Below are 70169 nucleotides of genomic sequence, written 5' to 3' on the forward strand. Positions count from 1 at the left end.
TATGGATCTTTGCTAAGAAATACAATTGCTGAGAAGTCTGTTTTGCTTGCTGTTTGCTATGAGCATTGTGAGACCTTTCCTGAATGTAACCCGCTGTGTAGTAGAATGGGTTGTAAACCTTCCTAAATGTAGTCTGATATGTAATGGAATGAGTGATTGTACATAAACTAACCGGCGTTTCTCGCTTCTGTAATCTTGCTTGCTTAACACATTCCTCCCCTTCCACCTTCCCCCTTCCCCTTTTTCTCTCCCGCCACAAGTAAGGGACAAAGCCTTCCCGCCAAAGGACAGACAAAGGACGCCCAATCAGAAAACAACAAATGTCCTTACTTTAAAATCGACTAATCAGGCCCCTCATAATTTGAAACCTCCCCTGTGCTATTTGTCTCTGTCTATAAAAACGCTGTACCAACCCTGATCGTGGCCTCTTGCGTCTCCGGCGACGAGTGCGCAGAGGACCAGGTTCGAACCTGCAATAAACGACCCTTGCCGCTTGGCTTTGACTTACGACTCTGGTGGACTTTTGTGGGAGGTTTCGGAACTTCGGGCATTACACTGGGAGCTCCAAGGGGTGGAGGAGAAAGGCTGAGCCGTCCACGCCCCAGCCCCCACCCCAGGGTATGGCCTGGTCTTGTCTCCCTCTGAGGGGAGTCGCTGGCTGGAACCTGCCTGTCCACACGCTTCTCCACCCCCACCCCCTACTCCCAACCCTCCATGGAGGGTGAGTGGACCTGTGGTTCCCCTAATGCCAAAAACCACCCAATGCTTCCCCCCCCCCCCCCCCCCCCCCACTGCCCCGCATGCTCTGCTAGCCCTCCATCCTGGCTTCTCAGAGCCCCCACCCCCTGCCATCTCATTTCTGGGCCTCCCGCACCACTTCAAGCTGAACTCCTTTGCTCTCAGAGTCCTGCTTGCAACATTTTATGGGCTGATGTTTTAGATGCCTCAGGCCAACATGCCTGCCTAAACCTGAACTAAGTAACAACCATCCCGTACCTCCACCAACCACATTAGCTTAGCCTGCCTAGCCCCAGAGCCTCCTTCCCAAACTCACTGGTCCCCCAGTGTAGCGGCCTCACCTCCACATCCTCTCCTGGCTGCTCCTGACCCCAGCTCCCCTCACCTGGCAACTCCTCCTCAGGGTCTGCAGCCCCTCCACTGTTTCCCTAAGGTAGCCCCAGTGCTGAGCATACAAATCTGAGCACATCCTCTCTCACTAGAAACTCTTTAAAGGCCCCCTTTGCCCTCCAGATAAATTCCAGTCTTGCTAGGGCCCCACCCCTTCCTCTGTAAAGTTCACCCTATGCTCTCTGCTGAGACTTCAAGCTGGCACTCTTCCTTCAGACCCCAACCTCAAAGCAACCTCTTCCGGAAGCCCTCCCCCTCCTCCTGGTCAGCTCCTGTAGTGCTCTGCAGCCCCCATCAAGGTTCCCCACATCTGTGGAGTAGCTGTTAGATTGACTTCCTGTGTCTTAGTCTCTGCAGTATCCTCAGGGCCCAAAAGTCAGCACTGAATTGACCAATGAAGGCTGTGGGTGGCTGAGTGGATTCCGTATAAAGCCACGGAAAATCAATTTGTAAAAACACTGCTGTATGCGGGACTTTTGCTTTGTTGTGTCTAATCCTACAACAAGATGCCGGATGGGCACCCTATTTTCCCCGTGTTACAGATGAGGAAATACGGTTGTAGAACCTACTGTAGTGAGTTGAATAGCACCCCCCCCCCCATTCATATCCACCGGGACCTCTGAATGTGACCTTATCTGGGAATAGAGTCTTTGTAGATGTCATTAGCGTGGGCCTCAAATCCAATAATCAGTGTTCTTATAAGAAGGCCATGTGAAGAGAGACACACAGACACAGGTAGGAAGGCCAGGTGACAATGGAGACCCAGGTTGGAGGGCTATAGCTAGAAGGCAAGGAATGGCTTGGATGCCAGCAACCGCCATCGTTAGAGCCTTCAGAGAGCCCTGCCAATGCCTTGGTTTCCAGCTTTCAGTCTCCAGAACTGTGAGAGAATAAATTTGTTGTTTTAAGTCACCAAGTTTGCAATGATTTGTTATAACAGCCACAGAAAACGAATACAGCTACCTACTTTACCTAGTTTGTACACCCAAAAAGGGACAGGTCCAGGGGATTCTAATCAGTTCTGAGATGAGGGGCACCTGGTGGCTCAGCCAGTTGAGGGTCCAATGCTTGATTTCAGCTCAGGTCATGATCTCTCGGTTCGTGAGTTCCAGCCCCACACTAGGCTCTGTGCTGACAGTGCAGAGCCTGCTTGGGATTCTCTCTCTCCCTCCCTCCCTCCCTCTCTCTCTCTCTATCTCTCTGCCCCTCCCCCACTCTCTCTACATATCAATCAATCAATCAATCTTTCATTGGTCCTGAGCCCATACCCATGCCCCCCCCCCCCCATAGGGATCCCTGGCCCTGACACAAGCTTACAACACAGCCCTGTAGAGCCAGCTCCAGAAGAAATTGTTTCCATTGAGTGTCTGCTTCTTTCCTCCTAGTGAGTTCCAAAACCATCCTGCATCCTTCTTTGGAGCGGCTGCCAAGAGGCTCACTGTCACCTGGCTACCTGCTGGGGTACCATGAACCTTGCCAGTATCTGGTCTTGGACTACCCCACTGGGTGGATAGAGAAGAGCCCTAAAGGTGGGGCAGGTTCAGTTCCAGCCATAGCCCTTCTCCCCTCCCACTGGGTCACTGGACCTTGGTTCCTTGTCACTCCAGCTGGGCCACCACATGGGGTGGCCAAGAGCTTGGGAAGCCAAAGGTGTGACTGTCACCGCTACTTGTCTCTTGGCAAGCCCCACTTAGGGCCCAGGATGCCGCCAGCAGGGCCTGGGGTTCAGCTGTGTCCCTCCCACCTGACTCTCTGGCTCCCTAACTTCCCACCTCACTGGCTGTCCAGGGAGCCCATACAAGTCACTGAAGCTCCATATCAGCCCTAGGTGCTGAGAGGGCAACATCATAGCACCCCCCCTACCCACCCACTCAATGGGGTCTCCACAAATACAGGCCTACTGCCCAAGGCAACTCCACGGAGAGAGGCCAGCAGCCTTTACTTAAATATACATGGAGGCCAGTAAGGGGGAATGATGCCCCCCTCTCCTGAGGGCAGAACTCTGTCTCTGGGGCCTCCTGCCCGAGTCGGGTTAGGCCAGAAACACTCCCTAAGAGCCAACTCAACCTAACCACCCCCACAGGAGGCAGAGGGAGGCCCATCTAGGGATCCAGGCCCAGTCACCACCTCCCTCTTTTTCTGGGAAAATGTCCTCCAGGAATCTCTCAGCCAAGAACACAGAGGGTGGGGTGGGACATGAGGGGTGGGGCTGAGGGGCAGTTCTCTGCTTTCCACAGGACTCTAACTCTGGGCACCCTCCTGTGCCACTGCCTGGGTTGCCCCCTCTGTGACAACCAAACTCAGCCCTCTCTCTCCCCTGCCCCATACCCCTGCCCTGGCTCGGCCTTCTCATGTTTGAGGGGACAATGTCCAGGCCCGGCTCAGCCTCTGGAAGGATAAGGTCAGGATTTGGGAGACATCCCAGCTCTGGCTCCAGCCCCGAGCGTATAAGAGGAGAGGGAGGGGGTTCTTACCAGGCTGCCAGTCTGGACAAGGGGTCTGAGAGGTCCCTGGAGCAATGAGGCTGCTGCTTAAATCTCTGGCCCCAACACCACCACGTCAGGTCAGCGAAAGCGCCTGGGCTCTGGAGGGAGGCAGGCCAAATGGTCATGCAGGTTTGCCAGGGAGGAAACCTGTGGTGCCAAGGTGGCCCCAGGACAATACTGGCTACAGAGGGGGAGTAGTGGAGGCTGCTGGGTCCAGCTGGCAGACGGCAGAGGAGAAGGGAGCCCAGGATAGAAAAGCCCCAGGACCAGTCCCAATGGGGGAGCCCAAGCAGGCAGCAACAGGGGTTGGGGTTCAGTGAATGATCAAGTGACAAGGATACTAAGTTGTCCTCTGTCCTGTATCAGGGGTTCAGCTTCAGGGGACCACAGATCCCAGCACCCTGTCCCCAAACACACTCCTGGGGGGCAATAGTTAACCCAAAAGAGAAGTCTGACTCTACCCTCACTTACCATGTGCCCTCAGATGGCCACCCCTCACCCCACGCACACCCCGTCTGTGCTCACCTCTCCTGAACCTGTGCCCAGGCCCACTGTCCTCACAGGCTGGACACACACTCTGCTGTGGGAATTGGGTGTCTAGAGCCCTCCTGCTCCAAATGTCCCCTACCCAGGGAGTGTGAGGGCCCAGAGCTGGGAGGCGAGCCTCCAGGAGGCAGCAGGCCCCCAAGTAGGCCCCTAGAGCTGGGTGGGTCCCTAGCCCAAACCTGATCCATGCAGGAGCCAGGGCTTCCCCTCCTCACACTGCCTCGCCGCCCCTGTCAAGCTGGAAGACTGAAGCCTGGGGCAGATACAGCTGGCCTGCTTCCAGCCTGCCCAGAGCTAGGTTTATGGGTTTAACCAGGATTCTTCAAACTGTTTGTCTCCCAGGCCTGGGCCAAAGGGAGCCCAGCCTGCTCCACCCAGCCTGCCCAGGCCTCCCCCAGTTAGGCAGGGAGGGGCAGTAAATATTTGTCAATGCAGGAATGTCTACACAGGTGGACAGGTCAGATACTACGATTGTCCAATGGCTGGGAAATTCCAGGAGGCAGGTGATGGCACTGCCTAAGGCTGGCAAGGGAATTCCCTCCCCCCGCCCAGCCCCACACACACCCCTCCCCGACTCGGAGTCCAGTGCTTTGCACCACCAAAGCAACTGCTCCACAGTCAGCATGGAGGCCACTAGCCAAGCGCCACCTCGCCCGGCCCCTGCTCAGTGCCTCCCCAAACGACTCCAGGCCCAGACGACAGAGCTCCAGAGCCCGGTCTAGCGCGGGCCCGGGACTCCACTGGCCAGACCTCCCAAACCGAGGGTTTGGGAGCTCTGGGGGCCCCAGCAGCTACCCCGCCCTCCTCCTCCGCTGCGGCCCCGCCCGGGCGCGCAACCTCGGACCCTGCGCTCCCCACCCAATGCAGCCCGGGCCGGGCGGGGCGGGGCGGGGGGTTGGGGCCGGGGGCGGGGCGCCGACGACCGGACTGCCTCCCGCTCCGCGCCGGCAGCGAGGCGGCCATGGGGGCGCGGCTGGGCCGGCGGACCGGACCCGAGGCGGCCTCGGAAGCCGGGGCGGCGGCGGGGTGCGGGCCCGCGCCCTATGAGCGCCGGGTGCGCTGGCTCCGCGAGATCCAGTCCACGCTCCGCGAGCGGCGGCCCGAGCGCGCGCGGCAGTTGCTGCGCCTCCTGCGCCAGGCGAGAGAAGGAGCGGGTCGGCCCGGGGCTGGAGGCCGGGGAGGGGCCAGAGCTGCAGGCTGCGGGCCTGGAAGGGGCCGGGAGGTGCTGCGGAGTTGGCCCCGGGCACGTGAGGCAGGGCTGGCCCCGGACGGGCGCTCGGGCCGGGAGGGTTCCGAGGGGAGCATACGACTGGCTGAGGAGGCTGGGAGTCCTGTCTGGGCGAGAGGGCGAGGGAGGGAAAGCAATCGGCTAGAGTGAGGAAGAGTGAGGCTCCGGGGGTGGGGTGGGGTGGGGTGGGGTGGTGTGAGCGTGGAAGAGAGGGCCGCGACGGTGTCCACCTTTCTGGGGTTTGAGAGTTCAGTTGTGTGTGTGTTGAGGGTGCCCCCAAGCCCGGAGCTAAGAACACAGATTCATGCCTTGGCAGGAAAGGAGTGGCAAGGGGATGGTGGGAGGGAGACGACATCTTGTACTGAGGGGCAATGAATGGGAAGAGGGCAGCTCCCGGCTCGTCCATGGTGGGGGCGGGGGCGGGGGCGGGGGGAAGGCACTGCATAGGACCCTGGAGAGAGGACCTGGGAACTGATAGCCCAGCTGGTCAGCCGTGCAACCTCACCATGACACTATGGCAGCCCAGACAGAGCTACAACTCACATCACCCATCCTAACAGGCAGCTCACACTCATTGAGTACATACACCTGGCATCTGTGCATCACAACACCACATCTGGACAGGGTGAGAGCTGGGCGTGGGCACCCCTGGTCCCACACACACCGGGTACCTGAGCCAGCCTGGGGTGCCCTAGGAGAAGTGGGTTCTGGTCCCAGCATCACCACTGGGCAAACCACTTCCCTCTCTGGCCACATCCCCATTTCCCGCAGCAACTGCCACCGCAGCTGCCCTGTACTGCAATCTGAAATTAGCCATGCAGGTGTTTGGCCTGCAGGTGGATGATTAGAGATGGGAAACTGAGGCTTGGAGAACAGTGGTGAGCCTAGAGCCACAGAGCAAATTAGGGGACAGTCAAGACAGAAGCTTCTAGTCTCCCAGCCTCACTCCTGCTGCACTGGGTTTCCTTTCTCTGGGCCCAGTGGGCTGGAAAGGTGGGGCTGGCCCTTTAAGAGGAGCTGTCCAGACCAGCAGAAGGCGGGCTGTGGCTGTAGTCTGGGGCCCTGTCTGGGTCAGCCCAGGCTTACCAGCTAGCCCTCTCTTCTAGATCCTTCCTACCTGGCATTTGTGACTTGAATGATGTTTAAAATGCAAACAGCAAAGCAGCACCAAATCAGCTAGACCATCCAGAGGCACAGATCTTTGGGATGGCATCTGGACCCTAAAGCACCAGCAGGACATTTTTTTTTTTTTTTTTTTTTAACTTGGGAAACCAGCTAAATTGCCCCCTTGTGTCTCAGGTCAGGATTCCTGGCCCAGGGGTCTGCCCCATAATCCACAGGGACTCTGCAGTCATGGCATTCCCACGTGGCCTAGAATCCTGTGCACAGGGGGCTTGTGCACAGAACCTGTCCCTCTGGCTTGAGGAGGGCCCAGGAGTCTGAAGGCCCCTCCTGGCTATGCCTGCCCCATCGGCTTGTCAGTATGGATGCTCTGAAAAGATGTTCAGGGACTCACCAGGCCTATGGGAATAACGAGAAGCCCAAGGACTAAAGGCAGGAGTGCATGGGTGGACCAGGGGCCCAATGGTGAGGTCTCTATGAGAGATGGGAAACGTGGAACCTGGACAAGGAGGCTGGTGGGTTGGGGAGGGTGGGAATGCCAGGCTGTGCATGAGTCTCTAATGTCATACAACGTCAAGAGAATTTGGTCTCCACCAAAGGGGTTAAGGGTCAAGCTTAGGTGTGTGTTCATGGATCTGGCTCTGGCAGCTCAAGGGTGGGACTAGACAGGTGTTGGGAGGCCAAGGGGCCCAGGAGGAGGCTGTTAGGGAGAGAGGCCTGCACCTCTTTGAGCAGTGGGGAGGGAGAGCTAGGCAGAGAGGGGTGAGGGAAGAGGGTGGGGTGGTTCTGGGCTCCTGCCCAAGCGCTGGGGAGATGGGGATGGTGACGCCCTTTACTGAGCTGGGTCATATGAGGCAAGGCCAGTTTCAGGGCAGGAGATGAACACACCCAATCTAAGCTGCCTTTGGGACATCTGAGCTGAAAGAGAGGTCTATCCCCACAAAAGGGATCTGGACCTGTCAGCAAACATTTGTTGTGGCCACAACTCAGGAGAGCTTAGAAATAGGTAGAAGAGGCAAAGGGCCCAAAGAGAATGCTGGAGGACAGCAGCATTTGGGGGTCATCAGAGGATCCCCCAAAGAACCCTCCAGACAAGCCCAACCCCAGAGGAGGTAGGTGTCACAGTACCATGTTTCGCCTCCAGGGAACCAGTCTAAGGGTTTTGGAACCTACTTATCACCTCCCTGAAGCCCTGGATGTACTGGCACTCTCCCCATCCAAAGGGTCCATGTGTTCCTGGACAGTTGGGTCATCACTACCTGGGAAGAGACTCCAGCAAGCCTCAGGGAAGGAGACAGACAGAGGGGAATGGATGTGAGAGGCTAGCTTGGATGGGGGCCTGGAAAAGGAGAGCCCAACTTCTGGCTCACTCAATTCTCCTCACCACTCACAGGACCTGGGCCTCGAGGGGACCCTCCTCACCGACATCCTCTATAGGAATGTGGCCTTCCTCAATCTGGTGGACCCTATCTCCCATGACCTGCTCGTGAACCTGGCCCGTGACCTGCAGTGCCCCAAGACGGTGAGGCCAGTAGGCATGGACCTCAGGCTGGGCTGTGTGGCTGACAGGGGCCAGGAATGCCCAGGGCTGGGGGCTAGGAGCCTCTGTCCTCAACTGGCTTGCTTTGAGGCCTTAACCAGGTCAATGTCCCTCTCTGGGACCTGATGGCAGTTTCAGTGTATTAGGCTGGCAAGCACCTGGAACACAGGTGAGCTATGCTTTTCTACACCTGAAAAGCTGTGTGTTGCGTAGGCCTGCTTCCTGAGTGGCAGCACTGTGTGCCAGGACCAGGGACCCAGGCAGGAAGTCTTACGGGGATGCTGTGGGACATAGAATGTTCTGACAAATCCACTGATGGAATCAAACTCCAAGCCTCTGCATTCCTGGGGCCAGAAGAGAGCCACCATAGGCTGGAACCCCTGTCCACATGTCCCCATCCTGTATGGATACACTTGGGGATGAATGCTCACTGCTTCCCATAGCAGTGTGAACCATAAGCAAATCCTTCCTCATGTTGAATTGGCATCTGCCACCAGCAGCCTCCATCATCCCTCCTCCCATGCCACCACATCTGCTCCCAACCCCACTCTACATCCTGCCACAAGCACTGAAGATCCTGCGCTCCTGACACAGCCACCAGCCCCCATCCCTTAGGCCCAGTGAATCCCTGTGCAAAACAAGAGTGCCCACTATGGGCCCTGCCAGCTCTGAACTCCTACATCTATATGCAGGCATCACCAAGGATTCTGAGGCTAGCCTAGGGCTATCATAGTGACTGCCAGGGCTTGCTGCCACTGCGTGTACGCTCTGTTAACAGAGGGACAGGATAAAAAATGTGCTGGGTAGTGGAGCGTGCTCAGTGCCAGCTTTGTGGAAAGCAGAGCATCCCTGTTTTTCCGCCCCAAGCTAGGTCTCTACGAGGGCCCACTCAGGACCAGAAGAGAGCCGGGTGGTGGTGATGTAACACATTGACCCTCCCAGCCCTGGCAGCCAGACCCAGGCCCCACGGGCACGGTCTAGTTTTGGAGAGTGAGAGGAAGAAGAGCATGCTGACCTGGCTTGTTCCTATTCCCTGGGGGTGGCGTCAGTGGAGCAGGGCTCCCTGGAGGGGTCTGGTCCTGCCTCCCCCTGTGGCGAGTCCCCCCGGAGCGCTGAGGGTGGGCAGGGAGCCGGCTGATAGCCCGAGACAGTGGCCTTGGGCCTGAGGACAGGGAACAAGGCCCCATTGTCTAGGCATCCTCCCGCCGGGCACTGCGGGCCTCAGACCAGCCTGTCCAGCTCTCAATGGGCAGCCTCCCCTGGCTCTGTGCCAGGCCACAGCCAGGGTGGGGGGTGGGAGGGGGAGGCTAGTGGGCAGCTCAGTGATCCATGATGAATCATGTGCCAGAGCACACACTTGGATCCCAAAGGCCCAGAGGGGCATGGGAGGGGCTCGGCCTCATCCTGACAACACTGCCTCCTTACAGGACTATGAGCTCTGGAAGTCCTCGGACAAGATCTGCCGACAGCTCATCTACCACCTCACCCCTCACTCCAAGCGGCAGCGAGGATCCAGCCTGCTCCAGAGGAAGACCCAGAGCTGGTAAGGGGAACCCAGCCACAGCCCTGCCTCGTGGCCCCTTAGGGTCCCTTCCTAGGCTGCCATGGAGAAGCAGCTCAGCAAGAGGCTGGTGCCTGAAACCCCACCATGTGACCCCCTCACCCTTGTCTGCATCACAGCTGTGGAATGCCCCCAAGCCAAACTGCACCCTCTGTGTGACCTGCCTCCTGCTTTTCGCTCACCTGTCAATCCCTGGCCTATCACAGTGCCTGGACCATACCCGGACCAAGATAACCCCAGCAGGCGTAGCAGGCGTCAGCTGAATCCTCACACAGGCTGTGAGGGAGGCAGATTCTGGGTCATGATTCCCATTTTATAGGGAAGGAAACTGAGGTTGGGAGAGGCAAAATGGCTTGCCTGAGGCCACACTCTGCCCTCATGTTCCTACAGCTCTTTGAAAAGCCTTTGCCAGGCAGCCTGAAGCCGAGGCCTCCGCAGTGAGCCTAGTAGCCTGCTCTGCCATGGGGTCCCCTTCCCAGTCACTCCATCACCATTTTGTGGCCAGACTCAGCCTAGTTACCTGCTGCAGACATCCAGGTTGAGGGACCTAGAACCACAGCGCTGGTGCTCTCCCCTGCTTGCTCCCTGCCGCACCTCTGCCACCCTTCCCCTCCTTGAGCCTGGTGGTCCATGATGAGCCCAGAGCCCATGAGGTTGTTTTCTGCCGTGGTGGTTAAGGGCCCTGAAGGTGGTCCCACTACCCATCTGCCTAGTGGTCCATGTTCAAATGACAGGAGAGACCTAGAGGGAGGTTTGAGGAGTGGTGGAGGACCCTCCTCAGTCTCTAAATTTCTTTTCTAGCTTAGAACACAGGGAACCCTTCACCGCCCTTCACCTTCCACCTGCCCACCCCCACACCTCCCAACACCTCCCCTCTTTCTACCCTGGGCCTGTCCCCTCTCTAGCCCTCAAGACTGGGGGGACAGCCGGATACCCTATCACCCTCATAGGAATGTCTATCTTTACCCCTCTAAGGATTGACCTTAGAGGAGGCATGGGAAAAAAGGTGAGGGCAGGAGTCAGAGCACCTTAATTTGAAGACCCAGTACCCTCTTAGTGGTGTGCGAGCATAAAAGAGTCCTATCACCTCTATGAGCATCATTTGCTCCTCTGCAGAATGGGATCATCATTCTTACTCAATTAGGTTGGCATAAAAATAAGTGAGACAATAGGTACAACAGGTGTGATGCAGGCACACAGGAGGTTTTTATAATAATAATAGCTCATGGAACCTTAACATGTATATTTATTCCTCACAACAGCCAGGCCCTCTTGTCACCAAAGGAGAAACTGAGGCTCAGAGAGATTCCAAGAATTGCCCATGGCCACCCACGTAGAAAGTAGCAGTTTGATCCCAGCTTGGCCTGATTGTAGGGCCCAGGCCCTGCCACCACTGAGGGCTGCCCCAATGGGTCGTTGTCTACAGCCAGTAGGGACCTGCCTTGGCCATGGACCCTTGCTCAGTCCATCTTTGCCTGCAACCTTTCCACAGCCTCAAGAGCAGCCTCCAGGTGACTCAGCTGGCTGGGGAGACCGTGAACCTGTCGGGGATTCCACTGTCGGCGCGGGATGTGCAGCACATTGTGCGCTACCTGGGAAACCAGGGAGCCGGGCTCACGGTGCTGGACCTGAGCTTCACGGGGCTCAGCGATGAGCTTCTGCGCCTGCTGCTACCCAGCCTCTGGACGCTGCCCCGCCTCACCCAGCTCCTGCTCAACGGCAACAGGCTGACGAGGGCCACTGCCCGTGAGCTCACTGAGGCCGTCAAGGACTCCACCAAGTTCCCCGCGCTGGCCTGGGTAGACCTGGGCAACAATGTGGACGTGGCCTCCTTGCCCCAGCCCCTGCTGGTCGGCCTACGCCGGCGGCTGAGCCAGCGCACCTCACTCCCCACCATCTATGAGGGCCTGGACCTCGAGCCTGAGGGTAGTGAGGCCAGGGCCACCTCTGCTGCCTCCACCTGGGGCTCTGCAGCTGCCAAGCCAGGGTCGGAGCCCCAGGCCTGCTGCACGAGGTGACCTGCCACCACCCTGGCTGCTGCTACCTGACTGCCAGTGGCACATGGGATGGGGGATGATGGAGGCCTTCTAGGTCCCCAGAAATCCAGTGTAAATACTCAGCCTGGGATTAAGGGGATGGAAGGAGAATGGGTTCACTAGAGGCTAGATGGTCAGCCCAGGATGGAGTCTCAGACTTCCCTCAGCAGGAGGGCCCAGAACCTGCTGTGCCGATCCCACAGTAAACAGAGATGCCCCCCTCTGCCTCAGCCTTTCTGCACCATGGACCTCAGGGCCACTGAGCGCCAGCTTGCTTCTGGGGTGGGGAAAGGGGTGGCCAAAGACTCAGGGACACTGCACACCTGAAAGGGAGGGACCAAGCTCTCACTGACTTACCCCAGGTATTACTCCCTGAGGACACCAAGGTGTAGGGGTCAGGTCCATCTGTGGGCTGGGGAGTTAGGGGAGGCCTCCAGGGACCTCGCCTTCACATCTGGGTGGGGCTTGGAGAGGAGCAGTTGGGAGGGCACAGAGGGGCAAAGCTCAGAATGGAGCCCCACAGCAATCTTGGGCCTGAGCCCAGGATACTGACCTCCCCACCAGGGAGGGCCCCTTGGGCTGAGGACAAGACTGTGCTGACAGGAGGCAAGGTTCATCTCCCACAGATGGACAAGTGCTGCCCACCACCCCTAGGACCCCCCCCCCCCCAGGCTCCCTGTACTGAGTCAGTGGGGAACTCGATGGGGTTAGGAGATACCTTAGACCAGAGACAAAGGGCTTGTGTGTTCCCTCCAGGCCCTGGAGGCCCGTGTGCACAGTCCTCCCCTCTGGGGGACTCCAAGAAAGCATGCAGGATGTGGGGGTGGGTACATCCAGCAGCAGGGGACTTGGGGTGGAGCATTCCGAGGGCTTCCCAGGGGTAGTCTGCTCCCAGAAAGGGGCTATCTTCCCTCCCCACAAGCACCATCAGGGCAGGCTCTGGATCAGAAGCCCAAAGCCATGGTCAGCCTCACAGCCTTGTGCGGGGAGCTGGAGTACAGCCCAACTAGGGGTTGGACAGGGCAAAGACAAGGAAGGAATTTGAACATGTCTGGGGGGGAAACTGAGGCCCAGAGTGGGGAAGACAGCAGCCTAAGTCTCCCATGCAGAGCCAGGTCAGGTCTGGGGCAGCGGGGATCCTCACAGATGAGGAAAGACCTGGAGGCAGAGAAAAGCCCTCTGGGCCAAAGAGAAGGTAGGACTCTCCCGAGCCCACCAGCTAACCCTCCTCCGCAGTGGGGCCCACGGGGTGCCATGAGTCAGCACGGATTCCAGGCTGGCTAGATATGCAACAGCCCCTTGAGTGAGAAAGGAGATGACCAAGAAGGGCGAGGACAGGGAGATGCTGAGTTCCAGGACCAGGAAGGAGGTGGGGAGGAAAAGGAGCTCCCTCTCTACCGCTGCCGGCCCACCCCAAGGGCAGGCCCCTGCCAGTCTGGCTGCTTTTGGAGAAACCTTTATCCGGAGGTGGTGGGAGGGGTGTGGAGAACACCAGGTTCAGCCCAGCTCTCCTCCTGACTTACTGTTGGGACCTGGCCAGGGCCTCCTCTCTCCCTGCCTTGGGTAAATAGGACTGCCTGTCCATAGTACCTTCCAGCTCTCAACCCTCCAGCCTGGGGTCCTGGCCCTGTCAGTCCTCCTTGTTTTAAAGACACGGGCTTGCCCATTGTGCTCTTACTCTGGAACAGGGGGCTCAGGCTCCCCAGAGCAAGGCAAAGTGGGGTGGGAGATGAAAGGGGCCAGCTTGGAGGATAGGGAAGCCAGCCTTGCACTGGGCAGGCTTGTAAGTCCGTCACAGGCAGGCAGCAGTGTTCTCCTGTGACTCCTTGCTGGAGAAATGCCAAGCTCTCTGGCCCTCCTGCCCCCCTCACTCCCTGCCCACCACTGGCCCAAATCCAGCCCACAAACCTTGAACGTTGCCGCTGGGAGAGACTCCTACCGGGATGGTGTGAGGACCTGAGCCGGGTGTCACTAGGCGAGCTCTGGGAGAATTCAGGCAGCGGCAGCTGGTCTCAATCTCCCCGCCTCTCAGACGGAGGCACGCAATGCAATAGCTGAGCTAGAGCACAAAACAGCTCAAGAGAAGAGGGTTGGCTTTGTTGCCAGGCAGGTGTCCACAACCCCTTCACGTGCCCTCATGTCAGGGCCTCACGGCCACCAGTGAGGCTACTCTACAGGCAGGTACACTCCAAGAGGAGGGGGCTTGTGTCTCAAAGCTTGGTGGGCAGAGAGGACATGCCAGGTGGGCTCCAGCCCGAGTTCCAGACCCAAGAGGAAGCAGGTAGGCCTTGCCCAGCCCCAGTCTTGGAGGCAGACAGACTCAGACTGGTTCTGGCTCTGTCACCCACTGGTGGTATCCTCTCAGGGTCCGTTCCTTCATCTTGGGAACCAGGTATATCAAGTCTCCCCTTGCCCTGTTGGAGAGAGCATGATATAAGGTTTGGAAAGTGCCTGCTACGTGGGGGGCACAGGGCAGGCACTCTTCAGCGTCAGTGGGGCCTCCACCCAGGGCTCTCAGAATGGAAATGGCAGGAGCCCAAACCTTTGGGACTAAAGCCGAAGCCATGCATTTATTTGGAGGGCACTTCTGTAGCCTTTCTGTTGGCAAAGTATTGTTCTGATGGCTTTACGTTTCGTTAATGCTCTTCATACTTATGAGTGAGTAAACTGATACAGGGACAGGTTAAGTGATCTGTCCAAAGTCAAAGAGCTAGAAACCGGAGGAGCCGGGATGTGAGGGGGAGGCCCACATTGTCTGTGATGCTACCCCCTGCCTGATGCTGCCTATCCCACAGCCAGCCTGGGGGCTGAGGATTCACTGGAACTCTTGAGCAAGCCTCTGCCAAAGACACCATTCGATACAGGAGACCATCACAGCGCTCTGATGGCAGACGTCCTGCTGCGGGAGGGACCCTCAGCCACATTGCCCCTAAAGCAGGACCAATCAGGACCTCTCTGGGCCTGTTGCCTCGTATACAAAATTGAGGAGGGGGGAGGGGAACAGTGAGGATCTAGGCTTTGCCCTCTTCCAGGACTGAAAGGGACAAATGGGGAGTGGGTTCAGAAGTACTCATCAGACCAAGTGAAGCCCAGCCTCATACTCAGGGGTGCGGGATCCATGCCCACATCAGACAGTCTGGGACAACTCCAGCTGCCTTCACCTCTCTGGGCATCAGCCTCCTCAAACCTAAACCTGCCTTGCCAGGATGTTAAGAGAATCAAAAGGAAACATGTAGAAAAGATACCTGTGCAGGTCTTGAACTCAAAAACTATGAGATCATGACCTGAGCTGAAATCAAGAGTTGGATGCTTAACTGACTGAGCCACCAGGCACACCTTCAATTTTTTTAAATGTTTATTTTTGAAAGAGACAGAGTGCAAGTGGGGAAGGGCAGAGAGAGAGGGAAACACAGAACCTGAAGCAGGCTCCAAGCTCTGAGCTGTCAGCACAGAGCCCGACATAGGGCTCGAACTCACGGACCACGAGATCAGGACCTGAGCTGAAGTCGGACGTCCAACCGACTGAGCCACCCAGGCGCCCCTTAATTTTTAAAAATTGTATCATTTTTGGAGCACCTGGGTGGCTCAGTCGGTTAAGTGTCTGGCTCTTGATGTCAGCTCGGGTCATGATCTCACGGTCATGAGTTCAAGCCCCATGTTGGGTGTAGAGATTACTAAAAGAATACATAAACTTAAAAAAAAAAAAAACTCTAGAAAATGCAAACTAATGTGAAAGGACAGCAAGCAGGTCAAGGCCCCCCCTGCTTAGGGAAGGGGGTGGACAAGGAGGGGCAGGAGGGATACATTACCAAGGGGCAAGGAAACTTTTGGAAATGACAGATATCTTTTTTTTTTTTTTTAATTTTTTTTTCAACGTTTATTTATTTTTGGGACAGAGAGAGACAGAGCATGAACGAGGGAGGGGCAGAGAGAGAGGGAGACACAGAATCGGAAACAGGCTCCAGGCTCTGAGCCATCAGCCCAGAGCCCGACACGGGGCTCGAACTCACAGACCGCGAGATCGTGACCTGGCTGAAGTTGGACGCTTAACCGACTGCGCCACCCAGGCGCCCCTGGAAATGACAGATATCTTTACTGTCTTGATTGTGGTGGTGGTTTCATGAAGTCAAAATATACTATAGTGTACACTATAAATTGTAACATTTGTTATGTCTATTATATTTCAATGGTACTACAATGAAGAATTATTTTTAAAAATGATACAATTTATTTTTTATTTTTTAATTTTTTTTAAAGTTTATTCATTTTGAGAGAGGGAGAGTGGGGAAGGGGCAGAGAGAGAGGGAAAGAGAGAATCCCAAGCAAGCTTCTCACTGTTAGTGCCTTGCCCGATGCAGGGCTTGAACTCATGACCGTGAGATCAAAAGTCGACTGCTCTTCCAACTGAGCCAGGTACCCCTACAGTTTTAGATATATGGAAGAATATGGGGTGTATTCTTTTTTATACGACTTCTTTCACTCAGCATAATTATTTTGAGACTTCCATGATGTTGCCTACATCAGTAGTTCCTCTTAATTGTTGAGTAGTATTTTACTGGATGCACGTACCACCATTCATTCCCCTGTCGATGGATATTGGGGCTTCCAGTTTTTAGCTCTAACAAATGAAGCTGCTATGAATATTCATGTACAAGGTTTTGCATGAACATATATTTCCTTTTCTCTTGTGTAGTGGTATCTCAGTGTGGTTTTCTTTTCTTGTAATATGATTGCCTGCCTGGTTTTCCTTATTAGGGTAATGTTGGTACCCTGCTCATAGAATGAATTGAGAAACTATTCCCTTCTCTACTTTTTTAGGAAGAGTTTGTGGAGAATTGATATTATTTCTTTCTTACATATTTGGTAGAATTCCTCAGTGAAGGGACATGAGCCTGAGGTTTTTTTTTGTAGAAGGTTTCCAGTTACAATACCAGTTTCCTTAACTGAAATAGGACTATTCAAATTAGTTACATCTTGAGTAAGCATTAGTATGTTGGGTCTTTTAAGGAATTTGTCCATTTCACCCAAGTTGTTAAATTTGTTGGCATAAAACTTTTCATAATATTTCCTTTCAATATCTGTGGAATCTGCAGTAGTCACCTCTCTCATTCCTGAGATTGGTAAATGTTTATTTTTGAGAGACAGAGACAGAGCACAAGCAGGGGAGGGGGGCAGAGAGAGAGGCACAGAATCTGAAGCAGGCTCCAGGCTCTGAGCTGTCAGCACAGAGCCCGATGCAGGACTCGAACTCACGAACCACGAGATCATGACCTGAGCTGAAGTCAGACGCTTAACCGACTGAGCCACCCAGGCGCCCCCATGTCTTTTTGTTGTTATTGTTTTTCTTTCCTAATCAGTCTGGCTACAGGTTTATCAATTTTATTGATCTTGTTAAAGAATCATCTTTTGGTTACATTGATTTTTCTCTATGGTTTTTTTCTGTTTTCTATTTCACTGACATCCATTTTGATCTTTATTTCCTTTCTTATGCTTCCTTTAGATTTTATTGGCTCTTTTCTTTTCTAGATTCTTTTTTTTTTTTAATTTTTTTTTTTTTTCAACGTTTATTTATTTTTGGGACAGAGAGAGACAGAGCATGAATGGGGGAGGGGCAGAGAGAGAAGGAGACACAGAATCGGAAACAGGCTCCAGGCTCTGAGCCATCATGAGCCATCAGCCCAGAGCCCGACGCGGGGCTCGAACTCACGGACCGCGAGATCGTGACCTGGCTGAAGTCGGACGCTTAACCGACTGCGCCACCCGGGCGCCCCTTTTTCTAGATTCTTAAATGAATCTTCTTGTCTGGTATTAATATAGCTAAGATAATTGATCTGAGACCTTTTTAAAAAATGTTTTATTTATTTATTTTTCTGAGAGAGAGAGAGCAAGTGGAGAGGGGCATAGAGAGGGGACAGAAGATCCAAAGCAGGCTCTGCATGACAGCAGCAAGCCCGATGTGGGCTTGAACCCTTGAACCATGAGATCGTGACCCAAACTGAAATCGGACATTCAACCGAGCCACCCAGATGCCCTCTTTTTTTCTACTACAGATGTTTAATGCTATAAATCACACCCCTCCCCCTGCCACCAAGTTCTGTTTTTGTGGCATCCCACAATTTCTGATATGTTCAGTGTTTCCATTTAAAAGTCAGTTCAAAATACTAATTTCTCTTTTGGTTTCTTCTTTGATCCATGGTTGTGTGTTATTTTGTTTTCAAATATTTAGAGATTTTTCCAAGGATCTTTCTGTTAATAATTTCTAATTTAATTTCGTTGTGGTCAAACAATGTAGTTAGCATGGTTTTGAAGACTTTTGAATTCTGGTAAATGTTCTGTGTGCACTTGAGAAGAATGCACATTTGAGAATTCTGCTTTTGTTGGGTGGTTCTGTTAAGTGTTAATCAGTGGGTGATTAACCCAACAGTGGTGTTGGGTGGCTCAGTGGGTTAAGCATCCGACTCTTGATATTGGCTGGGGTCATGGTCTTGCAGTCGTGGGATTGAGCCCCAAATCAGGCTCTGAGCTGAGTGTGGGATTCTCTCTCCCTCTCTCTCGCCCCTCCCTCATTCATACTCTCTCCTCAAAATAAATAAAAGAAACATTTAAAAAATTAAAAAATAAACATTAATCAAAATCAAGTTGACTACTATATCTTTGCTGGTTTTCTGTCTACTTCAGCTATCAACTATTGAGAGGGGAATTGAAACCCCTGACTGTAATTGTATGTGTCTATTTCTTGTTGAATTTTTTGCATCATGTATTTTGAAGCTTTATTAGGTGCATAAATGTTTAAGATTATGGTTCCTTGACTAACTGACCTTATTATCATTGTGAAATAACCATTATCCCCCATATTTCTTGCTTTGAAACCAATTTGTCTAATATTAATATAGATATAGCTACTCCAGCTTTCCTTTGATTAGTTATTAGAAAGGGTATTATCTTTTCCCATCCTTTTACTTTTAACCATTTGTGTCTTTATATTTAAAGTGTGTTTCAAAAAAAAAAATAAAGTGTGTTTCTTACAGGTACATGCAGTTGGGTCTTGCTTTTTAAAATTTTTGTTAATTTTTTTATATACATATATTTTTATTTTATTTTTATTTTTTAGAGAGAGAGAGCATGAGCTGGGGAGAGAGAGAAAGAGAGAGAGATAGAGAGAATTTTAAGCAGGCTGCATGCTCAGTGCAGAGTCTGACCCAGGGCTTGACCCCATGACCCTGGGAATCATGACCTGAGCTGAAATCAAGAGTCAGACGCTCAACCAACTGAGCCACACAGGCATCCTGGGTACTGCTATTTTAAATCAAATCTGACAATCTCTGCTTTTAAATGGGAATGTTTGTACCATTTACATTTAATGTGATTACTAAATGTGATTACTAATTACATTTAATGTGATTATTGATATGGTTAGTGTGGTTATTGATAGGCCATTATTTTTTTCTCTTTATGAAAAAGTATCAAATTTATTTAAATATCTAGTTTTATTTTTAAATTAAAGCTGTTGGACAATTTTTTTGTAACTTATAATTCATTATCAGAGGTGAGGAAAATGTGAATAAGCTATTATATACTGACAGCAAATAAAATTCTTAGACTATGCACTTATAAAAACCACGTGTAATAGTAAAAGTTCCAGTTATACTAGTTACCTGAAGGAAATATTCTTTAGCTCTTTATTGCTAATTTTAACACATTCTCATTTTGACGTAATTTACCTTTTTCACCCAATTACTAGTATGATGAACAAAGTTTTTCCAAATGTTAAACCTTTCTTTACCACCTATGAAATATGACTTATTACTTTTTAAGACTTCCATACAAGAAATTTGAAATTTTAATTTTTACCATGAATCTATTGGATCAAAAAGTATAGAACATCACTACTAAATAAGGTAAGACAAAGAATAGAATAAAAAACACAAACGTGGCATTTATTTAATCAGCAAATTATCTGATAAGACATTTTAACTACTTCACATTTCTACTTAGCACAAGAATAAACTGGTTCCAAGGTACCACAAGGTTTGGCATTTTTACTGCAAGTGTTTAAGTCATAGTGTTATTCTACTCAACAAGACATCTCTAAGAAAATGGCAGTGTTCATAAGTACAAACATGGTTATATCTGGTAGGTGGTATTCTTCATAGTCAATATGAGAATTCTTTATAAAATTAGATTTTAAGAAATGCAGAATATCTGATAATTATCTCAAAGGCTAAAATGAGAAAAATGCAGAACACAGAAATAGTCATTAGTTAATATTTGGCTTTGAAAAAGCCAGAAATGATTCTATTCCAAGAAATAAGCGATAATGATAAAAGATATAATAATTAATATACTATATGTCTTAAAAGGCTTAAAAGCCAAAGCACACTTTCTACATCAGGATAATTCTGATTTTTAAGTTCTTAATTTCCTTCGTCCACAACAGGACCCTGTTCTAAGCCATTATTTGAATAGAGTTCATAATGTAGGGTCATTATTTTCCACCGAATGCTTTCATTACAGTACATAAACTGCAAAATGGCAAATGACTAAGTCAGTTATAAAGAATTTATAGCATAATAAATGCCAATTTACAATAACCATCAACAGACTTCACCAAAGCCTAAAAGTTGCTGCAGTAGAAGTCATAACTAACATGATTCTTCCATGTCCTCAGACTTTACTACAAATTACTGTCATGAAAAACAGAAAAGAAAACTTAGTGGGTCCTTCCAAAACTGCATAATTTTCCAAACGATTTACCTCTGGTTGTACAGCCTGTTCATTCCTTAGGTGCTTATTCAGTTATTTAGCTTTTGCAATATTTTCTTGACATTTTTGTTTCTTCTTTTGGTCCTTTTCCCTGGCCTCAATCATCTTGACCAATTTCCAGGACACTATGGCATTTACTAGAAACAATGGTGTAATGGCCAAAATAACTGTTGTAAGGAAGCCATACGGGTCTTTTGCAGCCCAATCCACCACATACTCAGCCCAGGTCTTTATATCAACCATCTTCATAGTTTTTGTTTATTTAAGTTTATTTCTTTATGTTGAGAGAGAGAATGCACACAAGCAGGGGAGGAGCAGGGAGAGAGGGAGAGAGAGAATCTCAAGCAGCTTCCATGCTTAGATTTCCAACCCATGAACCTTGAGATCATGACCTGAGCTGAAATCAAAAGTCAGATGTTTAACCTACTGGGACACCCAGGTGCCCCAACCATCTTTGTAAAGGTCTTGTGCTTGAGTAGTGATCTCCAACTTTGAGATTATTAGTGAGCTGATTTCAATTTCAGATGACCCTTGCTTGTTTGTCTTCTTTAGCTCTACCATACACTTGCGAGACAAGATTTAAGTCCTATATCTTCTTCCTTCTGTAAAGGGTCCACCAGCCTTAACCTCCAAATGCACGCAGCTCCAAATGGTATTTCACCACCATCAGCATGTCTCCTCCATCCTTGTTTTTCCCCTTGCTCATTCATCCTTCCCTACCGGCCCCACCAGCCTCGGGGTCCAAGTTCACCTGCCCCCCAGCCTCCACCACACCCTGGTCCACCCACACCATGGCTGCCTCTTCAGGGGACAGGGCAAAACCACCGTGGTGGCTGCCACCAGCCTCCCCTACATCACAGCCGGGACCATGGGCTCGGAACCCTCAGTAGGCCATTACTGATGGCCTATCATCTTGCTATTTATTTTCTATTTGTCCCATCTGTTCTTTTTTCCTCACTTCCTCTTTTTCTGGCTTTTTTAAAAGAACACTTATGAATCCATCATAAATCTCTACTGGCTTAACTCTTTTATTTTTTAAGTTTATTTTGAGATCGAGCGCACATGCACGTGAATGGGGGAGGGGTAGAGAGGGAGAGAGAATCCCCAGCAGGCTCTGGGCTGAGAGTGGGGCTTGAGCTCACAAACCATGAGATCATGACATGAGCCAAAATCAAGAGTCAGAATGCTTAACGGACTGAGCCACCCAGGTGCCCCTCTGGTTTTGTTTTGTTTTGTTTTTATTGAGGTAACATTCACATAAAATAAAATTAACCATTTTAACCATTGACCTGAGCCCAAATCAAGAGTCAGAATGCTTAACGGACTGAGCCACCCAGGCATCCCTCTTTTTTTTTTTTTTTTTTTTTTATTGAGGTAACATTCACATAAAATAAAATTAACCATTTTAACCATTTTTTAAAAATTTTATTTGTAAGTAATCTCTACACCCAACGTGGGGCTCAAACTCACAACCCCAAAATAAAGAGTTGCATGCTCTACCAACTGAGCCAGTCAGGTGCCCCACCATTTTAAAATGTACAATTCAGTGACTTTTAGTACATTCTCCATGTTGTGAAACCATCGTCACTAATTGCAGAATGTTTTCATTACCCCCAAAAGAAACCCCATAGCCATTAAGCAGGCACTCCCTATTCTCCCTTCCCAAGTCTCTGGCACCACTAATCTGCTTTGTCTCTATGAATTTGCCTATTTCGTACTGAATTTCATATATATGAAATCATACATGGCCTTTTTTGCCTGGCTTCTTTCACTCAACATGTTTGCAAAATGCATCCATGTTGTAGCATGTATGAGTAATTCATTTCTTTTTATGGTTAAATAATATTCCATTGTATGGATGTACCATTTTGTTTATCTGTTCATCAGCTGATGGACATTTGAGTGTTGTTTTGTTTTCAGAGTTGCTTGAAGTTTATATATCTTTAAATTATCAGTGTACCTTCAAGTAATATACCACTTCTAATATACAAAATCTTACAATAGTATGCTTTCCTTTCTCCCCTCTTGGCCTTTTTGCCAATATTGTCATGAATTTTACTTTTACATATGTTACAAACCCCGTAACACAATGTTTACTCCTTTGTGTAGATACAGATTTCCATCTGGTATAATTTTCCTAATGCCCAAAGGATGTCCTTTAACATTTTGTATAGTAGGTCTCCTCGTGATGAATTTTGTTCCCAGCCTTTGTAGGTCTGAAAACATTTTTTTTTTTTTAATTATTTATTTTTGAGAGAGACAGAGCAGGAGCAGGTGAGGGGCAGAGAAAGTGGGAGACACAGTATCTGAAGTAGGCTCCAGGCTCTGAGTGGTCAGTGCAGAGCCAGATGCGGGCCTCAAACTCACAAGCTGTGAGATCATGACCTGAGCCAAAACCAAGAGTTGGATGCTTAACCAACTGAGCCACCCAGGTGCCTCTAATTTTGTTTAAACATTTTTTTTTAATGCTTTTAAGTTTGTTTTTATGATCCTTTGACTCTTGGGGCCTTACTAATCCTAGAGACTGCCCTCCCAGAGTTGGGTTAGGTCCTAGACAGTAAACAATTTACCTGCAGAGCATGCCTTTCGTATACAAATTTACTAATCAACTCCAAACACCTTTTACCTAATTATCACACACAAACCAGTATTTCCTGTCCTAATCACACCAGGGCCAGGTTATGGACAACTAGAGACCGTTCCTATAGCCAAGAACCCTCTGACTTTATTTGAATTAACAGATTCTAAGCTTACTCAAACTTGTCTACCTTGCCTTGCCCCATGGAAACCACAATAAATGGTCTGAGGCATGCTCTCCCCTCACTCCTACTGCCCCTCTGACCCACCCTGAGGTTTCTTCATGTGATCCTGAATGGCATGGCACTCTCCCTCTTCTTGGGAATTGTAATCAACTTCTTTGAAGGCAGTTATCTCCATGTCTGTCACTTTACTGTACCTGATTAAAACAAAATCCTTGGTACATTTTCAAACAATGGTCTACCCAATATTCTGTGAATTTTTTATCTGGTCGATGGGAACAGGAACAATTCTCAGCCTTGTGTAATGCCTGGCACTGTTATAATCCTTTTTGATGGTTCTTTCCTTGGCCTTGGTTACTTCCTCCTATTCTCATGCTGATCAGTATTCTGAGTACTCTAAAGAGCCCTTCTACAGATCTCCTGGGTTCTCTGTACAGCTTTCTTCTCTCTGGTGTTCTGTCTCATGAACATGAGTTGCCTCAACCTCTCTGAACTCTTAGCTCAGATTCCTCAACCCAGGTAGCAGGGTCCACTTCAGTTCCCCTTCCCTGTTCCAGTGCCCAGAAACTCCCACAAGGCTGTAAGCCCATCTTTTTTTCCCTCTCTTAGGGATTGCTTTCCTTTGGTATTTGAGTTTTGTTTAATTTTCAGGCATAAGACTAAATCCAGGTACTAACCTCCATTTGGCCAGAGACAGAAAAAAAATTACTGCATGCTTATTTATTTTTTTAAGCTTATGGAATACCCAGCAGGTGAACACAGAAGCTGAGATAGTATCAATGCACCAACTGAATCTTAAACCCTCCCCCTCGCACAGATAACAAACCAGAGGCTTGGAGAGAAGTGGTAGTGGAGGTAGTCAGAACCAGAATCCATTCCTTAAATCTTGATCTAGTTATCTGACATCATTTTTTGTTCTGCATCTTCTTTCTCTTGCCAAGTTTCCCCTTTTAGAGTAACATATTTTCAAAAAAAAAAAAAAATACATGTTTTTTAAGAGAGAATGTGCTTAAATATCCAGACATCACACAATCTTGAGACTGTCCCTCCCCAAGCTTGGCAAAAAGTTGGAAGTTTTTTCTCTAGAGGGTGTAAATTTCTGGACTAGGAAGCCTGTCCAGAGATCTGGAAGACAATAGTCTTGACCTGGATGCCAATTCTGGGCATACTAGAATGCGAAAGCTCCCCGGCCCTCTTCCTTCACTGAGCTCCCACGAGGTCAGCAGTTCAAGGTAAAGCCTCCTGACAAGAGACTGGAAGTTTCCTCCGGGGAACCTGACCAGAGCCCAAGAGGAAAGTCCTAAAGATGGACACTGGCTGGGGATTTACCAAAAATTCCATCAGCTCACCTTACAAGCACATCTTCTTACTATCCCACCTGTAAATATAAGCAGACTACCAATGATTGCCAGGAAGCTAATGAAAGTCTGTAACACGAAAGACTAAAAGCAAAACAAAAAGAGGACAAAAAGTTTTAAAAAGGGGGCACCTAGGTGGTTCAGTGAGTTGAGCGTCTTGACTTCAGCTCAGGTCATGATCTTGCAGTTCGTGGATTTGAGCCCCACATCTGAACCCACATCGGGCTTGCTGCTGTCATCCTATCAGCACAGAGCCTGCTTCAGATCCTCTGTGCCCCTCTCTCTGTCACTCCCCTGCTTGCTCTATTTCTCAAAAAATAAAACATTTTAAAATAAAAGGGGGAAGAAAACATCATGCAGGGCGATGAAAGCTTCAACAAAGTATATTAAAGTCCTTAGAGATAAAATACTGCAACCATGGAATGTGGTCTTAATTTAAAAAAAAGAAAGAAAAAAAAAAAAGGAACAGAGAATCAATTTGGAAATCTTCCATTAGAGGAGATCAAAAGACAAGAAAATGGGGGTGGTAAAGACAGAAAAAATAAAAACAGAGATAGGTCCAGATCCAATACCTGAAGAACAGGAATTCCAGAAAGAAAAACCAGAAGAATAAGGAAAGGAAATCATTAACAAATAACTCAAGGAAGTTTCCCAGTAATGCCAGGAGTGAAGGTTAAGAGTCCATTCTGAAAGGCTCAACAACAGCCTGGCAAGTGCATGAAAACAGACCTCTGCCAAGGCCTGTCACTGAAATTTCAGAACCCTGGCAACAAAAGGGAGAAGGAGTCATATACAAAGACTCTCAGAACTCAGAATGGCTTCAGATTCTTCTAACAGCAACACTAGGTGAAAAGTAATAATGCCTTCAAAATTCTAAAGGAAAACATATTCCAAACTAGAACTTCACACCTGATCAAGTATGAGAACGAGACATTTTCAGACATGCAATTCTTTCAAACTACTTCCCATGCACCCCTTTTACTGCAAGCACTCTATCAAAATGGGGTATTAAACCAAGGGGAAGAGGTTACACAGAAAACAGGGGATTCAGCAGGAGAGAGCTCACAATGACAGCAATATATTAGGCACAAGGGAGAACCAGTTCAGATTGGACCAGGTCAAGAAATTGATAAAATAGACGATGCGTTATGCCCTTAGAGAACTCTGGGGTTGAATTAGTGACAAGTGGACAGAAAACTAAGCTAATAACTAATAAAAATCCAAGAGGATTATTAATTCTAGGGAAAAGAAAGTTCTGCAGGAAGGTAACCTAGTTCACTATGTAGCTCAGCTGTGATTTAAATACCCAGTCGTGGGGCGCCTGGGTGACTCAGTCGGTTAAGCGTCCGACTTTGACTCAGGTCACGATCTCCCGGTCCATGAGTTCGAGCCCCGTGTTGGGCTCTGGGCTGATGGCTCGGAGCCTGGAGCCTGCTTCTGATTCTGTGTCTCCCTCTCTCTCTGCCCCTCCCCCATTCATGCTCTGTCTCTGTCTCAAAAATAAATAAAACGTTAAAAAAAAAAATTTAAATACCCAGTCGTAATGCAAATACTTAATATGATTGAACTAGAATTCTATCAGGGAGATGGATGATGGGGAGTACATGCATGGTGGGCAAGAGGGAGAAAGAAGTCAAAAGATAATGCCTAAAACGAAAACATCAGTAAATAGCCAAGCACATGTTTATATTTGAGATATGGAGGCAAATACAAACTTATCAGCCAACAGCTGAAGGAGATACTGTGAAGCAGGGAAAATGGGGAAGAGCAGATAGGATAGGAGGGCTGCTGTTTTTCATAATAAACCTCACAAAACTTTTTGCTCTTTCAATGCAAAACAATTGATATTCTTCCTAAAATGCAGGAATACAAAGCTGTTTTACAAACATATTTTGTTAACGTATTTTTTTCAGATTTATTGTGAAAACAAAACCACAGGGGAACCTGGGTAGCTCAGTTGGGTTGTCTGACTAGATTTTGGCTCAGGTCATGATCTTACAGTTCGTGGGTTTAAGCCCCGCATGGCGCTCCATGCTGACAGTACAGAGCCTGCTTGGGATGCTCTCTCTCAAATAAAAAAAAAAAAAAAAAAAAAGCCACAAATGGAACTGCCTTACTTTTTCAGGATCTAGACAGAATTTCAGCTAGTTTTTACTATGTAGAATCATGCAACACTGGTATTCCTCCATGGTTTCCTCCAATGTAAACCACATCCACTCAGCTTTTCAGATCCAGGATGCAATTCATTAGTGTTAATTAAGTATAATGTGTTACTAAAGTCTTCCTATAAAAGTATAATTTAAGTAGTGACCGTACTGACCTATTCCAGTCGAGGATATCAAAATGTGGTCTCAGATCTACTGAAACAGATTTACCTGGCAAGGGCATTGCTTAATATGCAGATTCCTGGGCCCTATTCCAGACTAATTCGTCAGCAACCTCTAAGGGTGGGGCCTTGGAATCTTCCTAACAAGATCCCTAAACTGATAATGAAATCTACAGTTCTTACTCACTATATTAATAATTCAATAGGGTCATTAATAATAAGCCAATAAATCAATGCCTGCAAACCAAGGTCACGAGCAGGGAAGAGGGAATTTATACAGGGTAGTAGATATCACAATGTCTAGAATTCCACTTACAAACACTTCAGAGAAATTCTGCTCCATCCACATGCAACTCCACATACAAGTTTCTTTCCTTACCAGAAACGACACATTAACTTTTGGTCAAATCTAAAACAAATGGAACTCTAAACTCTATTCACATTAAGTTCATTTGAAATGGCCCCCAGTCTAGGAGCCCCTCTGCTGAGGCAGCACAGCCTACAGGGCCCACCAGCACACTTCATCCAAATGTGTCACAAGAACTGGGGGTGCTGAAGCAAGAGGCACAGGGGCTGCTCTGGGGGATGGGTCTCTGAAACCTTATTTATGCACCTGCAGTATCTAACCGACAATCTGAATCTTGTTCCTTAGGAGTTCTTTTATTACAGGAATAACACAAGGTCTGTTACATCATGGTAGTGCCACAATTATAAGACAAGGCTTGTTAGAAAATCCCTACTTCAGGGGTGCCTGGGTGACTCGGTTAAGCAACCGACTCTTGATTTCAACTCACGTTGTGATCTCACGATTCATGGGATTGAGCCCCGCATCAGGCTCTGTGCTGACAGTGTGAAGCCTGCTTGGGATTCTCCCTCTCTGCTCCTCCCTTGCTCTCTCTCTCACAAACTTTAAAAAAAAAATAAGAAAAAGGAAATCCTTACTTGATGCCTGGTCAACAGATGTGCTGGATTTTCTTCTTCCTCTTTTATTACTCAAACGATGTGTCCCATGAGCAATGTGCACTGCAAGGGCAATCAGTCCCTTTTCCTCTTAGTAGCTTTTGCTGAAGCTCATCCTATACTGAACCCGACAAGACCTCTTTTCAGCATTTGACTTCCAATTTCTGTGTTTTTGTCAGTTATTTGCTTTGCATACCTTGTCCTTTCTACCTCTGCTACATTAAAAACTATGGCTGTGCTAATGCATGCTAAGATGCTCTGATAAATGCATAAGAATCTGTCCCTGCAAATCACCACAAAACTGGTTATGAAGCCAGTGTAGTAGTCATCAATGTTGGCCACTAGGACTCCCCGAATTATCTTTTAAGATGAGATTACATTTGCCAAATGCTGAACCACTAGGGTTTCCAGCCTACAAAGATCAGAATGGGGGACTTTTTCTTTGCCCAGGACCACCCATGCTGTGTTGTTCAAGCTGAGCTGATGACATCTCCACAAAGGTTACCTGAACAAAGCACCGTACAAGTGCCTGTGTCTAAAGACCAACAAGACCGTCTGTGTGTACTTGGAGTTTTTCCACGGGTTTAACCGGCAACTGGCCTGGAACAGCAGCTTAAACTCTTATCAATAACTATGTGATTTCAAAGTACTAGCATTCTCCCAGGACACCTTCCAGGGTGTCAAAATTTAACTTGCTGCCAAAGCAAACAGAACACAAACTCCAAAATGAACACACAGTCCTTATTTTTTCAAAAAGAAAACAAAACAAACAATCACCACCATATTTATTTAGTTTAACATTTCCTTTGCTCTAAAGAGAAAGATGTCAAAAGAAAACCTAGAACATATACATAAGCATACACCCCCCTGAACCCAGACAACCTAAGGGAAAAAATAACGACAAAGTTCAGTTCAACAGATAAATTTATCTTCGCTTCTGGAAGATGTTTCCACGCCCCATTCCACGTCCTCTTCCTCTTGCAGCCACTGAAAGGTAGGAAAGAAAGGAAAAGGCCAGGTCAGTGAAGTCAGTGAGTGCTCATGCCACAGAACAGCCAGAGCCCTTCCTTGGACACTGGCACAGGAAAGGGCCTGGAAGGCCACCTAGTCCAACACCATGCCCACCACATGCCATTTCCCCATTGCCTGGGGACTGACGCCTGGCATCAGAGCTGGAGGGGGCACCAAACTCCTGCCTTCCAATCCAGTCCTGCTCTCAACAAGAGGCCAGGAGTCAGTGTGTTGAAAGCTAAGGTGGTTTGGGAAGCAAGTGTGAGAACCAAAGAAAAGATGAATTCCCAGAGCTGTCCTAGGGTGAGGTAATAACACATGACAGATGAATTTAATTCACACTTAAAATTCTGAAACAAATGTTAAACATCTGTTAAATCTGGGTGGCAGGTTTCTTTTTTTTTTGAGCTACCCTGAAATATAAAACGTTTCGTAACAGCAAAGCAAAACCACACCCCACACGAAGGACATAGACATAATAAGCTGCTGTTGTCTATGACCCCAAGAGTTCTAGGAGAGAACCAGTGGCTTTGAAGGACAAGTGAAAATATTCTGATGGCTGCTAATCGGAGTCTCACCCCTCTTCCCACTTATAGAGCCTGGAGCCAACCTGAAGAGGGAAGGAAGTCACCCAAGAACCCAGCGACAAGCTGATGGGACTACAGCAAGGGACTGGCAGCACAGATGGCCCAGGCAGAGGCCAATGGGCCTGGGTAAACTCACTGCCACGTGCCTTCTAGTGCACAACTACTGGGCTGCACCTTTTGTTAGAGAAGGTGGTGTAGTTATACAGTGACAATGAGGGCAGCCCTCCCTGAGAAAGCAGAGAGAAAAGCAGTTCTAGTAAGAAAGCCAGTATTCCTGAAAACCATTCCTTCACCAGGACAAAGGTCCAGAGCTTCTGGTTCTGCCTGCCCACAAATGCCACTTATCTAGGAAGGGCAAAGAGATTCTCTGATCAGCTTTTTTGAAGGACATTTTAAAGGATTACTCTTACATCTTTAAACTCAAAAGCTACCTCATATATAAAATATGCATAGCAACAAAAGCACTGATAGAAAATCCAGTGACTTTCCTGCACTATAAATCTTTCTACTGACATACATTTTCTAACAAATACACTTGCTTTCTAGACAATCATCATGGCAGAGCTTTTCATGGACCCAAACATAAAAACTCTGACTAGGCTGACCTAAAAGAAAGGCCAGACTAAGGAAGGTCACTGGGTCACTGGGGACATGCTGAAAGAAAGGATTTATTTTCAAATACAAGAATATTCGAAAACAGAAGTTCAGTCCCTTTAATGGGTAAAGATGGCTTAAAACTGCTTATTTCTTATATGAAAATGGATCCCTATCATCAGCATTTCCCCCCATGCATACTGGGTGTCAACAAACACCCCCAGCTTCTCTGGGAACTGTTGCCCCACTGCTTCAGGAGTCAGTTAATCCAAACTACAGTGCCCCTGCTCAGCAAACTAGGTAAGAGCAAGCTTCGCCCAAACTCTTTGGACAGAATTTCTGGAAACAAAGGGCCTCCCAGAAATTCATTATAGGAGACTTATCTACTCTCTCATTTAAGATAGGAGTCCCCTTCCTTTTTCTAAGGAGGCACTTTGGATTTTGAATAAGCCTTAAGAATGTGATCAGGTGAGGCAAGACAGAGAAGGCGAGATAAGGCCCCCAAATCTTCACAGGTGTGGGCCCCAAGCCTGCAGGGTGACAGATGTAGACATGGCTGAAGTCGAAGTCCACCCTATGCCCAGGCAATTAACAGGGCCCTTTCCTAAAAGATACATGACAAACACATATGTTAAAACCAGTGCATGAGGAGCACATACCTTGGGCCTTCAGAATAGCAGCTTTTCCCCGGCCAGCCCCTGAGCCTTGGTTTTTATTTTTCATGCTCTTTAACATGGGCGCATTTTTCAGCATGTCAGGCAAAATGAGAAAGCGGATCTTGCTGCCACGGATGTACACCTGCTCCAGCTGTGCCACTCGGCCGTCTCTGTATGTGACTGTGATGTTGGACATCTGGAAGGGAATCAGTAAGGGCCAACAGCATGAGCAGAGAACAAGGACACACAAAGAGGGTGAGCCTTGGGTGGTGGGAGGGCAAGTCCAGAAACGCACAAACTAACATCATGAAATGAAGGAGCCAGGCAAAGCCAGGGAAATAGGAGGACCTACGACGTGTGCGAGGGACTGTGCAAAGAACTTCACATATATGATCCTCATAGCACCTCCAGGATAGGTATGAATATTCCCAATTTTACAGATAAAAAAAACAAAAAAAAAACAAAAACACACACAAAACTAAAGCACTTGTCTAAAGTCCAACAGCCAGAATGAAAGGATCCAGACTCAAACCCAGTTGGCCTGACTCGAGAGCCCTAACTCTGCTATACTGCCTCCCCTGCCAGCATGTGAAGGGCTCTCAATGGTAAAAAAACTATAATTTAAACAGCTCTGAACTGCCTGTCCAAACTGTGTCCTCTCTTGCATCTGTCCGGCACACAGATTGCAAAGGGACCATGAAGGTCATGAGTGTGCACCAGAGGCAGCTCTTACCCTCCCAGACTGCATATTCAAGAAGGCAAAATAGAGCCTCTTTAGCTTCAGTGACTAGGAATGGAGAAGTATAGGTGGTGATGCCTGTATGAAGGGTCCAGAATAATGGGGAAGGTGTGAGGCAAGAGCCTGCACTGAGAGACACAACACTTGGGCACCAACCCATAGGACACGAGAACTGGAGCAGAGCAAGGGGACAGGGGACAGAGTCATCACCATGGAGACTATGGGGGTCACTCAAGTTTGTGGAAAGAGGGAGGGTGGACAGGGTTAAGGCAGCACATTGGAAAGATCAATATGCCAACATGCATAAGCTATGGGATGGAGAGACAGGGACCCTAGAGGGGAAACCACATGGCAGACTGGCTTGGCATAGAAGGGTGCCACAAACCTGCCAGTGCCAACCTTAACAGGTACGATGTTTCCAACAAAAAGTAGCTTATTTTTAATCTTTTGGATCGAAGAGTATTATAATTTATTCAGTATAGGTCAAAGCCCACAGTGTAAAGAGATGCTGTCTCCCAGATTTCTGACTGGTTTGTTGCCACCTTTACATTCCTTTTCAAGTGCTAACTGGCCACCCAGCCTCTGCAAGAACATCCAGTGTGAAAAAAGAGTAACAACACTCTAGGGCCATCCTGCTAAATCTGTGCAGTGGAACAGTTTACAGAACTTCAACCCACTGCCCCTGTTCCATCCTCAGGGGTAACAGGTCTCAAGTTTCCAATAAATCTTCTGTTCCAGGCTCAACATCCCCAGTTTCTTAACAAATTCCCACACAGGTTTTAAATCCTTGCCATCCTGTTCTTGCCTTGAAGAATACCATAACCTCTGATGTCACAAATGAACACCAGGGATGGTTAAACTACTTGAGAAACCTGGGTCTGACCCAGGCTCACAAATACCAGACACGCCCATGACTCTGGAGCAGACAGAATAGGACTGAGAACCTATATTTGAGAACTGGCCCTGCCGTTTGTTAGAAATGTTACTCTGGGTAAGTCTCCAGGTTCAGTTCCCTCATCCACAAAGGGAGGGAAATACAACATAACAAAGCCAACTTTTATGGAGCACTTATTAGTGTCCCAGGCAATTTCACATCATAACTCAAATAAATCACACAATTCTACAAGATGGACACCATCATCATCTCCACTAGAGAGATGAAGCAGCACAGCCACCAGAGGCAGGTCTGTCCCCAGAGGCCACACCTTTACCCACTCTATTCTCCTGCCTAAGGTCACACTGCCCCTGTGTGGCCTGGACAGGACCTGAATTCAGGTCTATCTAACTCTAAACTCACACTCTTCAACGATACATCAGATCACCACTTACTTCCTCCAATAATTAAGGAACAAGTCAAATGAGACAAATATGTCTAAATGATGTCCCTATTACCTAGTATATATTAGAAACTCAGTAAATAATGAATCTAAATGACAGTTAAGACATCTATTTTGGAGGCTGTGCTATTGCTAAGCTACTTCTCCAGCACATCCCAGTACATCTCACCCATTCCTTTGTCAAAACCTCCCCAACCCACTTTGAAAATCCCCGACAGAGGGTGTTCTGTAAGACCAACAAGACAAACTGTCCTGGCTGAAGCAGGAAAGGGTCCAGCATCAACTGACTCCTATGACAACCCTAATAATGACCAGGTCAGCTACTGCTCTCATGCACCCCCTGCAGCACCCACAAAGAAATGGCTGCACTGTTATAAAGCCCCACAGTCTCGCCCACCCACACAGCTTGTTAATAAGCCTGAGCTATGTTGGCATCACAAGCCAAAGGCAACAACTTGAGTAAACTAGGTTTCAGTGGAAGTCAGGCAGAAACACCTACCTTACTCAACTTTCCCAACCAGCCACAATGAAACACAGGTAGCATAAACCAGGTGCCTAACTGAAATGACATCTTGGGAGAGAGATCTTAGTACAGTCAAAATTGTGGGAATTTCCTCACACATCCAGGTCCAAGAGGAAAGCAATGTTGGGGTGCCTCGGGGTCATCGATCACAATATCCCTGTTGTGGGACACAGAGCAAGCACTCAACAAGCGTCTGGTCCCCTCCTCCACTCTCCCTTCCCCTACCATTAATAGCAGAGCCTCCCTCTTTTGTTCTGATCCTTTCTACTCAACTTCCTGCCTGAAATCTGACACTCCTAGAGGCAAAAGGCTCTAGCAGGTTTACTCTACACCTCATCTTCAGAAACTGTGGTTAAGACCAGAGATCTGGGGCTCAGAGGTACAGGTTTAGATCTGCTTCTTCCATGTTTGGTCACCCTGGGCATCTGGAAGCTTGTCCTCAGAGAAGTCCTGCGAAAGATCTATTGCACATAAAAACACTACCATAGCACCTGGTATAGAATAAATGAATGGAAGCTTCTGGTACTATTAAGCACACAGCCTTCTGGAGACAGGTCCCAGCTTGACAAGTTAAACTAAGACTTTTAAAATATTTAATAGTACCCAGATCTTGGTTTTTAAATTTTACTCCCAACCAAAAAGAAACCAAAGCTACCTGAAGAACTGGCTGATTAAGAGTTGGGATAGGGAAGTAAAAGATGAGCCTGTAACATACATCTTGTTCTGGAAGGTTAAGTACATGCTCTCCCAAAATGGCCACGACACACTAAAAGGAGCCAGCTTCTGGACCAATTTGGGATAATTCAAGCAAAGCAATGACAGTAACAGATTATAATCCATTTAATGAAACAGAAACCCATAAACAGAAACTGATAATAAATGAATAAACGGGGGATAAGGAAAGGCTCTTCCATACAGTAGACCTAGTAAATAAAGAATGATGGAGTTAAAAACAAAAACCATTCTTTTGCAGCCATCATAATAAAAAGACTCAAGCATCTTCATTCAAGAATCCTCACTGAATGATAATGGGGGGTGGTGGAGGTGGCAATGAGAAACCGAATACACACGATATTTATTTAAAGAATCTCCCCCACAAAATTTTCATTAGTTGCAAAACGAAAAAAGAATATACAGTGGAGAGACCACAAGACACCTCACCCAAATGATCAAGGTTAACATCACCAATAAAGGGCAAACAGGTGTTTGGGCCTCCAAGTGACACCCTGAGAAGGAGAAATCACTTACACACTAACAGCCAAAACAAACAAAAAAAAAAAAAAAAAAAAAATGTAATCATGAGAAAACACCAGAGAAACTCTAATTAAAAGACATTCTAAAACAAGTAACTGGCCCTATTCTTCAAAAACATCAATGCTGTGAAAAGCAAAAGCAGAGGAACTGTCCCAGACAAAAGAAGCACAAAGCAAGCTGATAACTAAGTGCAGTATGTGATCCTGAACTTAACAGTACACAGAGGAAAATACTGTATGTACAGATGACATCTAGATAAATAGTTTTTCCTTCTAGTTAGACAACTAGGTATCTGAAGAAATTCCCAAACACACTGCATTCAGAAATTTCAAGAACTTCCTGATATTAACTCTAGGCAGTTAGCTAATGACAATCATGTGAGGGCTTCTTTCAGGTTATCATTTTTACACGAAGAACTCATGCACAGGCCATTATCCAGAAGCTGGCTCCATTATGCCATAGCGTGGGGAGGGCGGGGGGGGGGGGGTGCGTTGAACAGTCCAGTCAGTGATGGGGTGGTCATGCCAAAGTCCCCAAAGCATTATTTCAGCTCCTGCAGTCTCTGAACTCTATCACCTTCTCTCATCAAGATTTCTAGGAATTATGTTACTTTAAGAACAGTGAAGAAGCTCCTGGGTGGCTCAGTTGGTTAAGCGACCAACTTTGGCTCAGGTCATAATCTCACAGTCCGTGAATTCAAGCCCTGCATCGGGCTCTGTGCTGACAGCTGGAGTCTGGAGTCTGCTTCAGATTCTGTGTCTCCCTCTCTCTCTGTCACTCCCCCACTCATGCTCTGTCTCTCTCTCGGCCAAAAATAAATAAACATTAAAAAAAAAAAAAGAACAGTGAAATTTTGGGTTTGACCGTTACCCTCCTATTTTTGGTTTTGGTCCTTTTATTTTATCAAGATATAATTTATATATAACATTGCCGAAGTTTAAGATACACAGTACAATGATTTGATAACATTTATATTGCAGTATGCCTGCTATGGTAGCATTAACTAACATCTCTATCATGTCACATAATTATCATTTCTTCTACAGAAGAAAACAAGATCTAGTACCTTAGCAAATTTAATGTTTATGATACAGTTTTGCTGCCTATAATCACTATACTGTATATTAGAATGCCAGGATTTATTTATCTACTAACTGCATACCCTCTTATTTTTATTTAATATTATTTTTTAATTTATTTAGTGAGAAAGAGTGAGCAGGGGAGGGGTAGAGAAGACAGGAAGGGGGAGAGCACAGAGCCTGATGAGGGGTTCAAACTCATGAACCACGAGATCATGATCTGAGCCGAAATCAAGAGACTGATGTTAAACTGACTGAGCCACCCAAGTGTCCCTACATTCTTCTTTTTAAATAATATTTACTGTGCTTCATGATCATAAACTTAACTCATACTTGTCATTTTTTTAAATGACAAGAAATTTTCTTAAAAATTTTAATCCCATATAGGGCTGGTTCAGTTCGAAGAGCATGTGACTCTTGATCTGGGGGTCATAAGTTCAAGCCCTTTGTTGGTATAGAGATTACTAAAAAATAAATAAGAACTTTAAATAAAATTTTGTGTTTAGAGAGCGAGAAAGCACAACCAAGTGAGGCGGGGAGGGGCAGAGGGAGAGAATCTGAAGCAGCCCAGTGCAGTATGGACGCAGGCCTCAATCTCACAACCCTGAGATCATGACCTGAGCCAAAATCAAGAGGCGCTTAACTGAGCCACCCAAACACTCCAAACACCAAAAAAAATTTTAACTTTCAAAAAAATTTTTACATTAGAGAGAACGTACACATGTGGACACAAACTGGGAAGAGGGGAAGTGGGAGAGAGAATCTTAAGCAGGCTCTGCTGCAGCCCAACATGGGACAGGGCTCCATTCCACGACCCTGAGATCATGACCTGAGCCGAAAATAAGAGTCAGATGCTCAACAGACTGAGCCGCTAAAAAAAATTTTTTAATCGCATTTAATTCCCACCAAAAGAGAACTACTCACTTTGGTTTCCTCAAAAACTTAATGCATTTTTATGTATCACTTATAATCTGGCTTTTATATTCATAAAACTGGGAACGCATTGTGGAGATTTGTTTTCCCCGCTTATGTCAACAGCATTTTCCCATGATGTTAAATATTCTTCTACGTTCTTTGACTGGATGCATAATATTCTTTGTAATGTCCCCTAATTTGTTTACCATAAATTATTTAACTCATTAGAAATGTCTGTTGCTGGGGAGTCTGGGTGGCTCAGGTGGTTAAGCGTTAAACTTCAGCTCAGGTCATGATCTCATACTTCGTGGGTTCAAGCCCCACATGGGGCTCTGTGCTGACAGCTGAAAGCCTGGAACCTGCTTCGGATTCTGTGTCTCCCTCTCTCTCTGCCCCCCTCCCCAACTCGTGCTCTGTCTCTATCTCAAAAATAAGTAACACATTAAAAAAAAAAAGGAAATGTCTGTTTTCAGGTTTCCATCATCAAAAACAGCACTGCAATATAAACCCCTGTCCACAATTTTTGATAGATTTTTAGAAGCAGAATTAAAGCACCAAAGGTGCTTATTGCTTCTATATTGACGTATGTTAAACATTTAACATATCTATACTTCTACTGGCAAACTAGTAAGGAACGCTTGGTAGAATTATTCATTTTATTTTGCCATCTTTTAAGTTTAGAAATTCTTATTGTTCCCCAATTTGCGTGTCTGATAATAAGGCCATTATTTTTAGACGTCAAATGTCCACTTCACACATTTTCTTCTGTTAATTAGCCATTTTTTGACTTGGGTCATCCACTTTTAATTGGAAAATTAACATTTCTACTGTAAAAGCTATTTATATGTTTAAATATAAACTTCCATCATAAAAAAATTATGAGATGCACTAAATGTCTGAATACGGACTGTTGCCTAGCTGGGAGAACCTGTCTAGCATTCACTAAGACTCTACAAAAGAACCTCTAGGGACCTCTCACACTGGATACCTAACAAAATCCAGCCATAAAAGTTGCCCCCCAAAGGTTACATAAATATAGATAGTCTATAAAATCAAAATGATGTGCTTATTTCAACTCATAATTCCTCACCTTAAACTCATTTTTTGTTTTTAATATTTTACCAAGTATCTAACTAGAAAGGTTATTTCTTAAGAAATATATATTTTTTTACTTTGAAGAAAAATCCCCTTGTTCCCTCCTTAACAATTAATAAAGACAGGATGCTTCAACACCACGGTTAAGTACACATAACCAAAAACAGAAACTTTCCCATTTGGGGGCCTCTGGCATTAAATCACCAGGCTGAGCAAGAGACAGGATCAGGTCCCATCTCTGCTACAAACAAAAATCAGCTCAAGACTACATGGAGAGCCACAGAGGCCTTTCTCACCCCATACACACAGGGCAAATAGAAGATGCTCGCAGCAGCACGTGCAGGGCTCTGTCACCCATAATGATGCCACATTCTACAGCACTGGCTAGACGATCATGCCTGCCCTGCAGCTGTGGGGTACAGAAGAGAAGGACAAGGCTCCCAGCCTTTCCAGCCAAACCTCAGATGCCAAGAAGCATCTACAACCCTCTGACCCTATGAGCACCATTTCAGGGAGCTCATCATAGGATTAACGCTTGCATAGGTTACATTTTCAATGTCAAATAAGGGCTGTGGTAACAGGCTACATTAAAAATACCCAAGGAACCCAAAAAGATGTATTTTATTTTGTTTTGTTTTAAATGCTTATTTATTTTTGAGAGAGAGACAGGTGAGTGGAGGAGAGCAGAGAGAGAGGGAGACAGAATCCAAAGCAGGCTCCAGGCTCCGAATCGTCAGTACAGAGCCCGACGTGGGACTCAAACTCACGAGCCGTGAGATCATGACCTGAGCTGAAGTCGGCCACTCAACTGACTGAGCCACCCAGGCACCCCATTTTATTTTGTTTTTTAATGTTTATTTATTTATTTTGAGAGAGGGAGAGAGAGACAGAGAGAGAGAGAGAGAGAGAGAGAATGAATGAATATCCCAAGCAGGCTCCATGCTGTCAGCACAGAGCCCAATACAGGGCTCTATCTCATGAACTGTAAGATCATGGCCTGGGCCGAAATCAAGAGTCAGATGCCTAACTGACTAAGCCACCCAGGCGCCCCAAGGTGTATTTTGTCTGGAGACGTTGTCGACAACATTATATAATGGTATAAGACCATATCTCTTTCATTAAGGCCCAGGGGGAAAATGTCTCCCACCTCCAAGCGCCAGGGAAAACCGCACAACTGGTATTTTATCTTAAGGACACCATGCATTTCAGAACTGCTAATTTCCCTCTGTCAGGACTCTTAAGTAGCTTAGAACAGAACGGACCTTTATTAAATGTACAGGGATTCACGTTTACATTTCTGGGTACTAACTGCCTGGCTGGCTTCATTTTACAGTCTACCCCAGGTTACCTGTACCTTGACCTATCTGTCCATTTTTACCTTACCATATAGTTTTTTTGTGAACCACCTCTAATTTTTAAAAAAATTTTTTTTTTTCAACGTTTATTTATTTTTGGGACAGAGAGAGACAGAGCATGAACGGGGGAGGGGCAGAGAGAGAGGGAGACACAGAATCAGAAACAGGCTCCAGGCTCTGAGCCATCAGCCCAGAGCCTGATGCGGGGCTCGAACTCACGGACCGCGAGATCGTGACCTGGCTGAAGTCGGACGCTTAACCGACTGCGCCACCCAGGCGCCCCTAATTTTTTTGAAAGCAGAGTAAAAAATACATACTAGAAACCCAAGACACATCCCTAGGGGGAAAAATGTCCATGCCAATTGTGGTTGTGGGGAGATTCTCTCATTTGGTTTCCAAATCTTCGTAGTGTGTGACCCACCACACTTTTACAATAAAAAATGCTATTAAAACCCAACATCAAATGGCAAACACTAAACTCCAGTTGCCCTCTAGCAAAGGGTAGCAAGTGCTAAGGGGATGCTCTCACCCTCAAAGGGCAGACTAACTGGGGCCAGGAAGGAAGGAAAGCAGCAGGTACTGCAGGAGCCACTGGCTTACACATCCCGGGAATATGTGAATGAACTGTGCTATGTTTACTATGGTATATTTAGCTATGCCACAGCCTACTGGTTTTATTCAGTGAGCCAGGCTTAGGTAAACTCAGTGAAGCCTCAGCATCTGGGCACGGGTGGTGTTATGGGCTGAATCCTAGCCACCCCCGATTCATATGTTGAAGTCTTAACCCCCCAGGATCTTAGAATGTGACCATATTTAGAGACTGGATCCTTACAGAGGTAACTGGGCCCTAATTCAATGTGACTTGTGTCCTCATAAGATGCAACACAGGAAACAGACACAAAAGGAAAACCACGTGAAGATACATGAAGAAGAGAAGCATCTATAAGCCAAGGAGAGAGAGGCCTGGAACAGAGCCTTCCTTCATGGCCCTCAGAAGAACCAACCATGTGACATCATGGTCTCTAACTTCTAGCTTCCAGAACCCTGAGGGAATAAATGTGCTGGTTTAAGCCACCCAGTGTGAAACTTTGTTATGACAGCCCTAGCAGATTAACATAGGTGGGAAGCAAGTGGTTGGCTCCCACCATTTGACATGCATTCACTCATTTATTCTGCGCTATAATGCTGAGGCTGAGGTGCTATTTTTATCCCTGATTTCGAAAGGAGGGAACAGAGGGTGAGAGGTGCAAAGCTCGCCCCAAGTCACATAAGATAGCAAGCTGCAACCTGATTTGAGATCTATCACCTGGCTCTGTTTTATATCACACTGTCCACATGTGAGAGATCACCAAGGTGATCTGGTCAGACATCCTCATGTTACAAATGGGAAGTCTGAGGCCCTGGAAGCTCAGGAGTTGTCCAAATAAGCAGCTGGATAAACACATTAAGATTCCCTACCCCCAGTCTTGCATTCTACTCACCAAAATAAAGTATCTTAAAATGGATGGGGATGGCTTAAACCAGAGGACTGGATCTGTGACAGGGGTATCTCACAAAGACAAGGTAGGCAAGGCCCCACAGGACCTTTAGAGAGTCGACATCATCTACCCATATGGCATCAACACTGAAGAGAGAGGGGCGCCTGGGTGGCTCAGGTGGTTAAGTTAAGCATCCGACTCTTGATTTTGGCTCAGGTCATGATCTCATTGTTCATAAAATTGAACCCTGCATGGGCATGACAGCACGGAGCCTGCTTGGGATTCTCTCTCTGCCCCTCTCCTCCACCACTCTCTCCCTCAAAAAATAAACATTAAAACAAACAAAAACACTGAATAGAGAAACCTGCAATCACTAGGTGTCTATCTCCCTGAATACCAGGGAAATGGCCCCACTTACTAGTCAAGGTGGCAGGAAGATGATGCTCAAAGCTACGATGAGATCACAAATAAATGAATGAACCCTGTGAAGCAATGATAGTTAGTACACCTGATCTGCAGTGTGACCTTGGGTAAGTGACTTTCTCTTTCCGACCTTCAGTTTTCTCACATCAAAAACATTAACAGGAACGATACGTGGATATGTATAATGTGCATGGCAAAGAACTAGCTGCTGCACACACATAACTCATCTGATTTCTAGAATGGACCCAAGGTGTGTTATCCCTGTGGCAGTCTTCAGAATGCACTGCTCAGATCTCCCCTCAAGGGTTGTCAGGCTATGAGGCACAGAGGGAGCTGAAAGCCTCCAGCTTCCACCTGTAGGATCAATCACAGCTTTCGCCCTGAAGTCAGTCTCCCCAGACTGCCAGCCAATGACTGGTCACGGTGGGCATCCTAGAGTCAGGCTGTTTCTGCCCCATGCTAGAATTCTTAGGCTTAGACTTCTTCTAATGAGCAAACTTTGTTGGCTGAGACTTCTTCAGAGATATGCTACCGTTTAAGGCTCTTCCCACTCAATCCTATCTTTTCCCTCTCCCTTTCCCCAGCACCAGACCAGTACAGATTGAAAGCTCTCCTGCCTACTCCTACTCCCTCTCCTTTATCCTTCATTGTCATTTCCCCCAATAAATCTCTCACACAACTAATTCTGTCTTGGTATCTATGTCCCATTTCACAGATGAGGAAACTGAGGCAATTAGCATGATTAAAGTCAGATAATTAGGATCCAACCCCACACCTCTGATTCCAAAACCAAAGTTCTGAACTGATGGTTTAAAGAATGAAGGAGAAAGTGTGCTGATATACCTTGCAAAAGCAATGCTATAGAAATTCATGTGATTATTAGCAAAATGCAAAGCGGTGCCACGGGAAGGGCACGGTATCAGGAAGCTGCTCCAACATTTATTAGCAGAAGGACATTCAATAGATGAGTCTTTTAATCTTATCCTATTTTATGGATGACAAAACTATCACTGAACCTGCTTACCTCACAAGATAGTTGCTATAATCAAATGAGACTCCTCCTCCAAGAACGAGTGGAAGCTTCTGCTAACTGCAAAGCATTATGCAATCATGTAGGGGCAAAAGGAAAATGGCCCTGAATCTGATGAATTCTACCAAAGGGAGTAGTGCCACTTCTCTTAAACAAGTCCTCAAAATATGGGAAATGATTATAGGATGGAGAAAACAAAGGGCAAAGTTAAATATTCCAAATGGCTCTTATTTATGCTCACATCACCACACCTAGAACAGTGCCTGGCACACACCAGGCACTCCATAAATAACTGTTCAACAAGAAGGACTTCAAAAAGACCTCCAACCACTATCTTTCTGTGCTCCAATAGAGAGGCCCAAGCTTCCCCCATAACCTCATGTGGAAAGCAGGATACCTGGCAGTTCATGTTGTCCTCCGCCTCAATGAGCTTCCCACGATACACCTCGCCGGTGTTTGTCTCACATGTCACAATGTGACCCTCAGCCTCGTGTAGGACTTTAATCGGCACACCAATAGACATCTTGGCAGGAAAACAGTTCTACAGTGAGAGAGACACCAGTTAGTTCATCTTTCAGAGCCTGAGAAGTCATGTGGCACATATCATGCCTCCCTTAAGGCCTGACACTCCATCAAACTTAGTAAGAATGCCAAAGCTGCCATTTTGTACAGAAAAAAATGCTTAACTCCTAGCTTGAAGAACTTATGTGGGATGGGGAAGGATGAGGGGCTGGAGAGAGGGAAGGCTAATGGGATGAGAAGAAAGTACCTTCCATCTCCCTCCATGCTACCATATGCCCCTTTATCTTCATCAGATAATCAGTAACCAATACTGTGTGTGTACACAGTACATCAGGGAGCTGAGATGTAAATGCCATACAATGTTTTTGGCAACCCAGAGATGTGGATGACACCACTTTGAGAACCCGTGATGTAGACCTAGCCAATACAGTAGCCACGGTCCACATGTAGCTATTTAAACTAAACTTAAAGTGAAATAAAATGAAAACGAAACATTTACTCCCTCAGTCACATTAGCCACATTTCAAGTGTTCAATGGTCACATGTGGCTAGTGCTTACAGTACTGGGCAGTGCAGTAAAGACAAAAGGACCCAGGCAAATCTAGAAGGGGCTGTGCATTTAATTCAACCCATTAAGTACTCTTTGACCCTCCACTTACTTCATCAAGGTTAAAAGCAAAAGTGTTCACAAAGAGACAACGAGCCATAAGCAGGAAATGCTTGGAGGAGAAACATAATCAGGGCAATCACCTGACTTGACACAACTCAGAGACAAGCAGATTTCGTATTCCCAGAGGATCAGTACTGAAGGTTAAAATACATCATGTGTGTTCAAGAGAGGAAAGGGAACATGAGGGTAGGAAAGACAGTCACCCTTGGTGAGGAGCCTCAGGAGTCTGATTTTACGCTGAAACAGTGGGGAACTACTGCAGGATTATAAGTAAGGAATAACCCAGTATAAAGGCAGAAGCACTTATAAAATGGATCAAACACAGCTTATTTTTTTCAAACACAGTTTAGGAGCAAGGAAACTTGATAAAACTTCTGTAACAATATGGAAAATATTGAGAGGATAAGTGCCTGAAAAGGGGATGGAGGCAGAGATGCAAACAACTTTGAAAAATATTACCCAGATGGGACTTGGGCGAAGGAAGTCTGCCAGAAATGATTTCAACACTACTGCTTATATGTTCGGGAAAAAACATGGCCTGGAGAAGTACAGAACGCGAAGGGCATGTACTTTGGGGAAAAGCGAACGAACTTCCAGGCGCTAGCGAGGCAACGCTGACGTTTGAGTGACCCGGGCTTCCCGCTCTTCTCTCTACCCGAGCCTCCCAGAGCTCCTCGGCGGCGCGTGCTTCTCCAGCCCCAGAACCCTCACAAGTGCTTCGGTCTATCCTCGCCTGCCCCAAGCCTCACCTCACCGGCTCCGGCCTACTCTTCCTTTCCCGTGCGGCAGCAACTCGAGCAACTGCGAAGGTGTGAGCCAAGGAATGGCGGGTCCCGCGCTCCCAGAATACCACGCGTTCCCAAAATGCTGCGCGCAGAGCCCGCCCCCTTCCTTTTCGTAGTGGTGAGCGCGGTCCTGCCTCTGCTTCCTCCTCACCCTACCGGCCGGGAAACGTGGACTCTGGTACGATAGTTCCGGCCCCGGAAGAGAGAGCTGGTGACGGCGCCCAGGTGTCGCCGGAAACACTGATCCTGGGGCGGCAAGGTGGGGTGGGGAACTCGCGTTTCCAAACACCTCACACCAGGGACAGGATGGACTGTGAGACGGGGATCCGGGACCTGGGCTCTCGGATCGGGGGCAACAGGTGGAGGGGCCGAGGGCCAGGACCTCCCCTCACAATTTAACCTTTGGAACCGGCACTGCCAGGTAAGGGGAGCCCTCAGTAAGGCGAGGTATCTCACCGTACGAGTAGAGAAACAGGTATAGAGAGTAGAGCTGGGGCCGACCCAGAGCCGGCCCTCAGCGAGTCGCAGTAGTGTTAGGTCTTCTTGAACCCCGCGGTGTACGGGTAAGACCTGGCCTTAGGCTAGCAAAGAAACTGCCGCTGAGAAGAGACGGAGTTTGCGAAGATGAAGAGTCTCTGGGGAACCAAGGTTCGCGGAAAGGTAGGGCTTCGGGGCCGTGCTCAAGAAAAAGGGCGGAGCTTCCGGGGAACGGAGGCAGGGAAGGGCCTGCGCGCCTGTGCGTGGTGGAGGGGAAAGGGGCGGGGTCACAGGGAGCTGACATTGCCATTAGCCAGGACCCGCTTAGATCCTGAGGCCCGGGGCCTCTAGGAATAGAAGTCGGGGGAGGGGAAAAGAAGGGGAGGGGCCTCCTTGAGGCAGGGAAGGGGTGGGGTTTAGGAAAGGGGCGGGGCCTGACCCGAAGCCTGGAAGGGGCGGGGCGGGGCTTGGGGCGGCCCTGCCACCGCCTCCTCTTCTCCCCACCGCGGTGGCAGTGGCGGCAGCAGCGGCGGCGGAGGAACCTGACACGCACCGGCCCCACTCCCGGCCCAGTCGAAGCCGAAGCTGCAGCCGGCGCTGGGCGGGGGCCATGGGCGCCCCGCGCGGCCCGGGTCATGAGGACGGAGGCGGAGGCAGCGGGGCCGCCGCTCGAGCCCGGTCAGTGCCTCCCTGAGGGCCCAGCCCTCACCCCGGGGAACGAGGGGGACTCCGCCCTAGCGCGGGCAGGGTCCGGCCGCGCGACCTTGGGCCGACCGCCGCCACGGGCCGGGCTGTAGGGTTTTGAGCGACACCTGGCCAGGTGTATACACTCCCGCCTTGGCCGCTTATCCCCAGCCCGGGTCACTTGGGATTTCCTAATACTCTTAGGGCTGGGACCCCAGTCAGCTCTGAAAGCGGTCATGGTGGGAGGGTCCTGGTTTCGAGGCAAGGGCGGCACCTTGCCCAGAAGCGAAAAGTCCTGCTGGAGCCGCTTTAGGAGATCCCGTCCCCTCCCGGAACTCTGGGGTAACTGAGGCCTAGAAGGGCAGGAACCTGGCCCAGAGCACAGAGCAATGGGTGTGCCCCTTACCCTGGCCTCCCAGGGTCAGCGTTTTGTCTTGCAGTAGTTCTTGACTCTCTGGTTCCTTCTGCCCTCAGGTGGCCTGAGTTCCTTTGGGGCAGAAACCAAGACTGAAATTTAGTGCCTTGGGCTTCAGTTTGCTTTCCTGAGTGGGGGAGGGGAAAGGCAAAGATTCCTGTTCTCAGGGTTGATTAGAAAGAGAAAGTGCTAGTAAACTCTGAGGTGAGGTGCCAACTCAAGGGAGAGGTCAAGAGCATGTGTGACCCAACCCTAAGACATCAGGGAGCTTGGTGTCACAACCAGAGAGGGGGCTCTTTTGTGAATGCAGCAGAGCATAGGGTCTGATGCTGTCCTGATTTTTGCATCCCTACTCTTCCAGTTATCTAACTCTGTGATCTTGGATCAGACACTTGGTTTCCTGAGTCTCAGTGAAGTAATAGCTCACATTCATAGGGAGCTTTCTCTGAGCAGGCACTGTGCTAAGTTGTTTACATGGCAGTGCCTTATTAATCCTCATAAGGACCCTGTAAAGTAGGTTACCATTGTTACTTGCACTTTTGCACATAAGCAGATAGAGCTGAAAGGAGGTAAGTATTCAGGACCAATGAGCTGCCTACCTTCTTTGGCAGCAGCTGCCAACTGAAGCCAGGCCAGGGCCTAACAGGCAAACCCTATTTTCAGGTGAGACAAAGCCTTGGCTCCAAGCATCAACATCTGGCAGCAGTTCTGGACTTAGAAGGCCTTGCCTCCCCTTATCTCTCCCACAGCAGTAGCTCTGGATCCCTGTGGGCTAACTTGCCCATGCCAAGACTGGAGATGGCCATGTGGAAGTGTTTAGCCTTGTGCGGCCTCAGAATCAAGGGGTTCTAGGGACCAGGGCAAGAAGAGAAAGAGTACACAAGGGCCCTAGGGAGCAGCTGTCCTGTGCCACATTTATAGCTGAGAATAGGGGAAGGCACAGACAGAGTCAAAGCCTGGCCAAAGATGACCCAGCTAGCCAGTGCCAGAGCCTGGGCCACAGAGTGAGGAGGGAACCGTGAACAGAGGGCCATAGTCTGGAAGCCAGGGTGGGGGTTAAAGAGGGGGTTGGGGCATTACCATGACAAGTAGGCCTAGGCATCTCAAGAGATAAGGCCTTTTTGGAAAAACACCTTCCATGCATCAAGCGTGTATGAGTGTCGAAGGGCTGGGAAGAGGCAAATGCAACCCTGTCCCTGCCTGCCACTGAGGTATTCTCAGTCTGTCCAGTGGGGAAGGCAGGCACGATCACATCAAATACTCCATATTGAAGGGCTCAGAGAGGGAAAGAGACCAGAGCATTTGGATGTTCAGAGATGGGAGACAACATTCCAGACAAGGGATTTGCAAAAGCAAAGGCTGGGGAGTAAACAGCCTATGTAAAGAGAAACAAAAAGGTGGGTTATTGCCACAATGAAGGATTCTTGAAAAGTGACACATTCCACCATGAGAGAACAGCACCCTGCTCTCTCTCCACTCAACCCGTTGCAGGGATTTTTTTTTTTTTTTTTTTTTTTTTTTTTACATTTTATTTATTTTTGAGAGAGAGACAGAACAAGTTGGGGAGAGGCAGAGAGAGAGAGAGAGAGGGAGACACAGAATCCGAAGCAGGGGAAGAGAGAGAGAAAGAGAGTGGGAGTCACAGAATCCGAAGCAGGCTCCAGGCTCCCGAGCTGTCAGCACAGAGCCTGACATGGGGCTCGTACCCACAAACCATGAGATCATGACCAGAGCCAAAGTCGGACGCTCAACCGACTAAGCCACCCAGGCGTCCCCCATTGCAGGGAATTTTTAAGAATATGATCTGGAGAGCAGGACTTGGGATTTAGTGTTCTCAAATCGTAGCACACATTGATTGCTTAATAAGTTCATTTCTTCCAACAAATGTTTGTTGAGTTACTGCTAAGCATCAGACACTAGGCATTGGGAATAACAGTCAACAAGATTAGCAAACTCTGTCATCAGGAAGCTTACAGTCTTGTGGGGAGATGGAGTAGCTCTATTTTATTTTTATTTTTCTTATTAATTTTGCTAAGTACTATGAAGGAAACAAACAGGATGCTGGGAAGGGGGTCCTTCTTCCCTGAAGGCATGGTCAGAAAAATACTCTCAGAGGAGGAGCATTTGAGCTGGGACCTGAATGACAAAAAGAGGCAGCCTCGAGAACTGCAGAGGAAAGTCCCAGACAGAGACTGCTGCATTTGCAGAGGGGTGGAATGAAGCTTGATGGGTTCCCAGGGTCACTGGGTGGAACTGGGTTCATGAGGTGTCAGGGCCAAGGTGAGGCTGGTGGGGCCCAGATTGGGCTGGGCCCTGCGGGCCATGGAATGGGGTGACAACTTTATTCTAAGAGTAATGGGAGCCTGTGGATGGGATCCCTCTGGCTACTGTGTACAGATGGTGGAGGAGCTGGAGGTAGAATTTGGAACAGAGGATAGGCAGAAGTCAGGCTGCACTGAGCCCTCAGAACTAAATCTATGGCAGTGGGAAGAGGCAAATGTGGGAGGCCTTGAATGATGGCCTGGGTTCCTTTTAGAGGCATCAGGGGTCAGGGGAAGGAGGGAACAAAAACCTCAGCCCAGTTGGGCTCAGTGTACCAGGCCCACCCTGGATGGAGGGCAGCATTCATGTCAGCACCTGCAAAGAGCTTTACACATGCTCTTGCCCTGAGTGCTCATAGCACTCTGCAGACTGGCATCTGTGGCGGTCCATTTCATAGAGGAAGAAGTAGGCACAGAGAGGCCAAATGCCTCTCCTCACGTGACTCAGCCAACAAGAGGCCTGTACTCGCCCACACCATCCTGCCATCCATACACCCTGCTGCTTGCCCTTGGAGGTGAGGAATGGGGGGAGAAAGGCCAAGTATAAGGCAGTGAAGGAGCAGTCACAGGTCCCTGCCTCCTGGGAATGTACAACAGCTCAGCAGGGCACAAACAAGTTCAATGCAAGGGTCCTGTGAGCCAAAGCGTGAACTCTGGCCTGACAGAGTGCAGATGAGGGAAAAGGCATGGCCAGCTTAGGATCAGAGAAGGCACCTGGCATCTGCGCCAGACCTTGCAGGCTGGGGAGGGTTTAGACATAGGAGCATAGGAGCTTGGGACTCACTCCAGGCAAGACACTGCCCAGACAAGCCCAGCAGGTTGAAAAGCCAGGAGAGACATCAGGGCCCTTCTGGTTGCTACATGCAGTGGGAGCCAGGACTGGCATAGCAAGCCAGCTTCTGGCGCAGCTCTGCACAGACAGGTCATGGGTTCAGAAGAGACCCCAGAGACTCCCAAGATGAGGAAACAATGTGGGCTGGGTTTTCACGTGCTGAGTGGGGTCATGAATGAGCAGTGAGTGGTGATAGCTGAAGTGAAGTCCCTCCCATTTCTCTAGACTCTGAACTTTGTCCAGATTGTGGGATCCCAGAGTAGGAGGTTCCAATAGGCCACATGCCAGCTGGCCCCTGCCTTAGCACTTCAGTGCATGTTGTTCCCCCGTCTTCCTTTTCCTCACTGTCACTCTCTAAGACATACCCCCACCATTTCCCCAGACTAGCCCTCTGATTTTCTCTTACACTTGCTTGTTGTTGCTGACCACCAGGACAGGGATCTGTTTATGTCACTTACCACCACATCTCCAGTTCACATGCCAGGTGCTAGGCTCTTGGGAAATATTTGTTGATTGAATGACAGAATCAGACCAAAGTCCCCCACTTTAGAGATAGCCAAACTCAGTCCAGCAAAAGGAAGTCAGTTGCTCAGCCCACAGCCAGCCTGTGACAGAGCTGGGGCTAAAATGCTTAGGTTGGGTTCTTTCTGCTGCTCCACACTGAATGGCAAGAATAGACTGAGAGGTCACCTAGGGTAACGTTGCACATACACAGATTACATGACAGTATCCCTTCCTTCTAACCATGGACTTCACACTTTGGTGGCCCTGGGGGGCTTTGGAGTTAGGTAGACCACGAGGGGCCTCATGAATTCAGACTTGAATATCTGCTGAGCATCTCCCATGTGCCTGCCCTGTCCCAGCCTCCTCAGAGGTCCCACCAAAAAGAGTGCTCTAAAAGAGAGGCCTGTGGGTCTGTGAGTGCATGTACGGGGGGCTATGCATGATGGAGGCAACATCGTGGAGAAGTGATACCCAAAGGCAGGAGTTAGGTCAGGCACCTGGGAGGCCAGGAGAGTTCAGGCAGGGGGAAGAGGTGTGCAAAGGCCCTGGAGCATAAGGGATCACAGCAGGTGAATGTTCTGCCTAGAGGTAGGCCTAATGAGGATGAGGGAGGCAAGAAGGCAGGGGGTGCTGGGGCAGCAGCCATGAAGGCATTGTCCTAAGAGATGCAGGAACCAACCCATTGCAGGGTTTTGTGCAGGGCTGGCCTACTCTGACTGGTTGTTTTGGGGAGATTACTGCTGTTGTAAGGAGAATGGATTGGGGCACCTGAAAGGCTGTTTACCAGCTTCTGAACAGCCCCTACCGGATCTGGGCAGGAGCCAATGATGGTGGCTCCAATGGGGGTGGCAGTGACAGGCACAATGCCAAAGGTCTGTGACTTCCTTGTGTTTCCACACAGGAGACTTTGTGCAGCTGCCCGTGCCCATCATCCAGCAGCTCTACCACTGGGACTGCGGCCTGGCCTGCTCCAAAATGGTGCTGCGGTGAGTGCTCAGGCCTAGACTCTCCCCATCCACACCATCTGCTCTGGCTGGAAGGAGAAACAGAGCGAGACCTGGGTGGGATTCATCATCCATATGGCTATTCGTGGTTAGGGTTTACAGGAGGCCCAGCTTCCATCCAGGCTTGGTTCCATCTGCAAAAGCAAGCAAAGGGTGGACTAGGCTCGGGGGATAGCCAAGGAAGACCCAGGTGCCCAGTCCTGGCCCACAGAGTGACCCCATGACAGGGACATGGGACCTTCCAACCTCAGGCTCCCTAGTGACTGTGTCACTAGGGAGCCGACTGTTGAACTAAGGCTATGTGAATGAATATCACAGGAAACTTAGGCATCAGAACATAGAGGGACCATAGTGATCTCCTTGTAGGAGATTTTTCAGGCAGCTGCCAGGAACCTCAGAGCAACCTCTCCCATACCTGTTTTATATCTTGGAATTCCAGGAAAGACAGTGTTCAACAAAAGGGTTCTGTGTCTGAAACTTAGAAAACCACTGATGTGGTCCAAGCATCTCATCCTAGAGATGAGGCCAGAATGGTTGGCAACTTACCCAAAGTCACACAACCTGCAAGAGACTCAAGAAGCAGAATCCTCGACTCTGGGGCCAACACAGTGCCCCAGGCAGCCTCACGCTGTGCCCAAGAAGTAGACAAGATGTAGGATCATGACAAAGGATGGAGCCTTCTGATAGTGGCTGGTGGGCCCTTGGGAGGAGGATGACCCCAGCCAGCTTGGCAAGCCAACCTCAGCAGCCTGTCTGCCCACAGGTACCTGGGCCAGCTGGACGACAATGAGTTTGAGAGTGCCCTGCAGGAGCTGCGACTAACCAGGAGCATCTGGACCATTGACCTGGCTTACCTAATGCGCCACTTTGGCGTGAGGCACCGTTTCTGCACACAGACCCTGGGCGTTGACAAAGGCTACAAGAACCAGGTGAGCACTCAACCGCCAGGCCATCACCCAGGCCCAGTAATTGAAAAAGGGTATGGTCAAGGCCTGGACACCCGAGTGGGCACACAGGTGCACAGAGACCGGGGAACCGCAGCAAATGTCCAGTGGGCAGGACATTCGAAGCAGTCAGACCGAGTGACCTTGAGGTCCAGCCTGCCCAAAGCATCTAAGCAGTGAGAGCTGCCTACCTTCAAGAGCACTTGATGATGTGCAGGGGAGCATCTCAGGCCGCCTTCTGTGTCCTTCCTTCCTGTTGTCCAGGGCCTTTGAGCCTGTCACTCTGACCTCACCCTGCTGCCACTTGCCCATTTTCTTCTTTTCTTCCTTGTCACAGGGACAGCCGGCTCCAATCTGGGTAATTGCTATTCAGGAAGAAAAACTAAAATGCCACCTTTCCTATTTTTTTCTTTTTGAAATAGAATGTCAACATAGCCTCGCCATTATACCAGCGCACCCCCACCCCCCAACCCGTGTAGTTAGAGCCAGTCTTGCCTGCTGCAGAGGCACATGTCAGCCCAGGCTCCAAAACTTGGCAGAACACAGTCTCTCCTGGCCTCGCTGGCAAGAGGGTTGTCACATGGTGGCCAGTGCCAGTCAACCTAACTCTCCTTTGAACCTTCCAGGCCGGGGGAAGAACGCTAATGGATCTGGCTTGATCACTGTGGCTGCAAGGCAGAGAAAAGAACCCAAGAACAGGGTCTCTCCTGCCTCTGCCCTGAGGGCTTTAGCCCCCTTAAGTCCCCTATGCCAAATAAAGTATGTCCCATGAATCTCATCTTGCTAAGCCAAGCAGTGGAGGAGCATCTGGGTGGGCTCAGCCACCCCTTTTGCTCATTTACCACAGACTCCCACTGATGTCCTTGGGGTTCACAAGCCCAGGGATGACTAGCCTTGCTGGGGGAGCTAGGCTGCCTGAGCTCAACTGCCTACCTGTCTCCTGAGCGTCCTCCTCATGCCTCTGTGTGGTCCTGTGCATTCTGGCTAGCCATCCTGCCGGCTTGAGACAGACGCAGCTTTCTGCCCGGGTGTGCTGCATCTCCCCTAGCAGGCCGGGCTCATCCCCTCTTTCACCATCTTTAACTCCATAACATGCTCTTTACTTCATCTAAATGGGGTGAGGACAGCCAGGACAGGCATCCCCTCCAGCCTGCTCTTCCCTTTTCAGTCTTTCTACAGAAAGCACTTTGACACAGAGGAGACCCGGGTGAACCAGCTGTTTGCACAAGCCAAGGCCTGCAAGGTGCTGGTGGAAAAATGGTGAGCCTCCCCTCACTCTTCCTTGTGCACCTACTCACCCACATATTTACTGTGGGGGAGGCCTTGGGGTGATGTACAGGAAAGGCTAGGGACTTGGCAGTCAGGCGGAAGTGGGCTTTCCTACCCAGAATCTTGGCCAGTTCTGAGGCTAAGGGCACACAGACTTGGGCTCCTAGGCCTTACTGTTTCCATCCATAAAATGGGGACATGTGGATACACAAAACTCTGGCCTCAGGTGGATCACGAGCAGGGGCTGGAGGAACAAGTGAGCAAGACAGACTCCAGTCTGCCCTCAGTCTGCTCACAGATGGTAGCGTGAGACAGAACACAGGAACCCTTAATGAAGGGGTGACAGCCTAAGGAATATGCTGGCACGGTGATGGAGAGTAACGGGACAGCCCAGTGTGTAGGGTCTCTAGGGAGGCCTGGCTCTCAGATCTCCACAGACTGCTATGACCTTATGTGGGTCTCCCCCTCCTCAGCTATACGCGAGGAACACGATTCGGGCAGATCCTGGAAGTAACTTCCTCAGAATCTAATGACTTTCTTCTCCAGACTCAGGCATGTTAGCTTTGATCCTGGTTGGGCTCCCCTAGACCACTCTTCTCAGGTCTCCCTGTTCTTTACAGACCTATGTTTTCATTGTTAACATAATGTTACTGCATGATAGGTAATTGGGAAAATGGGAAAAGTCTCCACACATCCTTCAGCCACGTGAGCACACGTTGGAAGGAAAAGAACAAATGTTTATTTAGTGGCACCTGACATGTGCTATCTTGTTGAGTGGGAAGCTGGTGCTGTCCCCATTCCTCAGGTGAGGAAACTGAGGATGGGAAAAATAGTGTGAGCTGCCCATGGTCACCTTCGGCAACTCGGCCATGCTGTGATCCAAACCTGGCTCTTCCACACCCAATTATTCCGTGAAGCACGATGTATTTGTTCCAGCGCAGCCCCCGCTTTTTCTCTGTAGTTGAAATCCCGTTCTTGTACGTACCATCGGGAACTCAGCCAGCTATTTCATTTCAAAGACCAAATGGAAAAATGGCATCTTTCTCCAGGCTGAGGCAACCAAACCAAAGCGCCTTGAGACTTAGCCATGGGCTGGAGTTGGGTCAGGCCACGTAGTGCTAACGTTGCCACTCCTGAGGAGACTGCTGAGGAAGGAGGCCCCCATAGCCTAGGGAACCACCACTCCACAGCTCCTCTCCCCTTCTGGATTTGCTGCCTTTTGTGGGGCATTGAATGGGGCAGTGCCTGATAGTCTGCCTCAGGGAGCAGCTGGCTCAGCTGAACTGGGGGGTCCCCTGGAAACACTGCTGACCAGCCCTTCGTGGGCAGCCCTGTCTGCCACAAGGAACCTTAGAGAAAAGAAAAAACAAAAAAAAAAATAGTCCTTTCAGAGAAGCATGTGGCTTTATTTTATTTAAGTTTTTTTTTAAGTTCTTATTTATTTATTTTGAGATAGAGAACACGAGTGGGGAAGGGGCAGAGAAAGAGGGAGAGAATCCCAAGCTGGCTCCGCAATGTCAGCACAGTGTCGTGACTCAAACCCACGAATCGTGAGATCATGAACTAAACCAAAACCAAGAGTCAGACACTTAACCTACTGAGCCACCCAGGTGCCCCGAGAAGCATGTGGTTTTAAAACTGACGGGGCGCCTGGGTGGCGTAGTCGGTTAAGCGTCCGACTTCAGCCAGGTCACGATCTCGCGGTCCGTGAGTTCGAGCCCCGCGTCAGGCTCTGGGCTGATGGCTCAGAGCCTGGAGCCTGTTTCCGATTCTGTGTCTCCCTCTCTCTGCCCCTCCCCTGTTCATGCTCTGCCTCTCTCTGTCCCAAAAATAAATAAACGTTAAAACAGCCAGAAAAAAAAAAAACAAAAAACAAAAAAAAAAACTGATGAAGCCATGCTTGGCTCAGATTTTGGGAATTAAGTTGAACCGATAGCTTCCAATGTAAACTGCATGTGATTTAGGGTAAATGATCAAGGAGGGTGCTCAGTAAAAAAAACTTCACTAGCCAGGGTGGGAGGTGAGGTCCCATGTATTGATCCAGTGGCCCTTGACAGGGTCTCATCTGGAGCTGACTTCCTGCCACCCCTAGAAGGACGTGACAGGGCCAGCTGGTCCTTGGGCACATTCAGAGCTCTCCCACCCCCTGCACTGGTCCCATGCCGAATCCTGGGCTGAGCTTGGGCCATAGTGACAAGGCAGGATGTTCCTATCTGCAAAGAGCTCAGGAGGGAGGGAAGTCAGCCATGTCCCCAAGCTTTGTGATCCAGGCAGGGGTCCACTTGAGAGATGGGGAATGGGACCCGATGGTGCCAGCTGACTCTCCTCCTGCCCACAGCACAGTGAGCGTGCAGGATATCCAGGAGCACCTGGCACAGGGCCACGTGGCCATTGTGCTGGTGAACTCTGGGGTGTTGCACTGCGACCTCTGCTCCAGTCCTGTCAAGTACTGCTGCTTCGCTCCCAGCGGCCACCGCTGCTTCTGCCGGACCCCTGACTACCAGGGCCACTTCATTGTTCTGCGTGGCTACAACCGGGCCACTGGCTGCATCTTCTACAACAACCCAGCCTATGCTGACCGTGAGTGCTGGGCGGGCTGGGGAGAGTGGGTGGGGCAGGCTGCATTCACAGTCCAGTCCCCATGATTCCTTCTCATTCAAGACCTCCCTCACTGCCTTCTCCCCAAACTTTTGCTCCTCCTGAGCTCCTGTCATCTGCGCTGCTTCTTTGGCCTACACAGAGCAGCCACAAACCCGAGGCCCTGCCAGCCTCCACACCCTGGTCATTGCTACACCAGGCCAGGCCGTCTCCCTCCCACACCGCTGCCCAGGGCCCTGCCTCACCCTTACTCTGCTGTCCCCCCACCCTGGTCCCTGCCATCTCCCTCATTCCAGCCCTCCCAGGACAGCTAGCTAGCATATTGTCAGAGAGGAAGGTCTGCCCAGTTCCAGCTCTTGCTCCAGATCCAGCAAGGGCTCCCCACTGCCCTGGGGACTGGGAAGGACTGTCCTCACTCTAGCACACTTACCCCATGTGTCCTCAAACATGTTTCTTCCCCTCTCTGGGCCTCACCTTCTCCATCTTCGAAACTGGGGAAGGGTCAGAGAATGAGCTCATGAAGCCTAAAATAGGCAAGGAAGCCTTCCTGGGGACGGAAGACGAGTGGCAAAGGGTGGCCAGACGAGTGAGCCATGGTGAGATGTCCTCCAGCTCCCCTGGGTGCCAGTGAGGCAGGTACACCCCCTCTACCTGCTGACCCCACTCTGCCCTTCCTGCCCTCAGCAGGAATGTGCAGCACCAGCATCAGTAACTTCGAGGAGGCCAGAACCAGTTATGGCACAGATGAGGACATCCTCTTTGTCTACTTGGACAGCTGACGGCAGGAGCCTGGTGTGCCCAGGCCCTCACACCCCACCCTGCCACACCCCAGTCAGGCCCACTCAGGAGGCCTTGGCGCAGGCCACGAGCTGCTAGGGCTTGGATGCAGCACTGCATCCAGCCTTGGCCCATGTGACAAAGCCCCAGGGAATTCTTGGAGCCCAAGGCGTGCCTGCTTTGTCCACCAGCGTTGCGCGTGTCATCATGCCACTTACCCTGCACACCTGCTGGTTGCTGGAAGCCTCTGCAGAGCATCTGAGTAGAGCCTCCCCCGGGACCCCAGGTGCGACTCCAACCACGCCCAGGGGACTTCCAGCCCCGTGGGTGCCTTTGTTGCCTGCAAACCAGACCCAGGTGGAAAAGGCTGAGCTCGTCTCCCCACAGACCTGGGGGCTGAGCCCTGGAGATGCCGCTTGTCAGGATGGCATCTGTGTGTTTGGAGACCATGTAGCCAACCCCAGCTCCCAGGGCTGTGGACTGCTCCAGGCCTTGCTGGGAACTGCCCTCCCCCCTGTCCTCCCAGAAGTGCTATAGACCTCCCTGTGCCCTTTGGTGAATGCTGCCACTCTCTCACACCTCCCCGTGGACCCAAGTTCCTGTGGCTGGTTGCCAGACCTCTGGGCCCTGAGGAGGGCTGGGCCTCAGGCCAAAAGGACCCTGAACCCCACCCCTCACCCTGCACCCTCCAGGTACTATAGCATTGTAGGGTGGAGGGCCCTGAGGGGAGTAGACAGGGCCCTGGCTCTTGCTGGCTGAATGTACTCTGAGAATGCCTGACCCTGAGGGCCAAGAACAGACACTTCTGGGTGCCAAAGATTCCCCCCCCAACCCATGAGGCCTCCTGACACTAGCCTAAGCCCTGACAGTGGGGCCCATTCTCTGGGTATGGGGAGCCCCAAGCCTCACAGTGCTGGAGGTGCTGGGGTGCTAGGGCCTGCACTGCTGAGGCAGTGGGGGGTGGGGGGGGATAGCCTGTGGCCTCCCACCCACCCCAGTGTTCATGCCAGGACATTTTGCACAGAAAGTTGGGTCTCTTTTTTTCTTGACAGAGAAAGGTGGTACCTGCCCAGGATCACATAGCACTGCACGTAGCATGGACTATTTGTTTTGTTTTTGTTTTTTTTTTTTTTTTGAGATTTAAGCTTTCACTTGTGGGGAGTGAGAGTCACCCTCAAGTAAGACAATAATAGTGAGATTCAGGTACTTCAGAACCACTGACACCTCTCTTCATAGGGCAGATAAGCCAGCCCAAGTTCTCTTTCAAAGAGAAAGGGACTCACAGCTGGTGGGCTGAGTGCCAGGACCCCTCACTTTATAGACAAAATCCGGCCATCAGTCTGGGGACAGTATGTCCAGGACAGTGGTGGGCCTGGGTCTTGAACGCAGATCTGCACCTAAAAACTAAGGGAAATGGATCATTCCCAAAGGGGCTGAGGACACCCACCCCTCATGAGCGGTCATTGGCAAGGGAGCAAGGCTACCCCAAGAGCCACATGGCAGCTGCCATCCCTCTGGACCGCAAACCATGCTCAGCATCTGCTCCCACCAGCCGGCTGGCATCTCCCCACCATGGCTGCTCTGAGGGGCAGAGGTGGGCTCTGTTTATGAGGGCTGTCAGACCACCCAGCCAAATCGCTCCTCGGCACCAGATGCAGCCTTTGGCCGAGACGGAGGCGCTATTAGCTGGTTAGCTAACAGGTCAGCCACCCTGGTTTCAGAGACTAGCATTGCCTTCAGACTGGTCTCGTCTCTTTTGCCTTAATGCTGGGTGGCCCAAGATCCCAGGGAACTCTGGTTTCACGCCCAGGAGTACCATGTGTGGCAGCTGAGGTTTGGGCGTCCTCAGGAAGGGTCTGGCTAAAATTGTGGTAAGAATAGATGCATCAAGGAAGGCAATGAGGAAGCGAAGCTGTGGACGACTGGTGGGGCTGTCATGGAGAGCGGCCTCCACGGAGAGTGGTCACAGCACCTCAGTCTATCGTGTGACATTTAGAAACACTCAGTCCCTGGGCAGGCCACAAGTTAGAGGTCACCTGGTCACCTGCCAGAGGTCATCTGGCAGATTAACAAGAAAGCTACCCGTGCCTGAGACGGTGCCATCTGCCCGGGGAGGGTCATGGGTGTAGGATGCAAACCACGCTACGTTGTGTTCTTGCACATGTCATGAAAACAAGGCTGGAGAGAGCCCAGACTTCAGGAACTTCTGCCCATAGCATGTGGCACCCATGACCCCTGTCCACTTGCTAGGGGCCCAGCGAAGCCACACTGGACGGTTGGTTTTGTTCACTCCAGCCACACAGGGACAAAAGGGATCTTTTGCATTGCAGAGATTTTCTACATATATATATTTTGTTTGTAATGAGCCATTCTCAATAAACATTATTCTCACTGCAAAATGACGGCAGCTTGTGGCCCACCTTTGTGAATTCTTTTTTCCCTCCTAAATTCTCAGCATGAGCACATGTGAATCCAGGTCCTTGGCCTGCCATACCAGGTTGTAGCTCAGACTAGAATCCTGTTTAACTGCTTTTCGGTTCTGCCTCCCTCCTGATGCTCATATAAGGATTAGGTAGGCAATGGCAGACACAGAAGGGCAGAAGGGTGTCAGAGCTGAGCTTGACTGTGGTTCTTGAAGAGGGCGTGGAGGGCACACAGCTTTGGGCAGGAGGAGGGTCTGGGGGGTGGTGGAATCAAATGAGGGAGACAGTGGGGCCCATAGGAGGCAATAGATGGGGGGAGCCCTGTGGGCAGGACTCCAGCGTTCCCTGTACCATCCACCCCCAGTCAGCAGCTCCCCTTACTTGGTAGCTATTGGGGTCTTCTAGTGTTACATTTGATAAGGATTCTATTTCTGAAAAAAAGGACATGTGTGTAAATCCTGCAGTATCTGGCAGCCTCGGACCTGCCCCAGGTCCCACAGAGAGCTGAAAGAGCCAGAGCAAGCCTCTTGGGTAGGGTCCCAGTCTCCAGCTGGGACCTTATCCTGACTGCTGCTCTGCCCCTCCCCAAGCCCCACATTGAGGGGATGTATTAGGAGTTCTGACTGAGGTCTTGGACCCTTCTCCAAACTGGAGAGCAGCCCTGTAGACATACTTTCAATCAGGGAGTTGACCAGCCGAGGACGGGGTGCCCTGCTAGAGTATGCCAGGCGGCACAGCACATATTCTGCATGTGTAACCGACAACACTGGCCCCTTTCTGTGCTTCAGCAGGAGTCTTCTGCCCATCCTAGGGGAAGGGGCCCCATCCTGAATGCACATATCATGGTTGGGACAGGCATGGGAAAGACTGGCTTGGGGCCTCTGAGTGACCATTGAATCCAATTATGGGAGAAAAATGACGATGAAGGAGGTGTTGAACCAGGACAAATGTGGATAAGGTAACAAGAACTGGGTAGAGCTGGCTGCTCAGAGCATGCAGATGAGGAGAAGAGGGGGACAGGCTGAGGATTCCTGGGAGGGGCCCCACCGGAGCCAAGGGGCCCGGACAGAACAGAGAGCTGGGTGCAGCCGAACTGGTGCCTTTGGCCTGGGGCCTTTTAAGCTGTTGGCCAGGGCTGCAGTCACCTCAAGGTTTGACATCCTGGGGCATCTGCTTCCAGGCTCACGAATAGGGCTGTTGACCACAGACTGCCTGGGTGTCCTCATCATATGGCAAGTGGTAATGACATAAAGTTGGGAGAGGGGGTGGAGAGAGAGAGAGAGAGAATGAGCACTCAGTATGGAAGCCACAGCCTTTTTTAAAAAATTTTTTTAACTTTTATTCATTTTTGAGAGAGAGAGAGAGAGAGAGAGAGAGAGAGAACATGAGTGGGGGAGGGGCTGAGAGAGAGGGAGACACAGAATCTGAAGCAGGCTCCAGGCTCTGAGCTGTCAGCACAGAGCCCAATACATGGCTCAAACCCACAGACCGTGAGATTATGACCTGAGCCGAAGTTGGATGCTTAACCAACTGAGCCACCCAGGTGCCCCAAGCCACAGCCTTTTAATAACCTAATCTCAAAAGTGACATCCTAAGGGCACCTGGGTGGCTCAGTCGGTTGAGCATCCGACTTTAGCTCAGGTCATGATCTCACAGTTGTGGGTTCGAGCCCCATGTTGGGTTCTGCGCTGACAGTTCAGAGCCTGGAACCTGCTTCAGATTCTGTGTCTCCCTATCTCTCTCTGCCCCTCCCTCACCTGCTGTCTCTCTCTCCCTCTCTCCCTCTCTCAAAAATAAATAACTACATATTTTTAAAAATGGGGCACCTGGGTGGCTCAGTTGGTTAAGTGTCCGACGCTTGATTTCAGCTTTCAGCTCAGGTCATGATCTCATGGTTAGTGGGTTCAAGCCCCACATTGGGCTTTTTGCTGACAGCATGCAGAGACTGCTTGAAATTCTCTCTTCTCTCTCTCTCTGCCCTTCCCCCTGCTCACACATTCTCTCTCTCTCTCAAAAATAAACTTAAAAAAAAAAAAAGAAGTTACATCCTATCATTTCTGCAGGACTCTGTTTGTTAGAAGTGCACCAGTAAATCCAGTATACACTGGGGATTACACAGGGCTAGGATACAGGAGGCAAGGATCATGGGAGTTCTGGTGGTTACATTTTTTAAATCTCATAACAGAGCTAGGAATACCCCTGGAGACCTCTGGTCTAGCACATCCTGAGGCATGCCCTTCAGAATATATCAGTGGTGAGAAGCTCTGTATAACGGTACCCTGGTCAGGTCAGCTTGGCAAACACCGCATGCTACCTACAGTCCCCTCTGGGAGATCTAGGATGTACAGAAAAGGCTATGTATAATCCTGCAGCAAGGGGACTCCCTTTATTTAGGTTTTCCCCCAATTAACCACAGTTGTTCTTGTGTAACACTAGTATCCCGTGAGGCATGCTGACACTTGAGTAGCCGTTGGTCCAGTCTGAGGGGGAGAGTGCAGCCCAGCGAAGGGAGCAACTGGTCCAAAGTCATCACTCAACAAGCTATAGACAGAGCTAGACCCAAACCCACCACTGCTGCTTTCCCAGACCATAGTCAGAAGCAAACCCTGGTGACCCTGGGCGGGGCGGGGAGCCAATGCCAGAAGAGCCAGGAAGTGAATTCTGAGTTCTGGGGGGCTAGAGATGGGCTGCCACAGGCCCTTGGGGTTCTGCCTCCAGGTAGAAAACCTGGCATGTGGCCCCAATACTCTGAAAGAGCGCAGATTCTGCTCTCCTTGCTGACTTGCCTCTAGCTACAGTATCCAGGGACACACATCACGGACTTGCCCCCATCCTCTAGCATCAGAATAGAATTGAGAAAGCCAGGAAGATACTGAGACATCATCCTGCTGTGCTGCTGGTCCCAGGGGCCAAGTCATGGGACCAGCATGGACTTCAGTGTTCATGGGAAAACCTCAGTGCCAGGAAATGGAGGCTGAGACTCCCACGGGCCCAGCGCAGTGGCCTCTCCAGTGGTTTCTCCATCCTCTCCTCCCCTCCACCTCTGGACTTCCTCCTCTTTGTCTCTCCCTGGCCATCTGCCTCAACATGCATCCTGAATACTGCTTCCTGAGAATCTCCCCCAGCCCTGGGAGATCTGGTAAGCTAGTCTCCCCAAGCTGTTCAGAGCCCCTTGATTTACAAGGGTTTAATGTTTACATCTCACAACAGACCCATGAGGTGGCCAAGTTGGCCTTCTCTCTGTGTCTCCCACATGCCAAACTCCTTTCTTCCCTTAAGGCTCTGCTCAGTGTCACCACTTTTAAAGGAGTACCTTTCCCTGCACCCCCCAACCACATCATCCTGTCTACCTGTCTCCTCTACTGTAGCTCCCAGCCCTTAACACCTAGTATGTCCTTGACAAAGTGTGTGAATGAATGGTAGGCAGCAGATCTTTAACAATACCTGTTTTAGTGGCTTTCCTGTATTTGTCAGAGCCAGAGGTCATCATTTAGAGGGAGGTTGCATTTGAACCTTGATGTCCTGCAGAATTCAGGAGACACTCTCCTACAAGGATGAGTGGGAGCATTTTTGCATGTCTCATGAGCAGAGGCCTTGGCTACCTTCATTCTAAACTACCTTTTCAGGAATGTTCATATAGCTAGTAGCCTTGGAAGACATGATAGTATCTCCCTTCAAGCCAAAGACAGGCAGATATATTGCCTATTATAAAAGATTTGGGTTCTTCAAACTCAGAGTTCCTCTCCTGTAACAGAACCCACTGAAAGTGCAAGAGTCCCTGGCCCTGGGGCTTGGAAAATCTACAAGAAAATGCTGGTAGTCTGGCCACTGCTATTGCTGTAATAAACTGTCCTTTGCTCCGATCCAGGAGTGTTGTCTTCTACTAGCATCCATGAAACTGTGACAGGCCAATTTGAAAATAAGGCCCTTCATGGTTCTTAAAAGTCCTGGCAACAAGGGGATTCTCACAAAGACGTGGTTTTCTGGAAGAAAAAGAATGAGGGCCTTGCAGGCCATTAATGGGAAGTCCATGAGAATCAGTAGCAAAACTTATTGACCAACTTGTATGGTGATCAGGTGATTAATAGTCCTACACTCTATTGCCTGTTGATGAAGAAGAATTGGAGAGGGACCTGTAGGCTTAGTCCCTGCAAGTAAGTTCAAGACAGTTACCTGGATGGTGCACTGGTCATTATTAACTCTCCGTGGGCAGGAGGCATCCTGCATTATCTGGTGGTTGTAACAACTAGTAGTAAGTCCTCTTGTGGGTGTGCAGATGGTTGTGACCCCTTCCTTTTTTTTAAGTTTACTTATTTTGCGCGCGCGCAAGAGAGAGAAAGAGCAAGCGAGCACATGTGATTGGGGGAGGAACAGAGAGGGAGAGAGAGAACCCCAAGCAGGCTCCGTGCTGTCAGCACACAGCCTGACGTGGGGCTCAAACTCACGAACCACAAGATCATGCATGACCTGAGCTGAAATCAAGAGTTAGACGCTCAACCAACTGAGCCACCCAGGCACCCCGGTTGTGATTCCTTTCAAACAACCATTATAGAGATGCACATCTACACAGAGACTAGAGGATAGGGAATTCAAAACAGCTGTGGGAAGAAAGCAGGTGGATCATTGGAACCTTGGCTGGTTTGCTTGAGCAATGAGGGATTGGAGCACGTAGTGCTTGCCAAGGAGGAGTGGCACAGTTGGGCCCTCTATCCACTCAGCCCTTCCTGCATTCTCTCATGCCAGCCTTAACCACACTAGGAGACCATGGTAAAAGTTCCCAGAGATTTTCTTGCAGTAGGTTCTGCCTGCCGAAAAAAAGCTTTGACCCTCTCAGAGAGAGTCCCATGAGACAAATTCCTACAGAAAGCCATAGAAGAAGTATTGCCAAGTATTCGGGCTCTTACTGCCTCCAGTTGGGTTTGCAATGCAGATGAAGGTAGCTGACAAGAATGATAAACCCATCCAATGCTGGAATGCCGAAAGAATCAACTCAGAAAGGTTTCTGAGTAAGGGCACCCAGGCTGCTCAGTCAGTTAAGTGCCTGACTTAATTGATTTCGAATCAGGTTATGATATCACGGTTTGTGGGATCGAGCCCCAAGTCAGGTTCTGTGCTGACAGCTTGGAACCTACTTGGGATTCTCTCTTTCCTTCTCTCTCTGCCCATCCCTTAAGCTCTCTCTCTCAAAATAAATAAATAAACTTTAAAAAAAGGGTTTGGGGCACCTGAGTGGCTCTGTTGGTTGAGCGTCCAACTTTGGCTCAAGTCATGATCTCACAGTTTGTGAGTTCGAGCCCCACATTGGGCTAGGCACTCAAAGTGCGGGGCCTGGAACCTGTCTGGATTCTGTGTCTTCCTCTCTCTTTGCCACTCCCCCACTCTCGCTCTCACTCTTGCTGTCTCTCTCGAAAATAAAAATATATATGTTAATAAACATGTTAAACAATGTATATATATATAAATGTATATATATATGTGTGTGTGTATATATATATATATATATATATATATATATACATATATACATATATATATGTATATATATATATGTTTCTGAGTCTATCTTCCTCACTCCCTCCTGGTCCACTCTCTCTCATAAAGCAGCTTGGATTGGGGGATTAATTTTAAAAAATTGTTTTAATGTTTATTTATTTTTGAGAGACAGAGAGCATGAGAAGGGGATGGGCAGAGAGAGGGGGAGACACAGAATCTGAAGCAGGCTCCAGGCTCTGATCTGTCAGCACAGAGCCAGATGCGGGTCTCAAACCCACAAACCGCAAGATCATGACTCAAGCTGAAGTTGGACGCTTAACCAACTGAGCCACCCATGCGCCCTGGATTGGGGGATTTAAACTTGATGATTCCTGGACATGTTGCTTCTTTCTTTTTCCTAAGAACAACTCCAGGCCAGCTTGTTTGGCATGTGTTCTAAAGTGACAGCCCAGTTGAAGGGAGGCCTAGGAATTCAAACTTGATTCTGGTTTAGCCACTTGGATTCTCCTGTTGGACTGACATGGTCAGAGATCATAAGGACAATGACCACTTGGGTGAGTACATTGCCTGCCAAGACCCCCTATGGTGGCCCATGTGGGATGAAGTTGGAAAAATAACAGGTCTCTGTGCGTTTTATAAAAATGTTCTTGTTCCTCTTGCATCTGACCCTTCCAAACAAAGGCTAGGGGTTTGAGAAAGGGGTAACTGGGGGAAAAAAGGTGATGTTTTAGCTATTGGAATTTATACTGACTTTGGAGGAGGAATGGCAACTTTGGCACCTAGATAGGAAAGAGCTTAGATTTTACAAGCTAGGGAGGGAGAAGCATTAATCATTAATGATCCTTGTCTTTCATAATTGCCTCCAGAGCCTTCGTTATGAAATATGTATGCCCCGGTGTAACATTCCCAAACTTTTGCAAGCATGTTAAACATAACCGATTGCAGGGATTTGCCTTCTTCCCAACCAGATGGCTTTGACCACAGTTTGATCACCATTCCTATTAACCTTACCAGAAGGCCGTTGGAAACACAACACAGGGGATATAGCCCTGGCTCTTGCAATCTCCCAGGGGAAACAACTGCAATGCCACCAGATGTCTTCCCAACCGCTGTCTCCATAGATCTCATTCAGCCATTCTATGGAGAAGACAAGTGTCACCCAGCTGGTGGCATGGGCAAACAGGAGAGATTGGACTGACTACCCTCAGACAGTCCTTCCAAATACAAGGATTAGATTCAATTACTCAAGCTAACTGGGAAACCGAAGGCCTACCAACTGGTCAGGACGCCACAAGGAGAGGTATCAACTTGCGCCTTGACTGATGTAGGTCCCGCTTGGGGGACCTCAAAACTTGTGGAGAACACTTTCTTTCTGGGGACACCACAGGAGCTCTGATGACTGTACTTGTATGGAAGTCAGGCATTAACTTGCCAACTTCCCCCAAAACGGTGTCTTGCATCTTCATGCTGGTCATGGGCCATAATCCATGAAATCACTGCCAAGTCCAGTGTCATGAAGGTTTCTTCCTGTGTTTTCTTTTAAGAATTTTATAGGGTTAGCTGTTACATTTAGATCTTTGATCTGTTCAATTGTTTAAGCAAATACCATGAATAGATTGGGTAGCCCACAGACAACTGTGAAGATCTCACTAAAATGAGGCTAGCCTCAATTACTCAGGGGAACTTCCTGGACCAGTAACTGACTCGTTATTTATGTGCACTCTGTGGGCAGATATCCCCATGGTGGTAGTCATCTGATTAGAAAAAGTGATGCAACATTTATCCTTGATTTTAGAAGAAGTGATCACTGTTACCACCTTGGCCCAGGAGGGCATTTCAGATCAGTATTAGGTCACTGGCTAGGTTGGTATAGATAATAATCTTGCCTAGATTTCTTCCTGTGGGCCAGGGTGGAGATTGGACAGTATCTAATATATCCTGCCATACCTGGATTAATGACCTAAGCCAAGTGGAAAGGTCAATATTTGGGAAAGCCACTTGGCTTTCTAAGGTAGACCTTCATGGTTCATGCGATTTGTCCAGGCTGTTGGGTTGAGGAACCTGGGAGGTAGGACTAAGGTTAATTTGCAGGTTGGGCTCATTCTCCTTGAAGTTCTATGGATAACATTAATGAAATCCTATGAGACAAATGGAACTGATATGGTCCAGCCTCTGTCGGCCAAATTAATCAGAGTGACTGATAGAGTAGTACACTCATGGGGAAACTGCCAGAAGTCAAGATGATGCAGAAATGAGAAACGGACATTGCTAGAAGTTATTGCTGTAGGTCTCTCACTTTTCTCAAATTTTTGCAAGACTCATGAGCTAAAACCATGAACGCCTTTGTCTTGGACTGTGTTTTCCTGGACTGTGTTTTCAAGGACACTTGTAGAGCCAACAGCCTTAGCAGATAGAGCTAAGTCTCCTCTGAAGCAAAATGCAGGTGTTCTTGCAACCTTGGTAGACAGAGATAGTGTCTGCCTTTAGAACAAGGGGCAGGCATATTTTACCTTCCAGTAAAAAAGATTAGAATTTTTTAAGCTCTTCTCCCTCTTTCCCTTCTTTTTTTTTTTTTTTTTTTTTTTTTTCCAAACGTTTATTTATTTTTGGGACAGAGAGAGACAGAGCATGAACGGGGGAGGGGCAGAGAGAGAGGGAGACACAGGATCGGAAACAGGCTCCAGGCTCTGAGCCATCAGCCCAGAGCCCGACGTGGGGCTCGAACTCACGGACCGCGAGATCGTGACCTGGCTGAAGTCGGACACTTAACCGACTGCGCCACCCAGGCGCCCCTTTCCCTTTCTCTTCTTAATGCAACCCACTGCATGTGCAGGGATTGCTTGGCCCTCTTTTGTCTCGTCCTGGGGGAACTGGGGCTCGGGGAACTGCCATAACACAGTGCTGGTACTCTGGCTGCTGCTACTGCTGTACTAAAAACTCCTTTGCCTCTGAGGAGTGCTGTGTCTTCCACTAGCATCCAAGAGACTGAGGTTGGCTAAGTTGTCAGCTTCCAAACAGGGTAAGAGCGCAGATTCTTCCCAGTTCTTGACAAGATGTTCATGTTTCTTTAACCTATCCTAAAGGAAACAATAGAAATAAGACTAATTTAGCCATTAATATGCTGTTGGATTCAATTTACTAGTACAGTTGGCCCTTGAACAACACAGGTTTAAACTACACAGGCCCACTTATGTTTGGATTTTTTTTGGATATAGTACAGTATTGTGCATGTATTTTCCTGCTGATTTTCTTAATGACATCTTCTTTTCCTGGGGTGCCTGGGTGGTCAGTTGGCTAAGTATCCGACTTCAGCTCAGGTCAGGATGTCACAGTCTGTGAGTTTGAGCCCTGCATCGGGCTCTGTGCTGACAGCTCAGAGCCTGGAGCCTGCTTCAGATTCTGTGTCTCCCCCTCTTTCTGCCCCTCCCCTACTCATGTTCTCTTTCTCTCTCTCTCCTCTCTCACAAAAATAAACATTAAAATTTTTTAATAGAAAAATTAAAAAATATAATATTTTATTTTCCCTAGCTCACTTTAGTGTAAGAATATGGTATATAACACATGTAACATACGATATACGTGTTAGTCCATCATTTATGTTATTGGTAAGGCTTCTGGTAACAGTAGGCTATTAATTTTGGGGAGTCAAATGTTATACATCGGATTTTTGAGTGTGTAGGGGGTCAGCACCCTTAACTCTTGCATTATTCAAGGGTCAACTGTACTTTGTTGAGGATTTTTGCGTCAGTATGCATAGAGGATATTCCTCTGTAGTTTTGTTTTCTTGTAGTGTCTTTTTTTGGCTTTGATGTCAACATAATGTTGGCGTCAATGAGTTAAGAAGTGCTTCCTTCAGTGGCGCCTGGGTGGCTCAGTCAGCTGAGCGCCTGACTCTTGGTTTCAGCTCAGGTCATGATCTCGTGGTTTGTGGGTTTGAGCCCCACGTTGGCTCTGTGCTAATGGTATGAAGACTGTTTGGGATTCTTTCTCTCCCTCTCTCTCTGCCCCTCCCACCCCGCCCCCCCCCCTTCTCTCAAAAATAAAAAAATAAATACTAAAAAAAAAGAAGCAGATAAAGAAGACGTGGTATTACACACACACACACACACACACACACACACACACACACACACAATGGAGTATTACTCAGCAATCAAAAAGAATGAAATCTTGCCATTTGCAACTATGGATGCAACTAGAGGGTATTATGCTAAGCAGAATTAGTCAGAGAAAGACAAATATCATATGACTTCACTCATATGAGGACTTTAATACACAGAACAGATGAACACAAGGGAAGGGAAGCAAAAATAATATAAAAACAGGGAGAGGGACAAAACATAAGAGTCTCTTAAATATGGAGAACAAATAGAGGGTTGCTGGAGGGATCATGGGAGGGGGGATGGGCTAAATGGGTAAGGGGAATTAAGGAATCTACTCCTGAAATCATTGTTGCACTATATGCTAACTTGGATGTAAATTTAAAAAATAAAAAAAAAAAAAAAAAGAGGAAGCATTCCTTCCTCTTCAGTTTTTTGGAAGAACTTGAGAAGGATTGGTGTTGGTTCTTCTTTATTTTCATTTATTTAATTTTTTAAAAGTTTGTTTGTTTGTCTTAGTAATCTCTACACTCAATGTGGGGCTGGAACTCATGACCCCGAGATCAAGAGTTGCATGTTCTTCCGATGGAGCCAGCCAGGTGCCTTGATGTTAGTTCTTCTTTAAATGTTTGGTAGAATTCACCAGTGAAGCCACCAGGACCAGTGCCTTCCTTTGGTAGGAATGCTTTGATTACTCATTAAATCTCCTTACTAGTTATAGGTCTATCTGGATTTTTTATTTCTTCATGATTTAGTCTTGGTAGTTTTGTGTTTCTAGGAATTTGTCCATTTCATCTAGGTTGCCCAATTTGTTGGCAGACAATTGTGTTGGTTTGCAAATGTGGCAACTCCCTGGGTGAAATCTGAAACTGGCCCCCATAAGTGGAAGGCAAGGAGAGAACAAAGAAAGACGCAGACCTCTCCAGATTGGTAGGTAGTAGGGTTTTTTTTGTTTTTGTTCTTTTTTTGAGAGAGAGAGAGAGAGGGGGGGGCACAAGTGAGTGAGGGGCAGAGAGAGAGAGAGAATCCCATGAAGGGCAGAGAGAGAGAGAGAGAGAGAGAGAGAATCAGGGCTCACCCAAAGTGGGGCTTGTGTTTACCTGAAGCAGCACTCGAGATCTCCTGATGCAGGACTTGAACTCACAAACCATGAGATCATAACGTGAGATGAAGTCAGATTCCTAATCGACTGAGCCACCCAGGAGCCGTGAGGTAGGTGGCAGTTTTAAAGCAAGGCCACTTACATACGAGGTTTGTGTCAAGTGGTCGCAAGACAAGTAGATCTCTGCATATGCCCACCAGAATCTTAAGAGTTTACATAGAGACCTTAATGGGGTTCAGTCACATAGGCTGCTCAGATGGCCTTAATAATGCATTACTTTCTCGAGGGCCAAGATGGCCAAGCAGCATGGAAGTTCTTGGCTTCTCTCTGCCCTGAAATGCAGCTAGATCAGCACCAAACCATTTTGCACACCTAGAAAATTGACCTGAGGATTAACACAACAATCTGCATAACTTGAGCCATAGAACTTGGCAGGTACACAGTGTGGAGAGGTGAACTGGGGGAGAGAGAAGCCACGGAGGGTAGGAGGCTGTTTTTGCAGAGAGAGGACAGAGAAAGGGTGAAGAGTGCAGGAAAAGTAGCTGGAGAGAAAGAGAAAGAGAGGAAACACAAGGGACTGAACAAGAAAACTGTTCCCCAAAACCATTGACAGGGAGAAAGGAGAGAGTTTCAATACCATTAGGTCTCTATAAATAGGAGAGTGCAGAGTCAGAATTCCAGAACTCAATACCTGGTGGTGCTCTGGTGGGGAGGAAGGGCGAATCCCCAGGAGCAGGCAGAGAGGTCTGAGGGGTCCATGGGCCACACAGGGAGAAGAAGTTCCCCTGCTTGGAGGGTGTTTGGTAGAGGATATATGACCTCCCTATAGGCAAAGGTCCCACCAGACTCCAGAGAACAGCCGCATTTGCTGGTGTTGGAACAAAGAGATGCCAGGGTGTGGTGAAACCTGGAGCGGGCTGTGTGTTGTGATTTGCCATAATCTCTGAACTGCTGCCACTGCATAATCACCTGAATGCTACAGGGGGCTACAGACCAGGAGAACTACAGACCAATTTCCCTAATGAACACGTATACAAAAATTCTCAGCAAGATGCTAGCCAACTGGATCCAACAATACATTAAAAGAATTATTCACTATGATCAAGTGGGATTTATACCTGGGATGCAGGGCTGGTTCAATATCCACAAATTAATCAATGTGATTCATCACATTAATAAAAGAAATTATAAGAATCATATTATCCTCTCAATAGATGCAGAGAAAGCATTTGACAAAATGCTTTCAAGAAAGTAGGGATAGAAGGATCATATCTCAAGATCATAAAATCTGTATACAAAAGACCCACAGCTAATATCATCCTCAATGGGGAAAAACTGAGAGCTTTCTCCCTAAGGTCAG

The 70169-nt window shown here is 48.6% G+C and overlaps 4 protein-coding genes across 5 annotated transcripts; 2 read left to right on the plus strand and 2 right to left on the minus strand.

Annotated features, from left to right (window-relative positions):
* Positions 1-5089: 5089 nt before the first annotated feature.
* Positions 5090-11872, plus strand: LRRC75B (leucine rich repeat containing 75B). The gene is made up of 4 exons (XM_045457166.1): positions 5090-5298; positions 7904-8032; positions 9478-9593; positions 11104-11872. The coding sequence occupies exons 1-4, from the start codon at positions 5122-5124 to the stop codon at positions 11627-11629; spliced, it is 948 nt and encodes a 315-aa protein (XP_045313122.1). The 5' UTR covers positions 5090-5121; the 3' UTR covers positions 11630-11872.
* An 8450-nt stretch (positions 11873-20322) lies between these two features.
* Positions 20323-20762, minus strand: LOC123587832 (small integral membrane protein 15-like). Its single transcript, XM_045457853.1, has one exon. It carries the CDS (start codon positions 20657-20659, stop codon positions 20444-20446), a length of 216 nt encoding a protein of 71 aa, XP_045313809.1. The 5' UTR covers positions 20660-20762; the 3' UTR covers positions 20323-20443.
* A 7819-nt stretch (positions 20763-28581) lies between these two features.
* SNRPD3 (small nuclear ribonucleoprotein D3 polypeptide) lies at positions 28582-44555 on the minus strand. Its single transcript, XM_045459623.1, has 4 exons — positions 43831-44555; positions 42287-42430; positions 30665-30857; positions 28582-28800 (listed from the first exon to the last, which is right to left on the minus strand). The coding sequence occupies exons 2-4, from the start codon at positions 42410-42412 to the stop codon at positions 28739-28741; spliced, it is 381 nt and encodes a 126-aa protein (XP_045315579.1). The 5' UTR covers positions 42413-42430; positions 43831-44555; the 3' UTR covers positions 28582-28738.
* Positions 44556-44800: 245 nt separating this feature from the next.
* GUCD1 (guanylyl cyclase domain containing 1) lies at positions 44801-58090 on the plus strand. 2 transcript variants are annotated; one of them, XM_045459622.1, is made up of 6 exons: positions 44801-45021; positions 50001-50085; positions 50867-51032; positions 52216-52307; positions 54655-54896; positions 55602-58090. In XM_045459622.1, the coding sequence occupies exons 1-6, from the start codon at positions 44979-44981 to the stop codon at positions 55691-55693; spliced, it is 720 nt and encodes a 239-aa protein (XP_045315578.1). In that variant the 5' UTR covers positions 44801-44978; the 3' UTR covers positions 55694-58090. The 2 variants fall into 2 exon arrangements, with proteins under 2 accessions (XP_045315578.1, XP_045315577.1); XM_045459621.1 differs by having other exon boundaries at positions 44809-45021; positions 55599-58090.
* The last annotated feature ends 12079 nt before the right edge of the window (positions 58091-70169 follow it).

This window comes from Leopardus geoffroyi, chromosome D3, assembly GCF_018350155.1.
Source record: "Leopardus geoffroyi isolate Oge1 chromosome D3, O.geoffroyi_Oge1_pat1.0, whole genome shotgun sequence".
In the NCBI taxonomy this organism is placed as follows: Eukaryota; Metazoa; Chordata; class Mammalia; order Carnivora; family Felidae; genus Leopardus; species Leopardus geoffroyi.

Coding starts and splice junctions, on each gene's coding strand:
- SNRPD3 (XM_045459623.1), bottom strand. CDS start 42,412: ATGTCTATTGGTGTGCCGATTAAAGTCCTACACGAGGCTGAGGGTCAC. Junction 30,858..42,286: donor AGGACAACATGAACTGCCAG/GTATCCTGCTTT, acceptor ATTCCCTTCCAG/ATGTCCAACATCACAGTCAC. Junction 28,801..30,664: donor TGCTATTCTGAAGGCCCAAG/GTATGTGCTCCT, acceptor CCTACCTTTCAG/TGGCTGCAAGAGGAAGAGGA.
- LOC123587832 (XM_045457853.1), bottom strand. CDS start 20,659: ATGAAGATGGTTGATATAAAGACCTGGGCTGAGTATGTGGTGGATTGG.
- GUCD1 (XM_045459621.1), top strand. CDS start 44,979: ATGAGGACGGAGGCGGAGGCAGCGGGGCCGCCGCTCGAGCCCG. Junction 50,086..50,866: donor TGCTCCAAAATGGTGCTGCG/GTGAGTGCTCAG, acceptor GTCTGCCCACAG/GTACCTGGGCCAGCTGGACG. Junction 51,033..52,215: donor ACAAAGGCTACAAGAACCAG/GTGAGCACTCAA, acceptor TTCCCTTTTCAG/TCTTTCTACAGAAAGCACTT.
- LRRC75B (XM_045457166.1), top strand. CDS start 5,122: ATGGGGGCGCGGCTGGGCCGGCGGACCGGACCCGAGGCGGCCTCGGAA. Junction 8,033..9,477: donor ACCTGCAGTGCCCCAAGACG/GTGAGGCCAGTA, acceptor GCCTCCTTACAG/GACTATGAGCTCTGGAAGTC. Junction 9,594..11,103: donor CAGAGGAAGACCCAGAGCTG/GTAAGGGGAACC, acceptor ACCTTTCCACAG/CCTCAAGAGCAGCCTCCAGG.